The sequence below is a fragment of the Hyaena hyaena genome, unplaced genomic scaffold (assembly GCF_003009895.1).
Source record: "Hyaena hyaena isolate Hyena2069 unplaced genomic scaffold, ASM300989v1 scaffold_222, whole genome shotgun sequence".
NCBI classification, from domain to species: Eukaryota; Metazoa; Chordata; class Mammalia; order Carnivora; family Hyaenidae; genus Hyaena; species Hyaena hyaena.
In genome coordinates, this window is record NW_024080855.1 from 172,230 (window position 1) to 244,318 (window position 72,089).

The window sequence follows — 72,089 nt, forward strand, 5'->3', positions numbered from 1 at the left end:
GGGCAGAGAGGGAGCCAGAATCTGAAGCAGGCTCCATGCTCTGAGCTGTAAGCACAGATGTGGGGCTTGAACTCACAGACTGTGAGATCATGACCTGAGCCAAAGTCGGATGCTTACCCGACTGAATCACCCAGGTGCCCCTCCATCTGACAAACCCTTGCTGATCTCTCTCAGTATAAAGATAAATTTATTGGCTCTGAAAGGAGCCTGTGATCTTCACATGGCCTAGGATTAAGGTGGGCTTCCACTTGGTTATTATCATAACCCAGCACACAGCTTTTGGTTTTAGGAATTTTATCTTGATTTACTACATGATCAAGCATACATGGGCCTTGCAGCTCCGTGTGATCAGCTCTTCATCTTTTACTTTGCCGGTCCCTGGAGTAGACCAAAGAGAAAAATCCTTTGGTGTTGCTTTTCTGTACTCATCTATCCACTGTGAACAGTATGGTGAATAGATGCAAAAAAACCTTATTGCTTCCTGGGATTTATTTTTCTCCCCTCTCTCTTTTTTACCTACTTTGTCTTCTTTTATGGTGAGATTTCAGGTTATAAAAAAAAATGAATGAACCATTTAAAAATAAACACGTTATTTATGCCAATCAGGAATGAATAACTATTTTCAAGATTTTAAGGTCTCTGTGAAAAAAACATTTTTAAAAAGGAAATTTTTTAATTTATCCACTATAACAATAGAGAATACACTACATAATAAAATTGCTGAGAAACCTGGTAACTAGTATAACCACTATTGTACCCAAAAAGGTGAACGACTAAGCACTTGAGCAAATTCTTCAGTTCATGCAAGGAGAATGTGGAAACCGCAATAATGTCTTTTCTCTTGAATGTGAAAAGGTGTTCTGAAATATATTACTGCACGTTAATTCATTTTTCTCGTTGCTGCAACCTTACAACATGTTGCATCTGGGAAGATCTCGTTCTCCTTTTGCAGATAAAGGCATACTAAGTCTCAGAGAGGTTAAGTATATCCTAAGTGAGGAACAGCAAGTACTGTTGGGCACAGGAATACACGAATCACTGATCTTGAACTCAGTGAGCATATGAATTAGCTAAGAATCTTACGAAATACAAATTCGGAAGATATCTATGTTAAGATGGAAGACTAAAACTGCCTTGTAGAATATCTTTCTTGGAAGAAATGTAACAAAAATAGCAAAGGGGCCAATAAATCATCATCAATAGAAATAGTTCAATGCCATTAGCATCAAAAAGTGGTAGCTAAGGAAAGAAAAAGGAAATTGCAGAGGGAACAAAATAGACCACCACAGAAATGGCTCTTAGGAAGAAACAGGCAAAATAGGAGAAGGTGTTTCTCTTACACAGAAAGGACAATCCTACAAGAAAGAAAGAAAGAAGGAAAGAAAGAAAGAAAGAAAGAAAGAAAGAAAGAAAGAAAGAAAGAAAGAAAGAAAGAAAGAAAAAGAGAAGACAGGAAGAAAGAAAGAGAGAGAGAAAGAAAAGGAGATAGGAATAAAAAGAAACATGTATAATCAAAACAATTCCCTCATTGTATTCTAGGAAAATGGATACAAAATGTTCAATACCAGTACTTCCAGAGTAAGAGAAAAATCCTTGCCATTTCTAGGCTGAGGGCAAGCCATTTACAAAGGTAAAAACTTCAGGCTGGCTGGCATCAAACTACTTCAGAGAAATACTCAATACTCTAACTTAAGGGAGAAAAGGCTACAAGGTAGCTCTGAAAAGGAAAGCATGAAGTAAGGGTATTATTACCAGCCAAGATGTCACTCGAGAATAAAGGCAAGCATAGATAAACAAATAAATGAATAAGTAAATAAATCTGTTTGTTTTTTTTGGAGAGAGAGAGTGAGAGCACACATGTGGGCTGGGAAGAGGGGCAGAGGGAGAGGAAAAGAGAATCCCAAGCAGGCTCGACGCTCACTGCAGAGCCTGACACGGTACTCAATCCCATGACCCTGGGATCAAGAGTTAGATGCTCAACTGACAGAGCCACTCAGGCGCCTCTCTAGCCATCTATCTGTCTTAAAGTTTCCTGGTGCTCAAGGGCCCTTCTTGAAAAAAAAACTGCTTGGCCATGAACTTCGCCAAACTAAAAAAAGATAAGTCAAAGAGTTTAGCAACGTAGGAGCTACAGTAAAGTGATGGTGAGGAGCAGTGCCTGCACTTCAATATCAAGTAAATATTACACAAGTGTGAAAATCAGGCCAAAGAAAAGAATGTAAATTGTTAGATCTTGGCAGTATAAAAACAAAACAAAAACTGTGAGGTGGGGCCAGGGAAATGACATCATACTAATGATTTCTTCTGTCGGAGGAAAGAGAATTGATAGGATCTTAAGTTGAATGATCTAGTTAAAAATCCAATGCTACAGAATTCTTAATTATGTTCATAATTCGTTTTCTTAACCTTAGAGGAATGTATAAAAAATAATATATGATGATAAAGACTTATTTGAGGTTAACAATACCTTTAGTTTCATTTAGGTTCTCTTTCTTCCAGTAAATAAAAAAATTAAGTGATATACGTATTTTGTGTACGTGCTGTTTATCTCCTACCTATTATCTATCTATTTATCATCTATCTAAATTCCTTGATGCCATACATGACAGCTATTGGCTCATTCTTCCACTGAAGCTAAACAGGAAGATTCTGGAAGCTGGTGAAGACCCAGAGTGACCTTCCTACTGAGAAAAGTAATTCCTTTAATCATTAGACTTAGGCCACATAGATGTCCCACAGTCTAAGTAGTAAATGAAGAAAAGAACAGCTTTATTCTTACAGTGTTTTTCAATTTTTATTATTAAAAAGAGGGTTTTTTTGATGTTTTTATTTATTTTTGAGGCAGAGAGAAAGCACGAGCTGGAGAGGGGCAGAGAGAGAGAGAGAGAGAGAGAGAGAGAGAGAGGATCTCAAAGCGGGCTTCCCACTGACAGCAGAGAGCCTGATGCAGGCTCGAACTCCCCAACTGTGAGCTAAGCCAAAGTCAGATGCTTAGGCTACTGAACCACCCAGGTGCCCCTGTTTTTCAATTTTTAAAGCAAGTTGCTATTGTACACAGATGCCCACCTGATTTCGACTTAAACAATTAATCAACACTTTTCTCACATGTCTCACACCTGTGTCTAAGAATCGAGGTTCTTACATGCTCCACTAATTGAGATAGGTATGTGTCTAGCTGAAGCTGTTGGTGGCCGTCCGTACGCTCTCAACATTTGCCGTTTCCCTATGCACAGATGGCTTCTTAGTGCAAATCACTGTCACTTTTCACCTGTGGGCTTTTTCTGGCTATAGCTGTGTGCTCAGTCCACACAGGGGCAGCTGAAAGTACTGGGGAGCCATCGCCCCACCAGCAGCTCTCTAATGATGATGGTTGGGAGCTGGTGCATATGTAGCCCAGCCCCACCGCCCCTCAAGTGGGCTAACACTGCGTAGTCTCCCAGCAGTTGATGAGTCCCAGCCCTTGCCTTCTCTCTCTCTCCGACATCTTCCTTTCCACTGGTGCTTCCTAGGGTGAGATCTTAAATGAACTGCTTTCACTCAAATCTTTGTTTCAGGGTCTACTTCTCAGGGAACCAGTATTACGATTGTTTCTTATCAAAGAAAACTGGGGCTACTAATGACTTCTGTTCTGTTGCAGGAAAATTGGACCAGCCTTTCTGCAGGTACAATCGGCTCCAAGCAGATAATGAGCAGTAAGTACTGGTGTCTTTCAAAACAAATCCCCGAAGTAATAGACCGTGAGTTGGTTAAGATATCAGATGTGTATTTTAATTTTATTACCGATATCTTGGTTGCCTTCAGATTGATTTATCTCAGTGCTGTTTTCTAAGTTGGCTAATGTGTAACCATTGGATCCAGATAAATACCAAATAAACAGGCATCAGAGGCAGCTTTCTGCTAGAGGAAAGTGGTTGAGAGGCCACTGCCAGGCCATAAACATTATGAATCTAAGGAACTGAGATGTAACCACCAGGAAACAAATTTTAGGCCCAATAATTTTGGCAGTGCCTTGTCTGATGAAATTGTGTTTTTCTTTGGCAAACCTTGGGAGAATCATCCCTTTAACTGTATTTATTGTTTGGCTCATGCTTTATAATTAAAGGTTGACTTTTAAATCTGGAGAAATAAATTCATGTAGATCTAGAATTTGCTCCTAGTTTTTAAAAATCTCAGTTTATGGAAACGTTGAAGTTAAGCTAATCTGTTAGCCAGATGAGCTGGGTGCCAGCCCCCAAGGCAATTGCTAAAAACACCTGTGTCACTCTTTCACAATATTGATCAGTATTGATTGGCCATGGTGATCCCTAAACTTCTTTCTAGTTCTAAAAGTAAATGATTCTATGTGGGTTTTTTTTGTTGTTCTACTTTTTATTGAGGAGTCACATAAGTATACAGCTTGATGAGTTTTTACATGTCTATATAGTCAAGTAAGTTCCCCCAGACTGATACAGAAAATTACCAGCACCCCTACAAGTTTCTTTATGCTCCTGCCAGTTGATATTTTCCCAAAGCTAATCACTACTCTGATCTAATAATCATAAATTCATTTTGCTCATTTTTAAAAAATGTTTATTTTTGAGAGAGAGAGAGACAGAGAACAGGGGAGGGGCAGAGAGAGAGATATAGAATCTGAAGTAGGCGTCAGCCTCTGAGCTGTCAGCACAGACCCCCATGTGGGGCTCAGACTTATGGACCATGAAATCATGACCTAAGCTGAAGTTGGAGGCTTAACCGACTGAGCCACCCAGGCGCCCCTTGCTCATTTTTAAACTACATATAATGGAGTCACACAGTATACATTATTCCTTGGTCTTCTTAAAATTTTGTCCATGAGATTGACTCACGTCGGTGTCAAGAATGGTAATTTGTTCTGTTTATTTACTGTGTATTATTGTGTATAAATATACCACTACTTATCAGTTCTACTAGGGTTTTCCCTCAATTTTGGCTATTACAAATAAAATCACTATAACTATTATTTAAAAATTTTTTAGAAATTAATTTATTCTTAGAGAGCATGAGCAGGGGAGGGGCAGAGAGAGAGGGAGAAAGGGGATCCCAAGCAGACTCTGTGCAGTCAGCATAGAGCCCAATGAGGGACTCGATCCCGCAAACTGGGAGACCATGACCTGAGGCAAAATCAAGAAGCAGATGCTTAACTGACTGAGCTACCCAGGTACCCCAATCACTATAAATATTCTTGTGCAAATCTTTGGGGAAGGAGTCTATACCATCTCCCTTGGGTAAATACCCAGAAGTAGGATTACGGAGTTATAGTGTGTGCTTATCTACTGGATTCTGCCAAAGAAGCTGCCAGTGCAATAGTATTAAGCTGTCCTCCAACTCGTAAACTGTGACTTCCAAGAGATTATGGCAAATGTCACTCTGCCTTTCAAAGGCTTTGGTTCCCTCACCTCCTGCTTAGAATTCTAGAATTCGTCCTTTGAAGGGTGGGAAACTGGCCTCATTTTGGATACTTCACGTTTCCCTTCTGTCCATCTGGCCACCAATACCCTTGCTGATCTCATTTTCCTCCACTCCTCACCTAGAACCAGCCAACTACCTCCCCCCAGTAAGAAGACAGTTAGTGATAGCTCACCCTGGAAAGATGTCCCCTGATTTGGAATTCCAGTTCATGTAATTCCCATGGCATCGTTGCTGCTCTGCATTCATTAAGCTGTGCTTTTTGTAATTCACTCATTCTTTCCTAGATGCTGCTAATGTCAGCATCCTTCCCAGAAGCAGAGATCCTCTGACTCTGTGAATTATTAATCCAGACATGGTGGGCCCGGTACTGTTGTATCCATGACCGGTCCCATTTGGAGTACCAGGATCAAACAGAAGAATGAACACTTGATTTTCACCCTCATTTGTTTTAGAATCCAAAGCCTGGAAGCAATCTTGAATCCCCGCTTACTCTATTGATGTCCTTGCTGATGTGCAGTGGTTCATACTGAGCAAATTTTGATAGGCTTGTCGTCACTTAAAATTATGCTTGGGGTGGGAAATAATTCCAGTGCTATTCGATAACCACTCTTTTCATCTCCTGTCTTTTTTGTCTAACTTTCTGTAAACCCCCTTGCACCCTCTACAGTAATCTCCTCCTTCACCAAGCTTCTTCCTCATCACCCTCCCTTAATTTTGAATCCAACTGTGAAAGGAGAAAAGGTAGGGGGGTAAGGGGGAAGCAGCCTAAGATAAATGCGGCAAAGAGTGTGCTTTATGCTCGGGGTAGGAATGCGCGTGTGTGTGCATGCCCACGTGCAAGCATGTGTGTCAGTGTGTTTGCATGTGGTAGGGTATGCTTGTGTCCTAACTCCAAACCTGTACGTGTACAATTCGTTTAAGCAAAATTTTCTGGTCTTGGTTCTAAAAGAAAAGTCAGCCTATTTTATAACAAAAATTCTCGTGTTAAACAGAAATAATTTGCGTAGGCACTAGGTACTGAGACTTTCACTCTCTCAGAGACTAGAGCTCTGTGGCATCAGGGTGATTAAAGGTGGTCCTTGTCACACACGTGACCTCTTCATTTCCTGGAAACTTGCCAGCCAAACTTCCACAGAAAAGTTTTTCATTAAAATTGAATGACGAACTCTGAGCCTTACTCCTCTTTTAGGAAAACAACTCAACAAAAATACTCCATATCATTTTGTAAAAATATTTTCCCTTTGGAGTAGCTTCATATCCTTTTTTTTTTTTAATTTTTTATGTTTTATTTATTTCTAGGAGAGAGAGAGAGACAGCGTGAGCAGGGGAGGGTCAGAAAGAGAGGGAGTCACAGACTGAAACAGGCTCCAGGCTCCGAGCTGGCAGTCAGCACAGAGCCCGACGTGGGGCTCGAACCCACGAACCGCGAGATCATGACCTAAGCGAAAGTCGGACGCTTAACCGACTAAGCCACCCAGGCGCCCCTGGAGTAGCTTCATATCCTAATCGGTCTTAAATATCGTATGCTCATTTTTATTACATTAAAAGTTTATTGAAAATTAGAATTTGGCTTGAAAGACTTATTCAACCATCATAAGTCACTCCAATGCTGATGTTTGTTGAAAGCTAATTAATTTCATGCCCTTAAGCAAATGAGTTTATCTTCCCAGGGCTTGTTTTTATTATTTCAGAGAAAAGAGGATCATTATACCAGTTCTGCTTATTATTAGGTCAGTACATAATCAGTGTCTGAATGTCGGGATCATTAAATTCAGTCCTGGGGATCCTAAGACCTGAACGTATGGAAAGTTCTTTAATACTGGATAGGCATCTGTTCCAAGAGCACTATGTAGTTTCTTAACCTGGTGGAACACACAGAATAAATCTTTTTACTAGACTAGTAAAAGGCCCTAGTATCTTGCCGTACACTTGCCTTGTGTGTGTATATGTTCTTATGTCCTTGATTTTTCTCTTTGCTTCCGAGGATAAGAGTAATCTTTCTATACCATGTGTGTGAGTGAGAACCATTAAAAGGTTGGTCCTATGCAGAAAAGGTTTCCAAGAAAATATATTTTTTTTCTCCAGTCCCATTCTATTTATACTGCCCGTCAAAGCTATATAGTCTGTGGTTAATGATTTAGGTGTACGAGGATTCCCTTTTGTCCTGGACACACAAGATGACAAGTCTTTAGTGGAGCGAAAGGAAGTTCCTCGGCTCCCTCTAGAGGGAGGAGTGTGCTTTTCACATTACTTCGGAGGGTTCATTCAGGAACGTGTGTGAAGGACTAGGCTTCATTATGTAAATTCAAAGTCCCATGAATTCACTCAGTCGAAACCCTGTGATACTAGACACCGTGTGAAAACTCTAATTTGCAAGATGCTTTTAAGAAAGGTGTAAGAAAGGGAGGGGAGGTAAAATATTAGTTGGGCAAATGGATGGAATATAAAATAGAAACAGGTTTACTAAGAGAGATACAAAAGGGTGAAGGAGGGAAGGAGCAGTGCTGGGAAGGAAAGGATATTTCAATAGAAATCTTTACGGACTAGAGAAATGGAAACACAGGAAGGAAGGATCATTGTGTTACATAGAATTTCTAAATCATCTTTAATGTTCTGGGTTTCAAGCGTACATTTCTTCTGTATCAGAAATACTTTGTAAAGTGTAGCCTTCTTCTACCTGTTTAGCTCCATCTCCTGCCACTTTCTACCTAAATCTTTATTGCAGTTTCTCCGATTTCACACCTCCGTATCTGTGATCACATAGTCCCTTCTGCTTAGAACACTTTCCCCAACCTTTTATCTTAGAATACTTTATTTATTTTTTGAAATAAGGTTTATTCATTTATTTTTAGAGAGCGAGAGAGTGAGAGAATGAGAATACTGTCAGCATGGAGCCAAACGTGGGGCTCAGTCTCCCGAACTTTGAGATCATGACCTGAGCTAAATCAAGACTTGGACGCATGGGGCACCTGGGTGGCTCAGTCTGTTAGGCCTCCAACTTCAGCTCAGGTCATGATCTCACAGTTAGTGAGTCTGAGCCCTGTGTGGGGCTCTGTGCTGACAGCATGGAGCCTGGAGCTCACTTATAGTTCTGTGTGTGTCTGTCTCTCTCTCTGCCCCTCCCCTGCTCACACTTTCTCTCTCTCTCTCAAAAATAAACATTAAAAAAATTAAGAGTTGAACGGTAATTGACCAAGCTACCCAGGTGCCCCAGAATCTCTTATGTACTTTTAAGAATCCATTCAAGCGTCTTATCTTCGCAAAAGTATTTCTCACACCTCTACTAGCATTCAGCCAATGAGACTGGTCGAAACACAGTCTCCTGTGTGTCCAGTGGTCCCAGGGGCACCACTCTCCATATCTGCCACATATTCTTTTTTGTTGTTGTTGTTAATTTTTTTTTATGTTTTATTTATTTCTAGGGGGGAGAGAGAGACCGCGTGAGCAGGGGAGGGTCAGAGACAGAGGGAGTGACAGACTCTGAAACAGGCTCCAGGCTCTGAGCTGGCAGTCAGCACAGAGCCCGACACGGGGCTCGAACCCACGAACCGCGAGATCATGACCTAAGCGAAAGTCGGACGCTTAACCGACTAAGCCACCCAGGAGCCCCTATCTGCCACATATTCTTACAATTGTCTACTGAAGTGTCCGTCTCTGCTGGTAGATTCTATGTGCTTCTAGGACAGGAGCCATATCGTAATCATTCTTCTATTCACATGATAAAGTGCCTTAAATACACGTTCGTCCTCAGTAGATGCGGAATTGAGTTGTACTCTGACTTTCCAGTGTATATTCTAAGCTGTGCTGCATTTCAGGGATGGGGCGCAGAGGAAGGTGGGTCCTGCTCAGCCTGGACTGTCTTTATTTTGTATGTGTGATGAAATGGATGAGGGAATTTTATCACTTTTAATTGTAATGATCTTTGGCAGCTGCTGAGAAGTGTAATGAGGGTTAAGATTCACATTATCTTGTGCCAGGAATGACTCCTGCCAAAGGGGTATTCAATAGCAGCATTCCTCAAATCTGTGAATCAGAGAACTCTCAGGGGAAAAGCCAATATTTATGTCTGTTGTAAAGAAAGAATCACTTTTGTTGATTATTATAGTTGAGAGTGACCTGACTCCCAATTCTTCAGCAGGCCACACAGAGAGTTTTCAAAAGATCCTCTGATCTTCTAAGAAGTCTTCTTCCTTGTATTATCTCTGTAATGTCCATGTTTTTATTTGGCTACACTTATCTCCATCTCTTCCGCTACTGTTAAAAGTTGCCCCCTCAAGTGTCCTGAGGGCATTCCCAAATGAAAGAGAAAAACATGACTGTTGAGCAAAAGGTGAAAAGGGCTCCTGAGAGTCTCAGTTTGGATTTATAACAAGACCCCTCAAGATAGAGGCCAACCAAAGCTGAATTGAAACAGGTTTGTTGAATCCTTCAGAAAAATTACCTGCACACCCAAGACCTAAAGACTATGGTTTTCATGCAGTATTTTCCCAAGTTTGTGGGCGTCCCTTGAATCTTTTTACTCTATCTAAATGAGAATTTAAGATAGTGGTTTAAGTAACATAATCTTTAAAAAAAGGTTTTTTTAATGCTTATTTTTGAGAGAGAGAGAATGAATGAATGAGTGTTGGGGAGAGGCAGAGAGAGAGGGAGACACAGAATCCAAAGCAGGCTTCAGGCTCTGAGCTGTCAGCACAGAGCCCGATGCAGGGCTTGAACTCATGAACTGCGAGATCACGACCTGAGCCAAAGTTGGACACCTGACCAACTGAGCCAGTCAGGTGCTCCTCAAGTAACATAATCTTAAAAAAAAAAGAGCACCTGGGTTAAGTGTCTGACTCAGCTGAGGTCGTGATCTCATGGTTCATGAGGCTCTCTACTGTCACCATGAAGCTTCCTTGGGATCCTCTATCCCTCCCCAAGCCTCTCTCTCTCTCTCAAAAATATATAAACATTAACACAAAAGTTTATTTTGACCAAGAGAGTGAGAGCAAACAAGCATGCAGTGGGGGAGGAGCAGAGAGAGAGAGGGATAGAGAGAATCTCCAGCTGGCTCTGTGCTGTCAGCACAGAGTCTGATGCAGGGCTTAAACTGTGAGCTGATATCAGGAGTGGAATACGTAACTAAGCCACTCAGGAGCCCCACATATTCTTTAAATCTAAGTGCTGACTGAAATTCTGCTACCAGGAAATCAGTTTGAAGAGATAAATGGAATTTTTGGAAAATAAAGGTATGTCTACTTTTTGAAAAGTGTTATAAACTTAATTTTTCTGATTTATTGCTATATAAAAATACTTTGGCCTACCTAGATATCCTCTACCACACAGTACTACTCTTGCTTCATGGGGTATTAGGATTACTTAGTCTTAAGCTTTCTGGTCTCTTTCTCTGTTAAGTGCTCTTACAAATTAAAATAATTATAATAAAATAAGTACAAAATACATGAGGGCAATGCCTGTGACTCCCTTGCCTGGCACACTGTACATGTTTTGGATGGATAAATGAATTAAGGATTCAAGAGACCCTTTAAGTAATTAATTAGCATTTATTATGTACTAAAATCCCATGGTTAGTTTCTTACATGCACAAACTAATTCAGTCCTTGACTCTCTACAAAATGTGTGCAACAATATGCTGATTTTTACTGTCTGGGAATTTGAGATCTTAATTAAGAGAAATTAAGTAACTTACAGCTGCCTTCTAATTTTTTTTTCATGTTTATTTTTGAGAGAGAGAGAGTGCGAATTGGGGAGGGACAGAGAGAGGGAGAGAGAGAGAGAATGAATTTGAAGCAGCTTCCAGGCTCTGAGCTGTCAGCACAGAGCCCGTCACGGGGCTCAAACTCACAAACCACAAGATCATGACCTGAGCTGAAGTCGGACGCGTAACTGACTGAGCCACCTGGGGGCCCCTAGCTGCCCTCTAGAAATAGATCAGAATCTACAGAAAGGCATCCTCTTGTTTCCAGGTTGTGACGCTGGGTTACTGTGGGGCCGTGAGGCAGGATGGGAGTGGCCAGAAAGTAAGGTCCTTGTTCCTTCTATTGGGCGTGTGACCTCTCCCAGCCTAGCCTGGGTGTCCTCACTTGTAAATGTAGAGGGTGATAACTTAATTATTGTGAGGATTAGATTAAGACCAGGTGATTATGAAATGTCTGGCCAAGAAGTAAATGTATTTCTGGAGTGCTAGGTAAACTGAGAATTGAGAGTTGGATTGTAGGCAAGAAAGGAATAGGTTACCTTCTCTTAATGTTGACTAAACTGAGGAACCTGAGGACTTAGGGGAGACTGAAATTTCCCTGGAAACATTAGTGGATCAAGGGCACTGGATGTAGGATGTGGAATCAAAAGAAGAGGCATCCTTTTGTTGTTTGAAATAGAGGGGCACCTGGGTGGCTCAGTCGGTTAAGCATCTGGCTTCGGATCAGGTCATAATCTCATGGTTTGTGGGTTCGAGACCTGCGTCGGGCTCTGTGCTGATAGCTAGCTCAGAGACTGGAGCCTGTCTTTGGATTCTGTGTCTTCCTCTTTCTGTCCCTTTCCTCACGCTGTCTTTCTCAAAAATGAATAAAACATAATTTTTTTTTTTTTAAATAGAGACTGGTGTTTCCAGAATCGACATGCATGTACATGCATATAAAGATCATAGACATTAACTGGCCTTAGAAAGTCTTCATCAATGCTACAAAGTATTTTTTAAATAAGAAAAGTGCTTATTTGTAGTTTAAATGTGATCTGACAATGTTTATGGTTACAGAGTGATACAGTTTGCCAAAGCTTATTCCTTTTGTGCTGTATCTGGAACATCTCAGGGTTCCTTTCAAATACAGGATAGAGTTAAAAGGTCTTTCTCATCTAATTAAGGATGCAGGATTACCTAACTGAATTATAACGGGGCTGATCTCTCCATCCTTCATCCCTGGTCCTCCTGCTTCTTTGTATAAGCAAATTAACATGCAATTTAAATCAGATGAGTGATAGCCTATCAGGAGATAAACTTTAATAGCTCCCAGAACAAAAACTAATAGGAAAATAAGCTTAGCTGCATCTAAAGTTGCCTTAAACTTTAGTTGGAGACTGGATTTTGAATCACTTAATATATAAGTTCCAGAGTTCACAAATACGTATTTCAGTTTTTATTGTTTTTGTGTGTGTAAAATTTTGACACATTTCTAAACCATGGGGTTTAATTATAGCAACGGTGACTAAATTGACATTAATAGTTTATAATTAACCATAATATGTTGGAACTGGAGTGGACTTTGAGCACAGCATTTCTCAGAGTTCTGCAGAAGCCTTGCCTCATAAGATGCTCTGGAAATAAATTATTCTCTGTGCAATCAAGTTGGGAAACACTGCACACAGTAGCTCACTCTTGGAAATTGACTATGCACACCCTGTGAACTTATTCAAGACTGAGAATTCTGTAACAATGAAACTTATCTTTGTTTAAATGAATCTTTCTGAAGTATATTTCACCATGGAACCTTTCTAGACAAACAGCTATTAGCAACTTATAAGGAACACATTTGAGGATATTTAGTCCCAGGTCAAGTGATTTTTCCCATGGCCACCTAAACTCATGGATCTTGATTCCCAGTTTATTACAGCTAGTTAATGTCCTTACCAAAAAGAAAAGAAAAAAATGTAGTTGTCACGATTTATTTTTAGACAACATATGGTTAGTAATTAGTGATTTTTTAATGTTCATAAACCATCTCTTTAATAAACTGTTGTGAAATGTTGCTGGTTATTAATATCAAGTTTATTAATATGTAATTAATACTTTCTGAAACTTGAAATATTTGCCAATTTTCAACCCTCTGATATTTTTTCACTTGTGCTTTCCCAAAGATGATTGATAATGATTCTGTAAACACTTATTCCAGTGTCATGATTCCTGTGTCAAATATCATCTGTTTGGATATTTAAACTCCTTGGAAGCAGTAAGTTACTCTGATACAATTACCTTATACAGTTTGACTTCTTTTCCCCATTAACCATTGTTTTGCCTCTTTTTTTGTTTTGTTTTGCCTTTCCTAATTCTTCTCCTTTTAAAAAAATTTTTTTTAAACATTTATTTATTTTTGGGAGAGAAAGAGAGAGAGCACAAGCCGGGGAGGGGCAGAGAAAGAGGAAGACACAGAATCTGAAGCAGGTTCCAGGCTCTGTGCTGACAGCTCAGAGATGTGGGGCTCAAACCCACGAATGATGAGATCATGACCTGAACCATAGTAGGACACCTAACTGACTGAGCCACCCAGGTGCCCCCTAATTCTTCTCTTTCTTAAAGAAACAAATGGAAGATAAGTTTTATTTCTGTTTATTACTAGTTGTATACAACAACACTAATGGTGTATTTAATCTAATACATAATACTTGTATGATGGCTTTTGGAGCTTTAGATAGAACACAAATATTTCAGTGTTTTTGCTTAGGATATGCCCATACTTTAACTTCAACTCTGTAGTATTTATAGACTTTACCCTGAAAAATTGACTCATACATTTGGATTAATTCCTGATTCATTGCACACATTAGTGTCCTGACTCTCCAACAAAGGGGAAAATTCATACAATGATACATTATCTGAGTTAAAAAACAGAAAACCACCCTTGTATAAATAGTAAGGGATTCATTCCTGGGTAGTCGTGAAATTCTTACGGTTGAACTTCTCTGAAGGCACATCAAAGCCGAGGGAGCCCACATCCTGGCAATATAAAATAAGAATTTGGAGGGGCTAGTGTCAAATGATGTTTATTCGTAAGGAGACAGGAAGCCTAGAGAGGAATACAACTCAAAGCCAAGAGGCTTTGAGTAGGTACCTTATGCTTACAGGTCCAGAACATTCCGCATATCATAAATAACATTTCTGAAGCTTCGGCTAGTCCATGTATTTTCAAAGTATAATTCCATGTCCTCCTCAGCACAGCCATGTGAAATATGACCATTGTCCTCACTGTATAGGTTTGAGAGGGCTCAGGGAGGTTAAAGGATTTGTTGGAGATCCTGTGATGTGGCAACGCCAGAATCTAGATCTGAGTCTGTTGCTTCCAGAGTCCAGGAACCTGGCCAAGTCCTGGTTATGGTGTCCTCTGATAAAAATGTCCAGGAAAGACATTGACTCTGACCACCCACGATAGCTATTCACTCAGCTTCATGTTCTGACCTTTAAGAAAGGGTACGAAGGACCAGGGCCATAATGAATTAAAAGTAGTATTTGCTTTCGGGAGGTCTCAGTCCGATGTATGAGACAAGTACCTCCAATGCATTGGGACGGCAGAGAGGGGATGTGAAAGCATCTGACTTTGCGTGTCTTCTGATAAAGTATGCACTTCTCAGATCCCAGAGCCTTCTCCACTTCCTACAGTGGCTGTATTCATGCATTTTCAATATGCTCTTGACCCCTAAGATATTAGCGTTGGCAACTTGGCCCCTGTATCCGCTGTACAGAGGCAGGAGGGGCAGTGTTTAAATAGATCCAGTTGTAATGAGATCATGAAAATAGCAGCAGGAGGGGCGCCTGGGTGGCTCAGTCAGCTAAGTGTCCAACTTCAGCTCAGTTCATGATCTCAAGGTTCATGGGTTCGAGCCCTGGATTGGGCTCTGTACTGACGGCTCAGAACCTACAGCCTTCTTTGGATTCTGTGTTTCCCTCTCTCTCTCTCTCTCTCTCTCTCTCTCTCTCTCTGCCCCTCCCTGCTCATGCTCTGTCTCTCCTCCAAAAATAAATAAACACTAAAAAAATAGGAAATAATGTGACATCGTTTATAAATGTTATACCTACCAACATTTTCTTCCTACCCAATTTTATGTATAATTTTCTCCCTAATTCTAGTAAAAATAAATCATCCTTTTATTTATCTAATTTATGGCATTTTGGTATCTTCCAGTTTTCTTCTAATTTAGATTTTTGCCCTTGGTAAAAAAAAATCAACTGTATTTTTATTGCCAAAATGATATACATTTTAAAAAAGAGAAAAAAAGTCACCTTTAGTCCTATTGCTCAAAGGCAAGCACTGTTATTAACTTCTGGGGTAATATGTACAAGTGTATATATATTTTAAATTTTTTTACAAAGTCAGGGTATTCTCTGTTACGTAGCTCCTCCCCCACTCAACCAGCAGGATATCCTGTTTTCCCCATATCATTAAATATTTTAACTTTTTAAAAACTATTTTTTAAGTTTATTTCTTTATTTTGACAGAGCATGCAGGAGGGGCAGAGAGAGATGAGAGGAAGAGAGAGAATCCCAAGCAGGCTCTGCACTGTCAGCAAAGAGCCTAAGGCAAGGCTTGAACTCACCAATGGTGAGATCATGACCTGAGCCAAAACCAGGAGTTGGACGCTTAACCAACTCCTATTTAGCCCATTTTCTCTCTGTGGATATTGTTTGACCTTTATATTAACGATTCTCATCTACTTTTAACCTGAATTTGCAAATAAATATTCAGTGTACCATGTTTGGTTGAGAGAGTTAAGTTTCCCCATGATTCTTACCATTGTCCATGCTGGTGACTTCCTGTTAACATTTCTGAGATGACAAGAGCCAAAAGTGGTCCATTGTAACTAATCCTTGACAGAAGGATGTGAAGCAAAGGAAGCAACCTTCAGTCAACTCTCAGCTTGAGAACGGCTTCACTTCTCTTTATGGACACTAGGTGTCACTGTAGCTGTTGAAAAGAATTCTCAGGCCTTCTTTAGACCCAGAATTTGTTCAGAACAAACATGTAGGTTTAATTTCTGCTTAATTTTTACGGTGACGATTACTCTCATTTTTTTCTTCTTTGAGTTTTCTCCTCTCTGACTACCCTGTAGCAGCACTATTAGATAAGTCCATATCTGCCTAATTTTGTCTACTCTTTTTTTTTACTCTCTGAAGTATTAGTTTTCCTTTCTCTCTCATCCTTGTTAGTCTGAATGAAAACACAAAACAAAGCAAACAAACCTAAAGTAAGTAAAACCCATTAACCAAAATACCCAGATTGAAAGATCTTAAATTTGAGGAGTCTGAATTCAGTCGTAAAATTCAGCATAAATAAATAAAGCGTTTAGTCTTCAATCAAATAATGAACATGAACTTTCAAATTCATGTTTATGAATTATCCCTGTGTTGATGATCTGTGGGGTAGGGTTAAATCCAGCTCGGTTGTTCTATTTTCATCTTGTTAAGTGCTACACCCCCGGGGTATGTTTATATATACTGGAGAAAAAAGCTTGGTTCAAGGATACTGTAAGAAGCCATGTACTATGAAACTTCTTTTGATGACTACAAGTGGTTAATTTCTTGGGTTATCAGATGTTTAGAAGATATCGAGTTTCCTTGACAAAAGGGCAGATCTCTTGGAGGGAGCTTTTATATTAGTTTAAACTTGACATTGATGGACATACTAATTCTCCAGCCAGGTTGCTTACCTCTCTTGTTGGGACTAGTTTAATTCCAATTGTTTATGGAAATGAATGTCTTTGTGCTTAAAGTTTTTTTTTAAATTCAACTAATTTCTCAAGGATAAAGTCCTATAAATGAAATTACGAGGTCAAAAGATAATGCATGTTTTAAAAAATCTTCTTGGGCTGCCTGGGTGGCTCAGTTGGTTAAGCGGCCAACTTCAGCTCAGGTCATGATTTCACAGTTTGTGAGTTCAAGCCCTGTGTTGGGCTCTGTGCTAACAGCTCAGAGCCTGGAGCCTGCTTTGGATACTGCATCTCCCTCTCCCTCTGACCCTCCCTCACTCACACTCTGTATGTCTCTCTCTCTCTCTCTCTCTCTCTCAAAAAAAAAAAAGAATAAACATTTAAAAAAAATTAAAAACCTTCATATATGTTCCGTGATTGATTTTGAAACTGATCACCTGATTCTTAATGTAGAAGGGCCATAAATTTCTTCTTCCATGATAGATTCTTTCTTTAGTTGTGGTTCTCTTACTGATGACAGGACCATTTCAGAGGTGTTTAAAGATTTCTCTCTCAGGGCAGATTTATGGGACCATCTCTTTCCTTTTAAAGAAAATTAGATTTCTCTTTTTTTGGTAACATAGTATTATTCAATATGATTGTTTGCAATAAATTATAAAGGTTTTTGTAAACTGACTTGTTAGGTTTTGTTGCTGCTGTTGTTATCTTGGAATTTGTGCCATATGGAACTGCTGACTTTATGTTTATATTATGTTTTCCATCCTTATTGACTTTAATTATCCTTTCTTTCCTTCCTTCTTTCTTTCTCTCTTCTTCTTTTTATTGTTTTTTTTTTTTTTTTTGCAAGTATTTTTCTGACCTTTTTTTCTAGGAGTTAAAAAGGGGCTTGACATATTAGAGGATAGATTTTTTTTTTTTTTTTTTGAGACAGAGACAGAGCGAGACAGAAAGAGACAGAGCATGAGCAGGGGAGGGGCAGAGAGAGAGGGAGACACAGAATCTGAAGCAGGTTCCAGGCTCCAAGCTGTCGGCACAGAGTCCTATGTGGGGCTCGAACTCACGAACTATGAGATCATGACCTGAGCCGAAGTTGGACAATTAACCGACTGAGCCACCCAGGTGCCCCAAGGATAAATCTTTAAATTAATTTAGTCTGTTTTCTTTCCTTATTTGCTTTATAGAAGTTGAGACATGGACATCATTCTTGGCTTCCTGATAATCTCTCTGGAGAAAGCTGTGGGGGTGGCATCCACAATATCTGAAAAATCTTACCTCTTTTTAAAGGACTATGGGACCCGGGTGAGCCAGCAATCCCTTAGACTCTGTGAGTCATACACCTGGGCTCTCTGCCTTGCAGTCAAAGTTAGGAGACTGTCCCCTAATAGGGGAAAATCTGGTTTATTCCTTTGATGCTTTTGAGGCCATTTATAAGAGAAAGACTCACAAGGGCACCTGGGTGGCTCAGTTGGTTAAGCATCTGACTTTGGCTCAGGTCATGATCACATGGTTTATGAGTTCGAGCCCCATGTTGGGCTCTGTGCTGACAGCTCAGAGCCTGGAGCCTGCCTCAGATTCTGTGTCTCCCTCTCTCTCTTTGCCCCTCCCCTGCTCATGCTCTGTCTTCCTCTGTCTCTCAAAAATAAATAAAATGTTTAAAAAAGAAGAGAGATAGACTCACAGGATGCTATGTATTAGAAGTAAGCAAAACGTATAGTAGACTAGCTGGAATACTCTGTCAGTACAATTCTAACCTCAATTTTTGACTTGCCTGTATAATTATCTTAGAAAATATGCCATCAATATCTGATTACTAAAGCAATATATATTTAAAATAAAATGTGAGAATTGAAACAAGTACATAAAAAATGCCTTAGTTAGGAGTGTCTTGTTATCAGATGACAGCACCCCATTCAAACTAATATGAACGCAGAAGAAATGCATTGTTCCCATAGATAGAAAGCCAGAAGGTTGAAGTTTCAGCAAAATCTGCATCTGGTGGTGGTGCTGAATCTGATGATGATATTCTCTCTGGAGAGAATGTGTCTTGTGAGAATCTCTTTTTATCTCTCTCATTGTTTCTACTTTCCTATGTCCTGGCTGCATGTGGGAGGCCTGTCTTTTTAAATTTTTTAATGTTTATCTATTATTTTTGAGAGGAAGAGAGAGACAGAGAGCATGAACAGAGGAGGGACAGAGAGACAGAGACACAGATGTGGGGCTCAAACCCACGAACCACGAGATCATGACTGAACTGACATCAGACACAACTGATTGAGCCACCCAGGTGCCCCAGGCCTGTCTTAATTAGGAGACAAAACAGCACCAACAAGAGAAGGTCCCACCAGTAGCAATAGGTGAACAGTGACTTTACCACTCTGTGATCCCACAGAGAAGACAGGAACTCCTTCCCGATGGCTCTGGGGAAGGTGTTGATGAGTCAGGTTCAGAGTCTGTTGCCCGTCTCTGAACCAACCCCACTGTGGTCAGTGGTTTACCAGCATCCTCTGACTGGACCTGGTCACGAGCCTCCCTCTGCACTGTGGTGACATCAAGCTACTAAGCTCACAGCAGGGTCAGCTATAAGGCAGAGAGGTTGTGTTACCTGGGAAAAGTAGAAAGGGGAATGTTTTTGGTCGAGAGAATAATAGCTACTCCAGTTATCTATAGAAGCAAATGATGGGGAAAGGAGCCTGCAGAAGAGTAGGTACTTGAACTTGAGAACAATGGTTCTACATGATGTGCTTGGACTGTGAACAGGGAGCCAGGGAAGCAGGGCTTTGACGGTAGACCTCTAACACTGGGACCAGTGAACCATGTTCTGCTCTCCAGCTCCCCACTGCTAACCTTCCGTGTCTTTGGAAGGCCAAGGGGCTAATTCTAGGGAAGAAAAATGAAAAGTTCTGCACTGCTAAAGAGCTTAGGGGCACCTGGGTGGCTCAGTCGGTTAAGCGTCCGACTTTGGCTCAGGTCACGATCTCACAGTTCGTGGGTTCAAGCCCTGCGTTGGGCTCTGTGCTGACAGCTAGCTCAGAGCCTGGAGCCTGTTTCAAATTCTGTATCTCCCTTTCTCTATCTGACCCTCCCATGCTCACACTGTCTCTCTCTCAGAAATAAAGAAACATTAAATAAAATTTTTAAAAAGAGCTTAAAGCCTAAAAGTACACAATGTACCTTTCTCTAGAAAAGGAATGGGTAGCATCCATCTGGTCCTTGGACTTCCATCTCACATGGTAACGTCTTAAATTCACAGTAGTTGTTATTGGGGCATTTAGGACATAAGCAAATGAAGAAAAATATTTAGCAAGTTGTAGATGTTTGTAGAACTTTTTGCCATGATTAGGCCACAATGCCATATGTTTCTTCAGGGCGGAAACCACTTTATCTTGTTCACCCTGTTTACTTTCCATTTGACAGAATGGCCGCCATATTGTAGATGCTATTTAAACAATTAGATTTATTTTTTTTTTTAATGTTTTATTTATTTCTGAGAGACAGAGCCAGTGTGAGCAAGGGAGGGTCAGAGAGAGAGGGAGATACAGAGTCCAAAATAGGCTCCAGGCTGTCAGCACAGAGCCCCACGTGGGGCTCAAACACACAAACCATGAGATCATGACCTGAGCTGAAGTCCAACACTTAACCAACTGAACCACTCAGGCAGCCCAACAATTAGATGGATTTAAATGACTCTTGCTGGATACCTACCAGTGGAGGATCCCAAATGCCAACTGTTCCTCAAAGACTTATGGCCCACAGATGTTCACGCTGTTTTCAGCAAGGACATGACTTCCTACAGCAGGACACCTTGGGCATCCCTCTGAAACTCCTACCCAGAGGACACCAGGGGTCGTAATGTTCCAGAAACAGAAGGTGAATGTCACCTGCTCCCCCTTTCTAGCCACTGGAATTCCACCTATTTTAGTGGGTAATCTGGGTGATGCTTTTGCTCTGGACTTAGTAATGGTTCCACTGCTGATGCACTTCTCTATTTTGGTGGTGTTCGTGGACAAGAGGGGGGCTTGAAAGGTGAGAAGGGTATGTGTGGGAGCGCAGGTGAAGAAGGGAAAGACTGAAGAGTGGAAGAGAGGAGAAAAGAAAAAAAAGAGGGATCTTGCACATTGTGGAGGTGGATATTAGCTTATGTGTATATGTCTATAGCAATGTGGTCAAATGCCATTTTCAACCTTTCCTATAATTTTTTTGAACATTTTTTTTAATGTTTTTATTTATTTCTAGGAGAGAGCGAGAGAGACAGCGTGAGCAGGGGAGGGTCAGAGAGAGAGGGAGTCACAGAATCTGAAGCAGGCTCCAGGCTCTGAGCTGGCAGTCAGCACAGAGCCCGATGCGGGGCTCGAACCCATGAACTGCGAGATTATGACCTAAGCGAAAGTCGGACGCTTAACCAACTAAGCCACCCAGGTACCCCTTTTTTGAACATTTTTTAAATGTTCCTTATTTTTGAGAGAGAGACACAGAGTGCGAGTGGGGAGGGGCAGAGAGAGAGAGAGAGAGAGAGAGAGAGGTACACAGAATCTGAATGAGGCTCGGTTCTGAGCTGTCAGCACAGAACCTGACACAGGACTTGAACTCCCGAACCATGAGTTCATGACATGAGCCAAAGTTGGCCAATGAACCAACTGACCCACCCAAGAACCCCAACCTTTTCTATAATTTTAACGTATTTTTTAAATATTAAATTTTATTTTAGAAAGTGTGAGTGAGAGAGGAGAAGAAGGGGGAGAGAGGGGGGAGAGAGAGAGAGAGAGAGAGACACTGACTCTTAAGCAGGCTCCAAGCTCAGCATGGAGACTTAATGAAGGGCTTGATCTCTTGACTGTGAGATTACGACCTGAGCTAAAATCAAGTCAGACACTTAACCGACTGAGCCATCTTGGCACCCCTCTAATATTTTATCTGAGTTTCAGTGACCCAGTTTGGGTGGAGATGGAAAAGCCTTGAAATAATAGAGACTCCAAAATATACTCTTTATTGAAGTTCTTACTGCTTTGTTAGGTAAAGTGGTTTGCAGAACATTGTCCTTCTCCAGCCCAGACCTGCAAGCTTTAAACGTCCTCTGGTTTGTGAACTTTGTGGTCAATTAGTCACCAAAGTCACCACTGAGAAATAAAACTTTTCTTTTTGGGCCCTACCTGGTTGTTTGTGTTTAAACCCATGAAGACTTTGAAATTGTGTAACTGTTAAAGCAAGTGAACAATCCTCGAGGGCTGGATTTCTGGGTGCAGTAAAAAGAGATAATTTTTACTTGGATATTCCCATATTAATACTCTGCAAGAGAGAAACCCTCATTATAGGCTGATCTATGTGCTACTAACTAGCTCCTGTGGATATCGATGTTTTGAATAACGAATACACACGGGAACTCTATACCAAACATAATGTTTAAGCTTACGGTGAATGCACCAGCAGCTATTCACCTCCAAACGTTTCAATTGATTTTGGTTTAGTAACAAAACTATATGAATCCCATTTTATGGTCTTCTAATCTACACCACAGGCCAGCTCATGGAAGCCTCCTCACCTCCTACAAAATGTCTTCAGGGATTTCTGAGTGTCTCCAGACGGTGTTCAAGGGCTGACGAACAGGCTAGGTCAACTACCACAAGGTCCTTGGTGACCCACGGTTTGTACCTGGCATCACTGCTTTGCTGGGCATTATACCTGCCACCTATTTTAGTGGCTCTTTTGTCCTATCCCGCTTAATTCTGAATCCAGCTGGATAATGATTAAATTATAGGATCTGCACCTTGGCTTTCCTCATTTCTGTCACTTTGGGTGGCAAGGACATCCCCCCAGTTTCATGCCCCAGCTGTCTCTTGGAGCTCAACCAATTGATGAGTGAACTGCTCTCTCCTTTTGTGTAAGCAAATCCCTCTACTGATGCTCCTAATTCTTCCCTGTCCAGGTCAGTTCTTTGACAGACTTCTTAAACTAAGGCCTATGCCCAACTTGAACTCATGGCCCTGAGATCAAGCTCTACTGCATGCTCTACTGACTGTGGCAGCCAGTCTCCCCTTAGACCTTTCCCCCCTTTTTAGTTTTATGAAGTTACATATTAACTTATTGAATTAATCCCTACTTTAGTCGGGATTCTCCAGAGAATTTTCTGTTTTTCATGGCAATTCCAACAATTGATGTTCCCATCAGCAGGACAGAAGCATTCCTTTTTCTTTTATTGCCCTTTCCCTCTCTCTTAACCCTGTGCTTGTCTTAATGAGCAGAAGTTGTTTACTTTAATAGGTCAAATCTATCATATATATGTATACATACATATATGTATATATATAATTTTTCATTTCTGCTTATTGAGTTTTTCTGGTCTTGAACTCTATCTCCTGAGCTCGTAAAGTTATCTTGGGGAACGGGAACACAAATGAGAAGCCAGAGGTTTTTACTGTATTATTATTTTTAATGTAAGGATTTATTGTTGCATCAGAAAAAAAGAAGTCTCAAGCATTTAATTTTGCTTTTGTCATTGAGAGGAATGTATTAATCGGCAACAAGTTTCTAGACTATAGGATAAAGGACAGTCATCAGAAGTAAACTGTGGAAATACTGTGCAGTTCAGCTACTCCCTGAAAAATGAGCCAGAATAATATGTGCGGCAGAAAAACAAGGCAAGAAAGCAGAGAGAACTGTGGATTGATTTCATTATTTCCACGAGAGTGACAGTATCCAGGAATGCCGAAGGAATCTGAAGAGGTAGACTAGCGGGTTCAGAGCAGACTTCCGCTACAGCACCGAGGGCTTGGTGAGGCTCCCCTTTCTCCACATCCTCACCAACACTTGTTATTTCTTTGTTTTTGATTTTAGCCATTCTGAGTACAAATGATATCTCATTCTGGTTTTGATTTGCATTTCCCTGATGATGAGTGATGTTGAGCATCCTTTCATGTGTCTATTATCCTTCTCTGTCTTCTCTGGAGACATGACTATTCAGGTCCTCTGGACTGTTGTTGTTGTTGTTGTTTTGTATTGTGTGAGTTCTTTACATATTTTGGATAATAACTCATGGAATTTACCATTTGCAAATATCCTCCCCCATTAAGCAGGTTGCCTTTTTTGTTTTGTTGAGGATTTTCTTTGCTGGGCAAAAGTTTTGTATTTTGGTGAATCCCATTAGTTTATATTTGCTTTTGCTTCCCTTGCCTCAGGAGACCTATCCATAAATGTAGTAGGTAAGACTGATATTCAAGAGATTACTGCTTATGTTTTCTTTGAGGACTTTTATGGTCTAAGGTCTCATGTTTAGGTCTGTAATTCACTTTGAGTTTATTTCTGTGTATGATCTAAGAAAGTGGTTTGGATAGTTTCTCCTCCTCTTCCTCCTCCCTTTCCTTCCTTCCTTCCTTCCTTCCTTCCTTCCTTCCTTCCTTCCTTCCTTCCTTCCTTCCTTCTTTCTGCCTTTCTTTCTCTCTGCCTTTCTCCCTTCCTCTCTCTCTTTCTTTCTTTCTTTCTTTCTTTCTTTCTTTCTTTCTTTCTTTCTTTCTTTCTTTCTCTTTCTTTCTTTCTCTCTTTCTTTCTCTCTTTCTTTCTTTCTTTCTTTCTTTCTTTCTTTCTTTCTTTCTTTTTTCTGTCTGTCTTTTTTCTGTCTTTCTGTCTGTCTTTCTGTCTGTCTTTCTGTCTGTCTTTCTGTCTGTCTTTCTGTTTCTGTCTTTCTCCCTTTCTTTCTTTCTCTAAAGAAACTAAAAAGCAGCTGACAGAATGGGAGAAGATATTTGGAGATGACATACTGGGTAAAGGGTTAGTATTCAAAATCTATAAAGACCTTACCAAATTGCACACCCAAAAAACAAATCATCCAGTGAAGAAATGGGCAGAAGACATAAATAGACACTTTTCCAAAGAAGACATCCAAAGAAGACATGGCAGACAGACACATGAAAAGATGCTCAGCATAGCTAATCATCAGGGAAATACAAATCAAAACCACATTGAGATACCACCTCACACCTGTCAGAGTGGCTAAAATTAACAACTCAGGAAACCACAGATGTTAGCGAGGATGTGGAGAAAGGGGAAGCCTTTTGCAATGTTGGTGGGAATGCAAACTGGTGCAGCCACTCTTGAGAACAGTGTGGAGGTTCCTCAAGGAATTAGAAATAGAGTTACCCTATGGCCCAGCATTAACACTACTGGGAATTTATCCAAAGGCTACAGGAGTGTTGATTCGAAGGGGTACATGTTCCCCAATATCTATAGCAGCATTATTCACAATAGTCAAAATGTGGAAAGAGCCATCAACTGGTGAATGGATTAAGAAGATATGATATACATAGACAATGGAATACTATTTGGTGATGAAGAAGAATGAAATCTTGCCATTTGTAACAATGAGGTTGGAACTGGAGGGCAATATGCTAAACAACAAAAGTCAGAGACAGATATATGATTTCATTCATATGCAGAATTTGAGAAACTTAACAGATGATCTTAGGGGAAAGGTAGGAAAAATGAGATAAAAACAGAGAGGGAGGCAAACCATAAGATACTCTTAAATACAGAGAACAACTGAGAGTTGATGGGGGTGGGGGAAATGGATGATGGACACTAAGAAGGGCACTTGTTGGGATGAGCACTGGATGTTACATGTAAGTGATGAATCACTGAAATCTATTCCTGAAGCCAAGACTGCACTGTATGTTAGCTAACTTGAAAAAAAAAAAAAAGATTGCTTTGGCTATTTGGGGTCTTTTGTGGTTCTATACAAATTTTAGTATTTGTTCTAGTTCTGTGAAAAATACTATTGGTATTTTAATAGTTTTTGTTGTTGTCGTTGTTGTTTTTGGTGGAGACTTTAGGGTTTTCTGTGTATAGTATCATATCATCTACAAATAGAGTTTTACCTCTTCTTTACCAGAGGACCTTTATTTCTTTTTCTTGTCTGATTGCTGTGGCTAGGACTTTCAGTATTATGTTGAATAAAAGTGGTGAGAGTGGATATCCTTTCTGTGTTCCTGGTCTTAGAGGAAAAGCTCTCAGTTTTTCAGCATTGAGTATGCATTTTGCTGTGGGTTTTTCATATATGGTCTTTATTATGTTGAAGTGTCTTCCTTGTAATCCCAGCTTTTTCAGAACTTTTATCATAAATGAGTGTTGTCGTTTGTCAAATGCTTTTTCTGCATCTGCTAAGGTGATCATATGGTTTTTATCTTCTCTCTTGTTAATGTGATGTTTACATAGATTATTTGCAAATATCTTAAACTACCTTTGTATCCCTGGAATAAATCCTACTTGATTGTGGTAAATGATTTTTTACATGTATTATTGAATTCACTTTGCTTGTGTTTTGGTGAGGATTTTTATGCTTATGTTCATCAGAGAGAATGGCCTGTAGTTCTCTTGTAGTGTCTTTTTCTGTTTTTAGTATCAGGTAAATGCTGATTTTGGTATGAGGCCAGGTAATGCTGGTCTCATTATGAATTTGGAAGCTTTCCTTCCTCTTCCGTTTTTTTGTTTTGTTTTTTGTTTTGGAATAGTTTAAGACTAGGTATTCTTCTTAAATGCTTGATGGAATTCACTTGTAAAGTCATCTGGTCCTAAACTTTTGTCTTTTGAGTTTTTTGTTTTTTTGTTTTTAATACAGAGTCCATATCATTGTTAGTCATCAGTCTGTTCCAAAATTTTATTTCTCCCTGATTTCACTTTTGGAAGATTGTATGTTTCTAATGATTTAACCATCTTTTCTAGGTGGCTTAATTCATTGGCATATAATTTTTCATAATATTCTATAGCTCTTTAAATTCTTTATATTTCTGTGGTGCCAACTGTTATTTTTCCTCTTCCATTTCTGATTTTAGTTATTTGAGTCTTCTCTTTTTCTTTAAATTTTTAAATATTTATTTTTTAGAGAAGGAGAGGGAGGGAGAGAGAGAGTGAGTGTCAGGCAGAGAGAGAGAGGGAGACACAGAGTCCAAAGCAGGCTCCAGGCCCTGAGCTGTCAACACAGAGCCTGACATGGGGCTTGAACTCACAAACTGCAGGATTATGACCTGATCCAAAGTCGGACACCTAACCGACTGAGCCACCCAGGTGCCCCAAGTCCTCTCTTTTTCATGATGAGTCTGGCTAAAGTTTTATCAGTTTGGTTATCTTTTCAAGAACCAGCTCTGCTTCCATTGATCTTTTCCATTGTTTTCTTAGTGTATATTTCATTTATTTCCACTCTGATCTTTATTATTTCTTTCTTTTACTGGTTTTGGGCTTTGTTCTTCTTTTTCTAGTTTCTTTAGGTGTAAAGTTTGGTTGTTTGAGATTTTTGCTTCTTGATGTAGGACTCTGTTGCTATAAACTTCCCTCTTACACCTGCTTTTGCTGCGTCCCTAAGGGTTTTGACTGTGATATTTTTATTTTAATTTGTCTTCATGTATTTAAAATTTTTCTATTATATTTCTTCATTAGCCCATTGGTTGATTAGTAGCATATTGTTAAGCTTCCATGTGCTTGTGGGTTTTTTTTCTATTTTTTCCCTTCTAATTCTAGTTTCATACTGTTGTGGTCAGAAAAGATGGTTAATATGACTTCAATTTTCTTAAAATTATTAAGACTTGTTCTGTGGCCAAAATGTGATTTATCTTGGACACTATTCCATATGCACTTGAAAAGAATGTTTTCTGCTATTTTGAATGGACTGTTGTGTATACGCCTGTTACGTCCATCTGATCTAATGTATCATTCAAAGCCACTGTTTCCTTGTTGATTTTCTGTCTAGATGGTTTATAAATTATGTAAGTGGTGGCTTAAAGTCCCCTGCTATTATTGTGTTATTGTCAATTTCTCTCTTTACATCTGTTAATATTTGCTTTATGTATTTAGGTGCTCTTACATTGGATGCATAGATATTTACCGTTGTCATATTGTCTCTTGGATTCATCCCTTATCATTATGTAATGCCCTTTTTGGTGTCTTGGTACAGTCTTTGTTTTAAAGTCTCTTTTGTCAGGGACACCTGAGTAGTTCAGTCGGTTGAGTGCCCGACTTGATTTTAGCTCAGGTCATGTTCCCAGGGTTGCGGAATTGAGCCCTGCATCAGGCTCTGTGCTGAGCATGGAGCCTGGTTAGGATTCTGTCTCTCTACCCCTCTCCCCCACTCACACACACATACACACACACTCTCTCTCTCTCAAAATTAATTAATTGATTAATGAATTAAAATAAAGTCTCCCTTGTCAGATACAAGTATTGCTACCCTGGCTTTTTCCCGCCACTTCTGCTTGCAGGGTATATCTTTTTTGAAACCTTTACTTTCAGTGTGTATACATGTTCTAGGTCTGAAGTGCATCTTGGAGGCAGCGTATAGATGGATTTTTTTCTTTTTATTCATTCAGTCACCCTATGTCTTTTGATTAGAGGAGTCAGAACTTTTCATTTAAAGTAATTATTGATAGATGTGTACTTACTGCCATTTTGTTAATTTCTGGTTGCTTTTGTAGTTCTTCTCTGTTCTGGAATCTTGCCTTATCACTGATTCCTTTTCTGTCCTATTTCTGCTTCTCATCTTTTTCTTCCTCATAAACTATAAGAATGCTTAAGTTTTCATCCGTCTGTAACACTTAAGCTTTCATGACCCTGCATACCCCTCTCCCAATCTATTAACATTTCAAAACTTGTTTCCAGTCTCTGTTCTCATCATCCTAATCTGTTGCATTTGGCTTCTAGAAGCAGCACTGATTAAAACCACTCTCACAGTGGTATTCAGAGTCTTCCTATTTCCAAAGTCAAATGCACATTTCAAGTTTTATCTTACTAGATCCCACCATTGCATTTTCCATTTTTTCTACTTAAATTGTATGTAGATTTCTTCCATCCTAGACTTCATCTTGCTAAACCTTTACATGAGTGCTCCTATTTACTAAGTACTCCTTGTTGGGGCTAATTGCTCAACCCAAATTCTTTAAAATTCTGAAGCGCAGGTATTATTAGCCTTATTTTATATAGAAAACATGGCCTCAGAAGAGTAAGTGGCTTGCTCAGAGTACTTGACAGAGCCAGGTTTTGTACGATGGTCCGAACCCTTCCAAAGTCCTGCTTCCTTCTATGCTCATGGAGCGTAACTCATGAATCACTTCTTTGAAAATGATCACTCCCTGGGTTAGATGCCCCACTTGATGTCCCTCTTTGGTCCTACCACAGTCTCTATCATTTCATAGAACACATTATATTCTAACTTAGCCTTTGTGTCTTCCTCTCTAACTGGAGGTTTCTTCATGCCTCATCCTTGTCTGGTTCGGAGCCGACATGTATTTCTTCTAAATGCTCCTTGATGACAGACAACATTATCTGTGTTTCACAGTGCCCCCAGTGTGACCTAGGGTCCTATCCACGCTCACATTATTCATTCAGTTATTTGATACAGTATTTCTTGTAAAACACTCAAAGGTGTTACAATGACAGGTACTTTTCCAGTACCCATTAATAATTGAAGACTATTCTGGCTGAATCTCCTTTCCTTGGTCACTCTGCTGGATACAACAGAGGGTATTTTATATCTGGTTAATGATGGTATATAGAAAGCCACCGGGGCACCATTTAAGGGCAGATCACCACTGGAAAGGATGGTTCTTTGGAAAAATGGCAGTTTCTCTACCCTCTTTTCTTATTTTCCCTCCAAAGCATTCCCTTATGTGTGTCTCTTAAGGATAAATTCTGGACTTGTGCATATCAAGGCTTTTCCACCACTTGAGAAAACAGTCTATCTTCCTTTTTCATCCCCATTAAGCAGGAGTTAGAGCATCAAGTATTTAGGATAGCCCTGTGGATTTTTGCCAAACTCCATGATCTCTAAAAGCCTCTGAGCTCCCTTGTCTGGGACTCTAATGCTGTGAAGTGTTATGGAAACCCGTAGGAAGCAGCACCTCCCAGCAGGCAGGGTCAGATGGGCTGCATGAGTGATGAGTTAATTCTTGTCCTTTCATCTGCAGACACAGTTCTTCATGTATTAGCATCTTCCCTGCTGAGTAAGGATCCTGTGGGCTGAACAGATCCATTCAGACCTGAACAGGAGTGGCTGAATGGCCATCTCTATAACCTTCTGGTCCAAACTATGGCCAGTAATTCTTCCTTGGATTGGGATTGAAAATTTCAACATTGTCTCTTCCCTGGCAGGGCATTTTCCCTCCTTTCCAAACATTTATAAATGTGGTGCTGAATGTCCTATTTATTTTGGGACAGAAGCCAAAGCGAATTGTTTCTCCATCCATTATGCTAAGCAGTGTATAATGGGGCAAACTGATAAAATAGCCATGGCTGGTGATGTGATTCCATTTTCAGAACATGACATACTTCTTGGACCAAAGGACTGTCTTCTTTGGAAGCCAGGCACACAAACAAGTCATCACGAGTTAGAAGCTTGGCCCCCTTTAGACCGCACACAGGCTTTGGTGTGGTGACGTTGCCAGACTTACCAAGGTGCTGGCTAGCAGAGAGCTTGCCCTTGAGCTAGCAGAGTCCTTTTAGACAGCCCCTGCTGTTACCCCTGGATAGCACTGTGTGGACCCACTCGGGACAATTGAAGCCGCTCGTGTTGGCCTAGCTGCAAGCACATTTTCGCAGAGCGCAAATGAAACCGAGAGAATGCTTTCCTCACAAATCCACCCCACTGTTCATCAGGAGAAAAACACAGGGGAAGACTGGGAAATGCAGGCCAACTTCCAGTAAGTAGAACACACAGAATTACTGCTGTGATGTTCAGGGAAATGGAGCAGAAGATGGGTCAGGGCACTGCCTCGAGCCAGAAAGCTAGCTACGGGGTAGCAGATAGCGCTCTAAGTTGTCTGAAGGGCCAGGGACTGGAGGGAAACCGTTTTTAAAGAAAGATACATGTTTTTTAATATTAAATTTTACTTTTTTTAGAGCACTTATAGGTTAATGGCCAAATTGAGTAGAAGGTACAGAGATTTCTCATAGACTCCCTGCCCCCCACACCTGCAGAGCCTCCCCCATTACCAATAACCCCTTCCAGGTGGTACATTTGTTACCGTTGATGAGCCTACATTGATTCCTCATAATCACCGTTTCTTTTTAATGGACTCTTTTTAACAATTCTTTAATGACTTGGGTTTGTTCTGTTTGTTATTGTTGTTGTTTTTTAGATTTGGAGAGGGAAAATTAGGACTAGTTTTTCCCTCCTATTTTATTCTTGGTGGATTTTTCTGCCGTTTTTATTCACAACTAGCCTTCAGTAAAGTATCCACAGCAGCCTAGTCTGACTGTCTGCCTGAACTCCCATATAACGTAAAGGCCCTGCTGATTCACTGTGCGTATCTAGAAGGCTTACTGCTATTCCATGTGCATTAGTTTTTGCTTCTCAAATAGATTGTGAGTTCTCCAAGGACAAGAACCATTTCTCAGTGCTGAGCTCATGTGTTCTCCTGTTGCTGTACAGAAGTTTGTTTATTTGGGAAGAAAAATACCAGAGGCCCCTGAACATCAAGACAGTTCTAAAGGAATTGTATTGTAAGGATCATCCATTTTGTAATTACTCTGCTAAAATAATGGAAGGGCAGGCCGCTTTAGGGCACGACAATAGTGTAGTATGCCAGGCTGTGCAATTGGGTAGGGTAATGTCCCAGTGGTCCAAGCCACACGGTCCAGATGGTGTGGTGGCGGTTCGTAATAGACCTATGAAAAATGACCCCGTCAGATGTTGTTTGATATTATGGAAATCTTACGAATCACATGGAACAAAGGTCCTTTACTCCAGAGCAAGAGATATTCCAGGTATGTGGCCAAACAGAATTTGTAAAGGACGAGACAGCTAGAGTAAGCAGAAGACGCTGATGGATCTTTACCGAGATCTCTTCTGAATGTAATTTCTGCCACACCGACTCACAGCTCAAAAAAGATTTCCAGAAATACAAAATTTCCAAACATATTTTACAGTTTTCTTTACCTCTTAAAATAATTTTCATTTTTTAATGCAAATATTATGTTAAAATGTATTCCTTATGTTTATGGTATTAAATATTTGGAATACCACATGATTTTTGTTTATTTGCAGATACAGCTATATATTTTAATTGCTATGAGTTGATTACAGATACTCCATACTTTCTTTAATTGATTTGTACTAAACAAAAGACTTTGTAAATTTTAATTCCGATTATACTTTTATTTCTGTTTTTTTCACCATTGGCTTATGGGCTAAAGAGTCTTTCTAAAGTAGTGTGTTCTTTTCCTGTTAAGATATCTAAACTTCAGAAATCTCAATAACCTGGAAGCAGGCAGTTCCCTGACACGGTGAGCAAATGCTCCACTGTATTTTTATGTTTATCAATAGACTTAAAAGTCCTCTTAAAAATCCTGGTGCCTTGAGTTCTCATGTCTCTATTATGTTCTACACTCTCAAGTTAATTAGGTACATTTAAACCAGGCTCTTAGGACACGTTCTTGACACAGTCTTCTCAACTCTATGTCAAGTCCTGTCATTTTGAATTCCTAAGTATCTCTCTTTTTCTGCCTCTTTTCTTTTCCGTGGACCCAGGCTCAATCAGGTCCCTGGATGTTTTCCTTCGGGGCACTAACTGCAGCCTCTAACCACATGAGTGAGCCCTGGGTTTGCTTCCTTCTTTTGTTCTTTTGTTTTTTTTTTTTTTTTTAATTTAAATACAAGTTCATTAACATACCATATAGTCATGGCTTCAGGAGCAGAACCGAGTGATTCATCTCTTAGGCATGACACCCAGTGCTCATCCCAGCCAGTGCCCTCCTTAGTGCCCTTCACCATTTAGCCCCTCCTCCCTTCCCTCCAGCAACCCTCAGTTTGTTCTCTGTCTTTAAGAATCTCTTATGGTTTGCTTCCCTGTTTTTACCTTATTTTTCCTTCCCTTCCCCTATATTCATCTGTTGAATTTCTCAAATTCTACATACGAGTGAAATCAAATGATATTTGTCTTTCTCTGACTGACTTCTTTCGCTTAGCTTAATACCCTCAGTTCTTCAATGTTGCAAATGGCACAATTTGGTTCTTAATCCCTAGCGCAGTGCCGCACAAGCACTAGATGTTGAATGTGAATGAATAAATGCATGACAGCTCTATGCACTTTGAATGATCATAAATTCTGAATTAGTAAATTCTAGCATGTGTGGTTCAGTTAAACATGACAGACACTTTTCTACAAGGCAGTACCAGCCTGCAGCCTAAGAAGTTCTCCAGGGATCATTTTCTCTGCCCGAATGACCTACTTGATAGATTCACAGTACGCTCTTTGGTTGGGGATTGTTGGGGGTAGTGTCTTCAGAAGCAAATTAAGGTATTGGCTTGAAATCACTATAGTGTCAAGGTTGTGGGCATGTGATATTTTCTCCAAAAAGGGGAGAGTGGTAATTGGTTATCTACTTTGAAAGCCAGACAATGAGGTAATGACATAACTGCCCTTCTCAATCCTATCAAGTTAGCTTGAAGAGAATTCTGAAATGCAAAGGGCAGGCATCCTTCTAGTGACAAATAAGTTTTTATAATGTGTGTATTCGTGATCCAAAGGAAGCCCCAGAGATGTTAGAAATAATGTGCCACTGTCACTTATATTTTTAATGATCACTCTTTCTTTAAATAGCTTCCCTATAAAATTCATCTTTTTTTTTTTTTTTCCCCCAGTGTGTGTGGGTGTTCTGTTCTTTCTTCCTTGGGTTCCTTCACTTGAAATGAAATTTGAGATTGTGAAATGACACTTTGTTCTCATGGTTCTTCATAGGTTGAGCACTGTTGAGTAGCACTCTCTACATTGCGTATACATCATTGCATATACGTTCCTTATCCTCAGTATGAGGTCACTTAATATTTTTCAATGAGTAAAAAATGCATTTAAGGTTTTATTTCCCTTCTAATTAGAAAAACCCTAGATCTCAGAGCCTACATTCATGGTGAGAATTTCTGTGCAGTGTGAAGCTTGGTTCCAACCTCTCTGGGTCACTGTGGGTAGGAAGCACCTGTTAACTTTAATGAGAAACAAGCGTGCACTGCACAGGCCGACTGTCTTCGCATTCAGTGCTACACGCTGAAGACAAGCAAGACGGTCCCTGAAATCTTACTTATGATGTGGAAATTGCCCAGACCTGGAGATTTTTAGAGTCTAGAATTGAAAACAGAGAAAAAAATAAATAGCGTATTTGGAGGAAAGACGTGATCTCTGTTCATAGGGTTGAAAGTCTTGGATCTTTTAAGAGAGGTCTGAGAATCTAGGTCGAGTAAAAAGTATTTTCACAGTTTTGTCTACATGAGGAAGGCTGAGAAAATTACTCATTTTGAAGTAATAAACTATTTTTATTGCTAAAGTAATATGTTTCTGAAAAGATCACTCATGAATATAAAAAAATATGCAAATATGAATTGTTTATAAATCGTTTGATAGACTCCAATGGCAAGGTCAGACAGAGGCCTCTATAGTCCCTAAGCAGAAAAATCATTTTTATACCAAACCCCAAGACGTATAAATTGACATGAAATAATTTTAAATGGTAAAATAAGTGTAGGGAAGTCAACGAACCTCTGACTTTTTTTCCATAAATGAGTATTAATTTTTTTAATGTTTATTTTTGAGAGAGAGAGAGACAGAGCATGAGCAGGGGAGGGGCAGAGAGAGAGGTAGACACAGAATCTGAAACAGGCTCCAGGTTCTGGGCTGTCAGTACAGAGCCCAACATGGGGCTCGAACCCACAAACCGCGAAATCATGACCTGAGCTGAAGTTGGATGCTTCAGTGACTAAGCCACCCAGGTGCCCCCCAAATGACTATTTTAAAGTGTTCTGTTTATTTTTTTATTTACTTTTTAAAGTTTATTCTGAGAGAGAGAGAGCATGAATGGGGAAGGGACAGAGAGAGAGAGAGAATCCCAAGTAGGCTTCTCACTGTCAGCACAGAGTCTGATCTGAGACTCGAATCTACAAACCTGATCATGACCTGATCTGATATCAAGAGTCTGGATGCTCAACCAGCTGAGCCACCCAGGTGCCTCTAAAGGGTTACTTATTTATTTATTCTTTATGGTCATTTGTTAATGTTTATTTTTGAGAGAAAGAGTGTGAGTGGGGGAGGGGCAGAGAAAGAGAGGGAGAAAGAATCTGAAGCAGGTTTCAGGCTGAGCTGTCTGCACAGAGCCTGATGTGGCCTCAAACTCTGAAGGGCAAGATCATGACCTGAGCCAAAGTCCGAAGCATAACCGACTAAGCCACCCAGGTGCCCCTAGAGTGTTCTTTTTTAATTGGAAAGATCAAATTAAATATTTGAGAGGGGCTGGGGAGGCTGCTGTACTACTTTGCCCCAAGCTTATAGTCAGTCTGCAGTTTGGATAAATCTGTGCTAAGCACAATGCCTGTAGGAAAAAATACTTGTTTTCATAACAGGCACGTGGGTGGAGTTTCTTGGTGGCAAAATATGTCCTTGAGGGCTATGTCAAGACGAAGTATGATGCTGTCACCTGGTGACCACATTCTGAAATTACATTAATATCTCCTAAGGTTCCTGCTGTCCTGCTTCCTGCACCTTTTTCCTAATGTTAGGTGACGTCATAGAATTTTTGAGCTAGAGCAACATTAGAACAAATCACATGAAGCTTCCCAGCTACAGATTGGGAAACTGAAAGTTTAGGAAGTTAAAGTGACAAAGCCAGAGGGGGCACGGGGTATATGCTTAGGTGATGGTGACTTTTTTACTTTTATTTTTTTTAAGTAGGCTTAATGCCCAGCCCGGAGCCCAGCATGAGGCTTGAACTCAGGTCCTTGAGATAAAGAGGCATTTAACTGACTGAGCCACCCACACACCCCAGTTGATGCTGCATTTAGTGGTAAAAGTGAGCACTTGAAGCCAGCCGAGTTGGATTTAAATGGCAGTTCTGAAATTTTCTGGCTGTGAGGTCTTGGGAAAATTATCAATCCTTGCTGAACCTCAGTTTCCCCACATGTAAAATAAGAAGTCTGTTAGGATATACGTCATGGGTGATTGGAAAACTGAATGCATAATTCATGTAATGTACCTGCCACATAATATATATAATTTGCAAATATGATTGAGACATGCCAAGCAGAGGACAGAATGCTGTCAGAATAAATGTGATAATGGACTCCAGAGTGCCTTGAGATTTTACAGAACTCTACAAATAGACAGTGGTATGATTCATGGTCCGTTGAAATCAAATGATGAAGAATAAAAAATGACAATGTTTCCCCATTTCCTTCTTTCCCTTTGGGAAGATACCAAGTTGCTCTTGATTCATTGCTTTATTCTATTCTCTCTCTTATAGTTCCTAAAGCTGGCTGTGCTGATTTTCTGGCAGAGTTTCAACCCTTTAGGGTAACCAGGGTGCTTTTCACTATGGTATAAACCAGAATCCCTGAGAGTTTTGAATTCTGGAGGGCCAAGACAGAGTTAACTTGGTGATGCTGATGTTAGCAGCTCACTCAGCCACGTTAGCATACCAAGTCCAGCCAGGCATAGCCTGACAACCTGCATTAAGCTTCCTTTGCATTTTGTGAGCTTTAGCAAACATAGCCTGGAGTGGGAGAGGTCAAACATGGAAAGTCTAATCTAGCAATCTGAGCTTGACATGTAATCAGTTTTCCCTTTGTGGGTTGTTTTTGTAAAGTTTACTTGTTTTTGTCTTATTGTTCAAAGACTGGCCAGACAAGTCAGGGCACCATGGAATATATATCAGAATTGTTCAGGTTTGGTTTTTTTTTTCTAAGTACAAAAAACTCTTGTGTTCTTTTTTGTGGTTACTTGCAATGCCGGCAAATGAAAGCTGTTTCACTCTGTAACGAATGCCTGTAAAATCTGTAGAGGGACACAGTGTGCATGGCTGATTCTAATCCAACAGCATTTATTGAGCACTGGCTACATATTAGACACAGGCTAGGTGCATTATATCCTTTACCTGGGGTGGCTATGGCAGATGCTGGGCTGGTAACAGCTATATTGAGTCTGCTTGAAATGGAAAGAGTATCTTAGTTTGTGTTCCCACAGAAGCAGACCCTGAGAGGGTTTGGATTGCAAATCGTTTATTTGGGAAACAGCATAGGGAGAGTAGATAATTCAGATTGGAGACAGAAGCTGATAAAGGGTGTATAAACAATTCCGTTTCTACTGTGGGCAAAGAAAGCTTAATTCTGCTGGGGGACTCTGGGAAACAGAACCGAACATGAGCCTTAGAATGGTCTCACCATCCATCCGTCAGAGTTCCATACTGGCTACTCGTGGAATGCAAGCCTGCTGAATTTTTTGCTCTCAGGCAGAGATTGCAGGAATTGGGAATTTGAAGTTGGAGCAGCATGCATAGAAATAGTTAGTGCTTAGGTGACATGATTAGGGTTGAAAAAATGGGCTACAAAGAGAACACCAGAACCATATCCTTCAAGGACTCCCCAGCCCTCTCCATCTAGAAATCCAAGTTTGGTGGGAGCACTTATTTGTGAATCCAAAGATTCTGGCAAATAATTGAATAGAAGCCAATATTTCTTTATTTGGCATCTTTATCTGAGTCTCAAAAACAGCTCTGATATGTCACCTAGATGATGTCCTGGGGAGATCAATGATAGAGGTGAAGAGATTATGTTAGCGTGGGACCTATAAGGTCTGAAGCTTGAGCCACTGGTCCTGGAGGAAGATGGGCAAAGGGAATGTTTAGGCAATGTTTATGTTTAGTGTATGAAGCTTTTGCCCCTCTATACAGTGCCATCTCCTGATGGTACAGAAAGATTTTTTACCCCATCCCCAATGCTATGTCCTGATGATACAGGCAGGAATACCACAGAAGAGGAAGACATCCAGATGAGAGGCTAACCTAAGGTTCTCACCGAAACCAAACCATGGGCCTTCAGACCCTCTACTTAATACCGAGCCAGAGACTTTATACTTCCAACAGTGAGGAAGAATAGCTGAGGCAAACAAGTGAGGCAACTGCCTTGTATCCAATGCCTAGAGCCAAGCTGACGTAACGTAGGAACTACTTGATTCAGACTCTGGACACAGTCTTGTTCTAATACTGGCTTGCCATTAATTGTCATTGCATTATTGAACTCTTTTGTGACTTGGTTTCCTCATCATGTACCCACCTCATGGGCTGAGGATTAGAGGAGGTAGGTATTTTTATCCAAGCCGCTAAGCTTATAATGGAAGCCATTATTGTGTAAGCTGGCCACACCTCAGAGCCCCAATGGTCTCAGCCATCTTACTATATCTAAATGAGGGACAAGAGAAAGTAATTTCAAAAGGGATACCTAGAGTTAGATGAAACCTCTAGGTCCATGACTGATAAGTCTTCTTGATCCTACACATTCTTTGGGGATAGTGAGGGAGGAAAAGGAGGCAGAGGGAGGAGAAGGGAAAAGGAAGGTTAAGAGGGAGGTATGAATCTCACTTATACATTGGAATGTGCCAAGAAAAATACTATTCTAATTTTTGGGGGGGAAGCTTTAACCCCACATTTATGTGGGGTTGTAGAGGAATTTAAAAAATTTTAAAGTTTCCACCTCCACCTTTTAAACTGTGAGCATTCTTTGGTACATACAGAGATGAGATTTCAATCTCCTAGATAAACACAGAAAACTTAAAAATTAGGTATCTTCACATGGTTCAATGTACATAGTATATGTACACATATGCTTGGTCCCAACCCATTCTTGTTCTCCACTCCCCACCTTTCGAGAATCCTTACATATACTTCCAGAGTTTCTTGATGCAAATGTGAGCAAGTATGAATATATTTAAAATTTTTCTCTCAGGAGATGTTTAAAATGGATAACAATAATAATCATAATAATCATAAAACTTTTATCAAGTTTTAGCTAGATATTAAGTATTTTTTTATATGCATTGGATCCATTTCACAGAAAAAGAAATTGAGTATGGAGAATTAAATAATTACCCCAAGGTCATAGAACAAGTAAATCACGGAGACAACATTTGATCCTAGTCAGTGCCCAGAATCTGGACACCAGCCATTATATAATACCACTTCTTAGGAAGTAATTAAAATTCATAGTTGGGTAAATGGTGAAAACTTCTAGTTATAAAATAAGTCATGGGGATGTAATGTACAGCATGGTGACTGTAGTTAAAACTATAGCATTGCGTATTTGAAAGTTGCTAAGAGAGTAATGTTAAAGTCCTCATTACAAGGAAAAGTATTTTGCAACTGTATGAGGATGGATAGTAACTAGACTCTGATAATCATTTTGCAATGTATACAAATTCTGAATCATTATGTTGTACACCTGAATCTAATACGTAATATGGCATTACACCTCAATAGAAACATTCATATAATTTTACTATTATCTTCAAATAGGCAGTCTTTTTAGTAGTTTTCTTCCCAGAAGCTATTCCTTTACAGCCCCAACTTTTAGGACTATAACTCATCATTCCTGTGTCTTAGAAAAGAAGTAAAATCTCTAGACACAGGGATCTGCTGCAGGCTACATGGCCCTTATTCCCAAAGCCTGGTCCAGACTTCCAGGGATTTAGTTAGAGTAGAGAGTTAGCTCCATGTGAGACCAGAGCTACTCATGGGCTGTGTTCTGCATGTGGAGAAAGAGATCACAGTTCTGTTATCTTTTGCAGAATACAAGCCAAATTCCTCTACCAAATTTAATACCTTTACCTTCATATTGTACATCAGCACATTGCTAAGCACACAGTTTTATTCTTAACAGGCTACCATAGCAGAGTTCTTCTGGAACCACCTAACATTCCTACCTTTCTATTTAAGGTTCAGAAGTATCCACACATTATGGTTTTGTGGTAGAGAGGGTTCATTTCGTTTTGTTTTTTTTTTTCAGGCTGATGGTGCAAAATCTTAGTCCTCACAATCTTGAAGCCAACAATAAAAGACACCACTGAGAACTCAGAAACTGAGTCTGTAAATCATTACCTGGATGGGGTCGATCCTCCAAAGAACATGAGAATTAGACTTGCTTCTGCCCTTCTGATGTCTCCATTAGCTACCTACAGAGCTGAGGAACATACACTGGTTCTGAGTATATACAAAACTGAGAGGTTGATACTTAAAAGACTTCTCATAACTGCCTTAGTCTTCAGCTTTTCAGTGGGTTAAGTGGGTGAGGATCCATATGCACTGTTTCCATTCCCTTCATTCGCTATCACCCTTATATGTGCTTTTGGCAGTCATCCTCACCTAATTAGATTTCTTCTCCCCTTTATCCTTCAGAAACATTCCACACCAAACCTCTTGCACTTCTAACTTTTCTCTCCCCCCACCCCCCCATTTTTACCACCTTCACTCATTCCCCCACTCCCTGCTTCTGGGAGCAACTAATCTGTTCTCTATATCTGTGAGGTTGTTTGTTATTATTTTATTAAATTTTCATTTATTTATTTTTAGAGAGAGTGTGTGTGAATGAGTGGGGGAAGGGCAGAGAGAGGGAGAGAGAGAATCCTAAGAAGACTCTGCACTGTCAGCATAGAGTGTAAGGCAGGGCTCAGTCTCACGAACTGTGAGATCATGACCTGAGCTGAGATTAGAAGTCAGACGCTTAACTGCCTGAGCCACCCAGGTGCCCCAGTGATTGCTATTATTATCTTTTCGATTCCACATATAACTGAGGTCTATGGTATTTGTCTCTAACTTATTTCTTTACCATAAAGCCTTCAATGTCCATCCATGTTGCCATAAATGGTAAGATTTTCTTCTTTTAATGCTCAATAATATTCCTCCCTCCTTCTTTCTACAACTAAACACACACACACACACACACACACACACACACACACACACACACACAACGTTTTCTTTATCCATTCATCTATTGATGGACACTTAGGTTGTTTTCACGTCTCAGTTAAAGCACATAATGCTGCAGTGAACATAGGAGTTCATATATCTTATTGAGCTAGTGTTAATTTTTCTCCTTCAGATAAATACCCAGAGTAGAATTATTGGATCATATGGTAGTTGTATTTTTAATTTTTTTCCTGTCTTCTCACTTCTTTTCTTTATTTTAAACTTATTTATTTAAATTCAAGTTAGTTAACATACGGTTAACTTCAGGAGTAGAATCCAGTGATTCCTCACTTACATACAACACCCAGTGCTCATCCCAACAAGTGCCTTCCATAATACCTACCCCCCCTCATCTCCCCTCCAGCAACCCTCAGTTTGTTCTCTGTATTTAAGATTCTCTTATGGTTTGCCTCCCTCTCTGTTTTTATTTTTCCTTCCCCTATGTTCATTTGTTTTGTATCTTAAATTCCATATGCAAGTGAAATCAAGATATTTGTCTTTCTTGGACTTATTTTGCTTAGCATAATACACTCTAGTTCCATCCATGTTGTTGCAAATGGCAAGATTTTATTCTTTTTGATCACAAAGCAATATCCCATTGTACATATTTTTCATCTTCTTTATCCATTCATCAGTTCATGGACATTTGGGCTCTTTCCATAGTTTAACTATTGTTGATATGCAGAATTGCTATAATCTTTGGGATGAACATGCCCCTTTGAAGCAATGATTTTGTATCTTTTGGATAAATACCTAATATACAATTGCTGGATCATAGAAGAGTTCTATTTTTAATTTAAAAATGTTTAATGTTTTTATTATAGAGAGACAGAGCACAAGCATGGGAGGGGCAGAGAGAGGGGGAGATACAGAATGTGAAGGAGACTCCAGGCTTTGAGCTATCAGCACACAGCCCAACGCAGGGCTCCAGGTCACAAACTGTGAGATCATGACCTGAGCTGAAGTCAGATGCTTAACTGACTGAGCCACCCAGGCGCCCCATATTTTTAATTTTTTGAGGAACCTCCATACTGTTTTCGAGGGTGGCTGCACCTTCTTCATCTCTTATTACAGTCTTTTTTTTAAATATCGTTTTCTGATATAAATATGGCAATTCTGGCTTACTTTTTGACATCCATTAGTATAATAGATAGTTCTACATCCCCTCACTTTCAATCTACAGGTGTCTTTAGGTCTAAAGTGTGTCTCTTATAGGCAGCATATAGATGGATTTTTAAAAAATCTATTCTGTTACCCTATGTCTTTTGATTGGACCATTTAGTCCATGTACATTCAGAGTGATTATTGAAAGATATGGATTTAGTGCCATTGTGTTGCTTGTGGAGTTGATGTTTCTGGTGATGTTCTCTGGTTCCTTGTAGTTTTTGTTGCCTTGGTGGACTTTTTTTCTCTCTCCACTCCAGAGTTCCTCTTAAAATTTATGTAGGTCTGGTTTATTCATCATGAACTCCTTTAGCTTTTGTTTGGGAAACTCTTTATCTCTCCTGTTCTGGATGGCAGTCTTCCTGGATAAAGAATTCTTGCTGCATATTTTTCCCATTCAGTATATTGAATATTTCTGCTACTCCCTTCTTGCCTGTCAAGTTTCAGTGGACAGATCTGCTGCTAACCTTATGTGTCTACCCTTGTAGATTAAGGACTTTTTGTCCCTAGCTGTTTTCAGAATTCTCTTTATCTTTGTACTTTGTAAGTACCACTATGATATTTGTGGTGTTGACCTGGTTTTGTTGATGTTGAAGGGAATTCTCTGTTGATAGAGTTCTCTGTCGAACAACAGTTGATCTGTGAGTTCTCTGTTGATCTCTGTTGAGACTGATGAAGATCTTCCTCTGTACAAAACACGTTTGTAAAGATGGGGACAAGGGGCTATTTTTTTTTTTTTACACATCTCAACAATAGATCACAAGCCATATAAACAAAGAGGGAAACATGGCCCAATCAAAGGAACAAAACAAATTTCTAGAAACTGATCCTAATGAAATAAATGTCTATGAGTTATCTACTGAAGAATTCAAAATAACCATCTTAAAGATGTTAACTTAAAGAGAACAGAGACAACTAAACACAATCAGAAAAAGAATGCATGAACAAGGTGAGAATATGAGCAAAGAGACAAAAATTATTAAAAAGACCAAACAAATTCTAGAGCTGAAGAATATAATTTCTGAATTGAGACATCCACTAAAGGGGGTTCAATAGAAGAAAGGACTGCTGAAGTTGAAGATAATGCCTTTGAAAGTATTGAGTCAGAGGATCAAAAAGGAAAGTGTGGAGAGTCTAAGGGACTTCTGGAAGACCATCAAAAAGACAAAAATATATGAATTATGGGGTCCCAGGAGGAGGAGGCAGAGACAGAAAGCATATTTAAAGAAATAATGACCCAAATGCCTCAAACTTGAGGGAAGAAAGAGCTCAAGTAGCTCAGAAAACTCCAACTAGAATTAAATCCAAAGAGATACATACTGAGACACATTATAATCAAACTGTCAAAAGTCACATCAGAGAGAATCTTCAAAGCTGAAAGAGAAAATCCACTTTTTACAGATTTCTCATCAGAATCCTTGGAGGCCAGAAGGGAACAGGATGATACATCTAAAGTGCTGAAAGAAAAACACTGCCAACCCACAATAATGTATTTGGCAAAACTGTCCTTCAAAAAATGAAGGAAAAATTAAAACTTTCCCAGATAAACAAAGGCTGAGTGAGTTTAGCACCACTAGCCTTGCCCTTTAAGAACTACTAAAGGGAATCCTTCAAGTTGAAATGAAAGGACAGTAGACAGCTACACAAAACCATATGAAAATATGTTGATCTCTGATAAAAGTAAATATGTAGACAATACAAAGTCCTATAGTTTTGTGATGATGCACACACACTTTCAATTCTGATACAGTACTTAAAAGCTAACCAAGTACAGTATAAATCTATATTAATGGATACACAGCATAAAAAGATATACATTGTGAAATCAATAACATAAAGTGGGAGTTGCAGAGATCTAAGAGTAGATATTTTTATGTGGTTGAAATTATCAGTTTAAAATAGATTGTTATAACTTTAAGATATTTTGTGCAATACACCTGATAAACACAGAGAAAATATGTATAAAAGATCCACAAAAGAAAACAAGAAATGGATAAAAATGTCACTATAAAAATAAACAAAAAAGATAGTAAAAAAGGAAATGAGGGTAAAAATAGCTACAAGACATACAGAAAACAATGAACAAAATATGAATAGTAATTCTTTCCCTGTCAGTTATTACTTTGAGTGTAAACAGATTAAACTCCCTAAACAAAAACCAGCATGGCTTAATGGATAATAAGACAAACTATATGCTTTCTACAAGGGGCCGATTATAGGTTGAAGAATACACACGATCTGAAAATGAAAGAAAAAAACACCTATTCCATGCAAATGCTGATAAAAAGTGGGGTTGGCCATATTTATATTTGACAAAATAGACTAAGTCAAAATTGTCGTAAGAGACAAAAAAGGGCATTATATAATTATAAGAGTCAGTTCACTAGAAAAACCATAAAACATAATGAAAATTATAATATAAAGTTAAATATATACTTTATAAAAATTACAAACACCAGAACTCATTAATATATGAAGCAAACATTGACAGAATTGAAGGGGGAAATAGCAGCAACAAAAAAATAGTAGGAGACCATAACATCCCACTTTTAAAAATGGATAAAACAGCCAGACAGAAGATCAATAAGTTAAGAGGATATGACTAACATTGTAGACCAATTGGAACTAACAGATACATACAGAATGTAAGAACAGCAGAAAGCACTCTCTTCCCAATAGCACATGGAACATTGTCCATGATAGACCACAAATCCAGCCACAAAATAAGTCTTGACACATTTCAGAAGATCGAAATCATACAAAATATCTTTTCTGACTACAGTAGAATTAAACTAGAAATCAATAACAGAAGAAAAATTAGAAAATCCACCAATATATGATAAACAACACACTCTTAGCCAAAGGGTCTAAGAAGAAATTACAAGGGAAATTAGAAAATATCTCGAGGTAAATGAAAATGATTAAAACACTACATACCAAAACGTATAGGACGCAACAAACACAACACTAAGAGAAAAGCTTATTGTGGTAAATACTGATACTAAAAATGAAGAAAGATCTCAAATCAAATGCCTCAAAGAACTAGTAAACAACAAATGAAACTCAAATTTAGCAGATGGAAGGAAATAATAAAAATTAGATGAGAAATCAACAATTTAGAGAATAAAGATATAATAAAACCATGAGCTGGATTTTTGAAAGGATAAATTAAATTCACAAATCCTTAGGTTAACTAAGTACAAAAGAGAAATATCTCAATAATTAAAATAGACTCAGATACAGAGAACAATCCGAGGGTTGCTGGAGAGGAGGTGGGTTGGGAGATGGGTTAAATGGGGGATAGGTTTTAAGGAGGACACTTGGGGTGAGCACTGGGGACTGTATGTAAGTGATGAATCCTCAATTTTACACCTGAAACTAATATTGCACTGGATATTAACCAGCTGGAATTTAAATAAAAACTTGAAACAAAATCAGAAATGAAAAGGTGATATTATACCTGATGCTCCAGAAATAAAAAAGGATTATAGGAGAATACTTTGAACAGTTATATACCAACATATGGGATAATCTAAAAAAATGATAAATTCCTAGGAACATGCAACCTACCAAAAATTAATCATGAAGAAATAATGATAATACAACAGTAGACCTATAACTAGTAAGAATGTTGAATCAAAATGAAAAACTTCCCAGAGCCAACAAGAAGCTCACGACTAGAGGGCTTCACTGGAGAAGTGTCCAAACATTCAAAGAATCAACATGAGTCTTCCTCAAACTCTTCCAAATAAATCAAAGAAGAGGAAATGCTTTCAAATTTATTTTATGAGTCCCCTATTACCCCGATATGAAAGCCAGACAAAGATACTACCAGGAAACTATAGACCAATATCCTTGATGAATATTGATGTAAAAATTCCTCAAGAAATACCGGCAAACCAAATCCAACATCATATGAAAAGATTCTACAAATGGTCAAGTGGGATTTATTCCTGGAATGCAAGTATGATTCAACATCTGAAAATCAATGTATATAATCAATCAATTACAAAATCAATTACTGTAAAACACCACATTAAAAGAATGGAGGACTAAAATCACATGATCATCTCAACTGATATAGGAAAAGTATTAGACATAATTTAATATTCTTTTCTGATAAACATATTCAACAAAGTAGGAATAGAGGAAACTACTTCAACATAAGGAAGGCCATATATGAAAAGTCTATAGCTATCATACCCAATGGTAAAAGACTTAAAGCTTTGGCTCAAGATCAAAAACAAGGCAAGGTATCCCCTCTTTTATTAAACATAGTACTAGATGCTGGGGTTCCTGGGTAGCTCAGTTGGTTAAGCATTCAGCCCTTGGTTTTCACTAAGGTCATGATCTCATGGTTTGTGGGTTTGAGCCACACATTGGGCTCCATGCTGATAGTGCAGACCGTGGTTGGAATTCTTTCCCCTTCTCTCTCTGACTCTTACCTGCTCACATTCTGTCTATCTGTCTGTCTCTCTCTCTCAAAATAAATAAATAAACTTAACAAAACAAAAACAGTATTGGAAGCCAAGCTAGAGTAGTCAGGCAAGAAAAAGAAATAAAAGTCATCAAGTTGGAAAGGAGGAAACAAAATGATCTCTGTTTATAGATGATATGATCTTATATGTAAAAAACTGGAGTTGATAAAACATATTACAACTAATAAACAAATTCAGCAAAGTTTCCAAGTACAAAATCAACAAACAAAAATTAGTTGTATTTCTACACGCTAACAACAAACAGTCCAAAAAGGAAATTAAAAAATTAATTTAAAAAAATTTAGAAAGCCATTTACAACAGCAGCAAAAAGAAATAGGAATAAGCTTAAGGAGGAGAAGGGCTTATACACTTGAAAATTATGAAGCATTGCTGAAAGAAATTAAGACACCAATAAATGGAAAGACGTCTCATGTTTATGGATTGGGGTGACTTAATATTGGTAAAATGTCCATACAATCCAAAACAAATCTACAGATTCAAAGCAAACTTCCAGTGAAGTTTTTGCAGGAATAGACGAAACACATATGGAATCTTAAGGAACTCTGAATAGCCAAAACAAACTTGAGGAAGAACAAAGATGGAAGTCTCCTACTCCCTGCCTTCAAAACATATTTCAAAGCTACAGTGATCAAAACAGTGTGGTACTGGCATAAAGCTAAACCTATAGAAAAGTAGAAGAGAACACACAGCCCAGAAATAAACCCTTGTGTAAACGGTCAAATGATCTTCAACAAGGGTGCTGAGACCACATAATGGGGAAGGGACGATATTATCAACAAATGACGCAGGAAAAGCGGGATAGCCACATGCAAAAACATGAAGTTGGCCTCTTTATGCCATATAAAAAAATTAACTCAAAATGGATTAAAGACTTAAATGTGAGACTTAAGCCTGTAAAAACTCCTAGAAGAAAAAATAGGGGACAATCTTCATGACATTAGATATGGTGATGATTTCTTGGCTATAACACTGAAAAGCAAAGCAACAAAAGCAAAAATAGACAAAATGGACTGGTCAAACTTTAAAACTGCACATCCAAGGAGACAGCCGACAGAATGAAAAGTCAACGTACAGAATGGGAGAAAATATTTGCAAATCGCATATTTGGTAAGGAGTTGATACTCAGAATATATAAAGATCTCCCTCAAAACCAAAAAATTAAGTAACGTGATCAAAAAATGGGTAGAGGGCATGGATAGACATTTTTCCAAAGAAGATATAAAATGTACGTGGGTTCTAGAAGTTGGAACATACAATGGACGGATTCCTCTTACAAAGTCTCCAGAAGAAATGCAGAGCTGCCTAAACTGGTTTTAAAATTTGTGACTGCTAGAACTGTATGATAATTTGTGCCCCCAAATACCTGATAATTTGTTATAGCAGCAATAGAAAACTAATAGGTCGCCATATGGATCTTTCAGCTTTTCTTTAATTTTTGTTTTCCTCAAATTAATCCTCTCCATGATGAGTTTTTGTAAAACACTAAAAAGACTGTATAACTCTCATGACCTTATGATGAATTGAACCATTATCATTCACCTTCTGCAGACACTGCCAGAGTCAAGGTAAGTGATCATTGTGTATGTTTATCTCCATTAGATTATAAATTCCTTTGCATCTCAGGAACTTATCCCACAAAAGGCTAACAAAATTTCTTTCATATAATAGAAACATACATATGTATACATGCATATATACATATATGCTTATATTTGTGTGTATATATGTGCATATATATGTATCTATATGTGTATACATTATAAATAGTTAATATATATATATATATAGTCTCCATATATAGAGAGTCTATATATATATATATATCATTTCTCTCCCACCCCTCCCTCCCTCTCTTGATACATAGATAGTTATAGATATGAATTTAATAGCCACTGAATGGCTATTTCTTGGCTTATGCAATCCAGTAGAGGTAATGTGATTCTTCTATGGAGAAAGCAAAGGAGTGAATGAACTTTACATGTGCCGGAGGGCTCTGCTTATGATCCTGCTGGCCTTAGCTTGGAAAAGGAAAATCTTAACTAACCATACATAAGTTAAAAGCGTGTATTGGCAGAACTAGGTGGAAAATGAGATGTTTTTTTAACTCAGGAGGAGGATATGTCTTTTGATTTTGTCACATATTAGGCTTAGTATTTGAAGAACTATTTTAGAAAGAAATGTAATTAAAGTCAATATCCATGTTAACACCTTTATAAAGAGAATTTATGGCAGAAGAAAAGATCTTTTAGAAATAAATACTCTCAAAACAAGCTAAATCTTGTTTAACAACCTCATCTCCGAGGAAGAAGTTCCATGAAAACAGCCATTAGGAAAACTACTTAAAACAAAGGATACTGAGTTTGTCTTCCCAGAGGCCCTGAAATCCTTCTAAAGGTGGCTGGGGATAAACAGCATATGTACAGCCTCAGTGGGCCTTTGCTGGCATCCTATGATTTTGGTAAGGTGCTCTTAATATTAGAAACCATTGGTTGTTAACTTGTATAACTTCTGGAATACACATAAAAAATACTCAGCTTTTTTTAGAACTTATGCATTCTGACTCTACTGAAAGTATCCAACCTGTGAATATGTCTTTCTACCCAGTGCAATACAGTCTCTATCAGGTAACCCCAGCCTTTCTTTCTTCTCTATTTTCTTCACACTCCTAATTCTTTCTTCTTATTAAAAAACGAACTAAATTCATAACAAAATTATCTTGCCTTTACCCAGTGAAACCACTGAAAAATTTCCGTAAATACCAGTGTAATCTCAGCTGCATCTGATTTTGGGACATTTTATTTACTTACTAAAATGGAAATATAATTACCATACAGTGTATAGTTTCAGGTGTACAATATAATAATTCAATTCTGTACATAACTCAGTGCTCATCAAGATAAGTGTACTCTTGATCCCCTTTATCTATTGTATCCATCCTCTATCTCATCTCCCTTTTGGCAACCACTAGTTTATATTTAAGAGTCTATTTTTTTGTCCACTTGTTTTGTTTCTTAAATTCCACATAGGAGTAAAATCATATGGTATTTGCCTTTCTCTGACTCAGCATAAAATTCTCTAGGTTCATCTATGTTATTGCAAATGGCAAGAATTCATTTTTTTATGTGGCTGAGTAATATTCCATTGTGTGTGTGTATACACACACATGTATGTGTCACATATCCTTTTACCTTCCATCTATGGATAGACACTTGGGTTGCTATCCATATCTTGGTTATTGTGAATAATGCTGTAATAAACATAAAAGTATATATATGTCTTTGAATTAGAGTTTTCATTTTCTGACATTTTTTAAAATTTTTATTTATTTCTAGGAGAGAGAGAGACAGCGTGAGCAGGGGAGGGTCAGAGAGAGAGGGAGATACAGACTCTGAAATAGGCTCCAGGCTCTGAGCTGGCAGTCAGCACAGAGCCAGACGCGGGCCTCGAACCCACGAACCGCGAGATCATGACCTAAGCAAAAGTCGGTCGCTTAACCGACTAAGCCACCCAGGCGCCCCATAGAGTTTTCATTTTCTTTCGATAAATATCCAGTAGTGGAATTACTTGATCATGTAGTAATTCTATTTTTAATTTTTTGAGAAAACTCCACGCTGTTTTCCACAGCAACTGCACGAGTCTGCATTCCATCAACAGTGCACCAGCGTTCTTTTTCTTCCACTTCCTCATCAGTACTTATTTCTTGTGTTTCGTTTTAGCCATTCTGACAGGTATAAGGCGATATCTCATTGTGGTTTTGATTTGTGTTTCTCTGATGATTGGTAATGTTGAATATCTTTTTATGAATTTATTGGCCATCTATATATCTTCACTGGAAAATTTTCATTTCAGGTTCTCTGCCCATATTTTAAATTGAATTATTATTATTATTATTTTGGTATTGAGTTGTGTAGGTTCTTTATATATTTTGGATATTAACCCCTTATCATATATCATTTTCAAATATCTTCTTCCATTCACTAGGTTGCCATTTGTTTTCACTGTTAAAAACCTTTTATTGTGGTGTAGTCATTCCCAGTAGTTTAATTTTACTTTTGTTTCCCTTACCTGAGAAGACATATGTAGAAAAATATTCCCTTAATTTTTTTTTTAACATTTATTTTTGAGAGACAGAGTATGAACAGGGAGGAGCAGAGAAAGAGGGAGACACAGAATCCAAAGCAGGCTCCAGGCTCTGAGCTGTCAGTACAGAGCCTGATGCAGGGCTCAAACCCATGAACAGTGAGATCATGACTTGACCTGAAGTAAGATGCTTACTGACTGAGCCACTCAGGTGCCCCTCTAGAAAAATATTTCTAAGGCTGATGTAAAAAAATATTACTGCCTATGTTTTTTCTTTTAAGTTTTTATTCAAATTCCAGTTAGTTAACAAACTGTGTAATATTAGTTTCAGGTGTACAATATAGTGATTCAACACTTCCATATATCACTCAGTGCTTATCACAAGCACACTGTTTAATCCCCATCACCTATTTAACCATGCCCTCATCCCCTCCATGCTGGTAACCATCAGTTTGTTCTCTATAATTAAGAGTATGTTTCTCAGTTTGTCTCTCTCTCTTTTTTTCCTGTTTGCTCATTTGTTTGGTTTCTTAGATTCCACATATGAGTTGAAATCATATGGTATTTGTCTCTCTCTAACTGACTTACTTCACTTAGCATTATATCCTCTAGCTCCATTCATGTGGCTGCAAATGGCAAGATTTCATTCTTTAATGGCTGAGTAATATTCCATTATATATACACAACATCATTTTGTCCATCAATCGGTGTACACTAGGTCTATTGTAGATAATGCTGCTATAAACATCAGGGTTCATGCATCCCTTTGAATTAATATTTTTGTATTCTTTGGGTAAATACCTAGTAGTGCACTTGCTGGATCACAAGGTAGTTCTATTTTTCATTTTTGAGGAAAACCCCTACTGTTTTTCCGACTGGCTGCACCAGTTTGCATTCCTACCAAGAGAGCAAGAGGGTTCCCCTTTCTCCACATCCTCTCCAACTCCTCTTGCTTCTTGTATTGTTGATTTTAGCCATTTTGACAGGTGTGATGTGATATCCCATTGTGATTTTGATTTATGTTTCCCTCACGATGAGTGTTGCTGAGCATACTTTCATGTGTCTGCTGACCTTCTGAATGTCTTTGGAAAAGTGTCTCTTCATGTCTTCTGCCAAGTTTTTAATTTTACTATTCACTTTTGAGGTGTTGAGTTTTATAAGTTGTATATTTTGCATACTAACCCTTTATCAGATAAGTCATTTGCAAATATCTTCTCCTACGTTTTATTCTACGAATTTTATAATTTCAGTGTCACATTTAGGTCTTGACTCCAATTGGAGTTTATTTTTGTGTATGGTGTGAGAAAGTGGTCCAATTTCACTCTTCTGTGTGTGACCGTTCAGTTTTCACAACACTGTTTATTGAAGAGACTGTCTTTTATTCATTGTATATTCTTAGCTCTTTGTTCTAGATTAATTGACCATGTATGTGTGAGTTTATTTCTGGGCTCTCATTCATAGGTGTCTCTTTTTGTTCTAGTACCATACTGTTTTGATTAATACAGCTTTATAGTATATCTTGAAATTTGGGATTGTGACACCTCCAACTTTTTTCCTTCTCAAGATTGCTTTGGTTATTTAGCCTCTTTGTGGTTCCTGTAGAATTATTTGCTCTAGTTCTTTGAAAGATGTTGATATTTTGATAGGGATGGCACTGAATCTGTAGATTGCTTTGGGTATTATGGACATTTTTAACAATACCAATATTTCCAATCCGTGAACATAGAATTTCTTTCCATTTGTGTCATCTTCAATTTCTTTTATCAATGTTTTACATTTTTAGAATATAGCTCTTTTATCTTCTTGATTAAGTTTACTCCTAGGTATTTTATTCTATTTTTGGTGCAATGGTAAATAAGAATTTTTTAAATTCTCCTTCTGCTACTTCATCGTTAGTGTATAGAAATGCAATGGATTTCTGTATATTGATTTTGTATTCTGTGACTTCATTGAATTCATTTATCAGTTTTTAGTTGTTTTAGTAGTTTTTTGGTGGAGTCTTTAGTGTTTTCTATTTATGTCTGCAAATAGTGACAATTTTACTTCTTCCTTACCAATATGGATGCCTTTTATTTCTTTCTGTTGTCTAGTTGCTGTGGGTTGGACTTACAGCTGAATGTTGAATAAAAGTGGTGAAAGTAGAAATCATTGTCTTGTTCATGTTCTTAGAAGAAAAGTTCTGTTTTTCGCCATGAAGTACGATGTTGTGGGCTTTTCATATGAGGCGTTTATTATATTGAGGTATATACCCTCTATACCTAATTTGCTGAGAGTATTTTTTTTTACTGTAATGGATGTTTTTCTTTAGGAAATGATTTTTCTGCTTTTATTGAGATGATCATAAATGGTTTTTATTCTTTCGCTTGGTAATGTGATGTATCATGTTGTTTGGTTTATGAATATTGAGCAACCCTTAGATCCCTGGAATAAATCCAACTTAATGGTGGTGAATGATTTTTTAATGTATTGTTGGATTCTGTTTGTTAATGTTGAGTATTTTTGCATGTATATTCATCAGAAATATTGGCCTGTAGTTTTCCTTTTTTTTGTAATGTCTTTATCATTATCTGTGTTGGTATCAAGTAATGCTGGTCTCAAGAATGAAAATTTGAAAGATTTCCTTCCTCTTTTTGTTTTCTTTAATGCAATGAGAAGAATAAGTACTAACTGTTCTTTAAATGTTTAGTGGAACTTCATTTGTGAAGCCATCTGGTCCTTGGGCTTTCACTTTTTTAAGGAGGCTTTGATTACTGATTGAATTTCATCACTAGTCGTCAGTCTGCTCAAATTTCTATTTTTTATGAATCAGTTTTAGAAGGTTATATGTTTCTAAGAATTTATTAATTTCTTCTAGGTTGCCCAATTTGTTGGTATATAATTTTTCATAGTATTATCTTATTTGTATTTTCATGGTGTTAGCTATTTCTCTTCATTTCTGCTTTTATTTATTTGAGTCCTCTCTTTTTTTTAAAGAAAGGTTAAAAAGGTTAACTAAAGGTTACTAATTTGATTGATGTTTTCAAAGAACCTACTTCTCATGTCATTAATTTCATTGATTTTTTTGGTTTGGTCTCCATTTATTTCTGCTCTGATCTTTATTATTTTCTTTCTTATATTGGCTTTGGGCTTTACTAATTATTTCTCTAGTTCCTTTAAGTTTAGATTGTTGATTTGAGATTTTTCTTGATTCTTGAGGTAGACTTATATTGCTATATACTTCCCTCTGAGACCTGATTTTGCTGCATCCCAAAGATTTTGGACTATGGTATTTTCATTTTAATTTGTCACCATGTATTTTACAATTTTCTACTTGATTTCTTTGTTGGAACATTGGTTGATTGGTATCATATTGTTTAGTTTCTACATGTTTGTGTTTTTAAACCATTTTTATCTTGTAATTCTGGTTTCATACTGTTGTGGTTATAATAGATAATTGATATGATTTCAGTCTTCTTAAGTTTATTGAAACTTGTTTTGTGGCCTAGCATGTGATGTCTTCTAGAAAATGGACCGTGTGCATTTGAAAGAATGTGTACTTTTTTGTTTTTTGGATGGAATTTTCTGAATATATCTGTTAGGTCTATCTGGTCTAATGTATCATTCAAAGCCACTATTTCTTTGTTGATTTTCTGTCTGAATAATCTATTTACTGATGTAAGTGTGTGTCAAAGTCTCCTACTGTCATTATTGTCAATTTCTTCTTTGTCTGTTATATTTTCTTTATTTATTGTATTACTATCAATGTCTTCTTTTACGTCTGTTAATATTTTCTTTATGTATTTAGGTGCTCCTATGTTGGGTGCATGGGTATTTACAGTTGTATTATTTTGTTGGATTGATCCTTTATTATGTGATGCCCTTCTGTGTGTCTTGGTACAGTCTTTGTTCTCAAGTGTCTTTTGTCAAATTTAAGTGTTGTTGCTATGCTGGCTTTATTTTCACTTCTGTTTGCATGGTATATCTTTTTCCTTCCCTCCATTTTCAGTCTGTATGTGTCTTTAGGTCTGAGGTGAGTCTCTTGTAGCCAGCACATAGATGGGTCTTTTTTTTTTTTTTTTTTTTCTTTAATCCATTCAGTCAGCTTGTTTTTTGATTGGAGCATTTAGACCATTTACACATTTGTATTTAAAGTAATTATTGATAGGTATGTATATTCACCATTTTCTTCATTGCATTGCAGGTGTTTTTTGTAATTCCTTTCTTTCTTGCTCTTTTCCTCTGTGGTTTGATGGCTTTCTTTAGTGTTACACTTGGACTTCTTTCTCTAATTTTGTATATCTATTATAGTTTTTTTTTTAAGTTTGTTTATTTTTGAGAAAGACAAAGACAACACAAGTAGGGAAGGGGCAGAGAGAGAGGGAGAAAGAATCCCAAGCAGGCTCCACACTGTTAGCACAGAGTCTGATGCAGGACTCAAACCCACAAACTGTGAGATCATGACCTGAGCTGAAACCAAGAGTTGGACATTTATCCAACAGAGCCACCCAAGTGCCCCATTACAGTTTTTTTAAAAAACTGAAATATAATTGGATAGGAAGAATATAGTTAAGATGTCATTACTACCCAAAGCAATCTACACATTGAATGCAATTCTAATCAAAATTGCACCAGCATACTTCTCAAAACTAGAACAAACTACCCTAAAATCTGTATGGAACCACAAAAGACCCCGAATAGCCAATGTAATACTGAAAAATAAAACCAAAATGGGAGGTATCACCATCCCAGACTTTAACCTCTACTACAAAGCTGTCATCATCAAGACAGTATGGCATTGGCACAAAAACAGACACATAGACCAATGGAACAGAACTGAGAACTCAGAAGTGGACCCAAAAGTATACAGCCAACTGATCTTTGACAAAGCAGGAAAGAATATCCAATGGAAAAAAGACAGCCTTTTTAACAGATGGTGTTGGGAGAACTGGACAGCAACATGCAGAAGAATGAAACTAGATCATTTTCTCACACCATGCACAAAAATCAACTCAAAATGGATAAAGGACCTGAACGTGAGACAGGAAACTATCAACACCCTAGAGGAGAAAGCAGGAAACAACCTCCTTGACCTCCACCGCAGCAACTTCTTACTTGACACATCCCCAAAAGCAAGGGAATCAAGAGCAAAAATAAACTGTTGGGACCTCATCAAGATTAAAAGCTTCTGCACAGCCAAGGAAACAACCCAGAAAATTAATAGGCAACCAACGGAATGGGAAAAGATAGTTGCAAATGACATATCAGATAAAGGGTTAATATCCAGAATCTATAAGGAACTCACCAAACTACACGCCCGAAAAACAAACAACCCAGTGAAGAAATGGGCAGAAGACATGAACAGACACTTCTCCAAAGAGGACATCCAGATGGCCAACAGACACATGAAACGATGCTCAGCATCCCTCCTCATCAGGGAAATACAAATCAAAACCACACTGAGATACCACCTCACGCCAGTCAGAGTGGCTAAAATGAGCAAATCAGAGAACTCTAGATGCTGGCGAGGATGTGGAGAAACGGGCACCCTCCTACACTGTTGGTGGGAATGTAAACTGGTACAGCCCCTCTGGAAAACAGTGTGGAGGTTCCTCAGGAAACTAACAATAGAACTCCCTTATGACCCAGCAATAGCACTGCTAGGAATTTACCCAAGGGATACAGAAATGCTGAGGCATAGGAGCACATGTACCCCAATGTTCATAGCAGCACTCTCCACAATAGCTAAAACATGGAAAGAGCCTAAGTGTCCATCAACAGATGAATGGATCAAGAAGATGTGGTTTATCTATACCATGGAATACTACATGGCAATGAGAAACAATGAAATCTGGCCATGTGTAGCAACATGGATGGACCTTGAGGGTGTTAATGCTGAGTGAAATAAGTCAGGCAGAGAAGGACAAATATCACATGTTTGCACGTATAGGAGGATTAGGAGAAACTTAACGGAGGACCATGGGGGAGAAGAAGGGCGGAAATGGTGGGAGAAAGGGAGAGAGGCAAACCATGAGAGACTCTTGAATGCTGAGAAACAAACTGAGGACTGATGGATGTAGGGGAGAGGGGGGAGATGGGCATGGAGGAGGGCACTTGTGAGGATGAGCTCCGGGTGTTATATGGAAACCAATTTGACAAAAAACTATTTGTAAAAAAAATAAATAAATTTAAATAACCTGAAATATAATTAACACACAGTGTTATAGTTTCAAGTGTACTATATAATGATTCAACAATTTTATATACTTCTCAGTGCTCATCGGGATAAGTGTATTCTTGGGGGTACTTAGTATGGGGTCTGCCTCTCTTTCTTCTTAATGCTTGTGGTGTACCTCTCATCTATAGATAAAAATGCCTTGGGACTTTGGTTCTCAACTGCAGCTCTGCCCTTCCTAGCTTTTTGATGCGGTCTCCTTTGGACAATTAACTGTGGAAAGTTTGTTCTGCCCATCTTCAGTTTGTTTTCAGTCTTGGACTGATACGGCTATTATCTCAATGTATTTATGGGATGAGGTGAGCGTAGGATCCTTCTACTCCACTGTCTTAAAAGAAACCTCAATTTGGGGACACTTTAAATAAGTTGCCTTATGGTTCTGATTTTGTGCACAAACACACCACTTTTTAATCATGACTTCAAACAATTAACATGCTTTTCTGAGCCATGACTGGTCAGTGACTCAAGTTGTCTGCATAACTTCTGCAAACTGTGCATTTGATGGTAAGATATACATAGTTGGAAATTTACTGAATTTAGCCCTCAATGCTCTCTCCAACTTCCTCCTTCTTTCACATACCTGGTACTCAACCACATCTCCCTCATTCCACTAAATCTTCACTTATGAAGACTCCTCACCTTTCATGGAGACCACAAAGTGAGATATTCATCATCCCTTTTAGTGATGTTTGGCATGGCCAAGATGTTCTTAATTCCCAGGGATATAAGGCAGTCTTCTCAAAACTTGCAAGTTTTTCATGTTCAAAGAAGTAGCCAAAGCTTTAATGTATGATTTTTTTTTTATATAGTCACAAGCTTGGGTAAGCAAAAAATGGAAATTTATTTTTTTGTAACAAAACTTGGCTCTTGGGCCCTTATTTCTATTTAGGGAAAGCTTACCCTTGAGATTTAGATAATTCACCCATTAAAAAAAAATTAGAGTCCTGTTACTTTTGGACACACAGTCAGATTTACTGCACTCCTGTCCACCATGTCTATCTTTTCACTGAGAGTAGCTTATGCACCACCCTGTGGTTGGAGATGTGTGTGTGGCTCATGATGGCAATGATGACAACATCGAATGCTGGCATTGTCTCAGGAATGGCTGTGTTTCTAGAGAGCTCTGTGGCTCCTACTGACTTGGCAGTTACTTCAGTTCTCTCTCGCTAGCTGAAACTCAGTTGTAACTGGTCTATATCTTGCGTTTCCACTGCCTTTACTATTGTTCCTCTCACACAGCTTCACAACTAGGTCTTTTCTGAATTTCATTTCTCACCTTCCTTGAGCATGTGAGAAGTTTTTGGTTCCAGTTTTATTAAGATATAATCAAATATAGCACTGCATAGTTTGAAGTGTATAGTATAATAATTTGACATACATATATATTGTGAAATAATTACCATAATAAATTAACGCCCATAAACTCACGTAGGTAGAAAAAAGTTTTCCTCATGAAAAGTTTTCCTTTTAGGATCTGCTCTTACAGCAATGTTCAAATATACTATATAGAAATGTTAGCTATAATCATCATGATGCACATTACCTCCCCAATAGCTTTTTTATCTTCTAACTGGGTGTGTTCCTTTTGATCAGCTTCACCCAATTCCCTCATCACCTATCCTCTGCCTCTGTCAACCACAAATCTAATGTCTTTCCTGATGAGCTTTTATTTTAAAGAGTTGACATATAAAGGAGACCATATAGTATTTACCTTTCTCTGTGTGACTTATTTCACTTAGCATAATACCCTCAAAGTCCATCAGGGTTGCCAAAAATGGCAATATTTCCTTATTTTTTTAATGGCCATATAATATTCCAACACACACATAGATACATGGGAACTTTCTAAAATTCACTCATTCCTCAAGGGAGTCAAGAGGAGTTGGGAGGGATTGAAGGTAGAAACTTAAGCCTTTTCTCTGCCTACAACCACCCTGCTGATATTTAAGTGCTATCATCCTATCGCTAGGAGGTTCTCTGGGAGTCTGCCTTGTTCCAGAGCTTCTCATAGCTTCAGAATCCCAAATCTCTGGAGGCCTAAACAGAGGGAAAGTGTGAGAGAGCAAGTGTGAGTGGGCCCAACCCTCATTTCTAATTCACTTTGCTCCCCTCCTTAGCCTAGAAGACTTGTGTCTGAGCTCTGGGTGGTGGTCATCCTTTGCAAGTTTTCTTTCTTAGTGAACTCTGTGCCTTCAGATCTCCATGTTTTGTTCTTGACTGACAGCAAAAGCAAGTGTGTAGAATTCCAAACACTTTTTTCAGAGTGCCTGGCTCTTTCCAATCCTGTTCTTTCAGACTTTTGCTTTTTCCATACAGTTATATGATCCATTCAGAAATTGCCTATCTTCTTCTAGCTGGCTTAACTCTCCTCTGTGGCTATAAATGCCACCAATCCACAGTTAGGAGGGGCTTAGGAAATAAGAAAAATGCAGAGGAGAAGAGCCTGGTTATTATCTCAAGGTATCTTCCTAATATGAGCACATTAACACTGCCAGACACCAGCTGGTGGTAACAACTGGTCACTTGTGACTTTTCTTGGCCAATACATGTTTATGAATATGCCAACTGTAGTTGTTTAGTTTTTTTTTGTTGTTTTTTTTTTAAAAATATTTTTTATGTATTTCTAGGAGAGAGAGACAGCGTGAGCAGGGGAGGGTCAGAGAGAGAGGGAGTCACAGACTCTGAAGTAGGCTCCAGGCTCTGAGCCGGCAGTCAGCACAGAGCCTGACGCGGGGCTGGAACCCACGAACCGCGAGATCATGACCTAAGCGAAAGTCGGACGCTTAACCGACTAAGCCACCCAGGCGCCCCTGTAGTTGTTGAGTTTTGAGGTACTTTGTACATGTAGTATCTTATGTCCCGTAGTATAACTGCAATGTCAATGTTGGATGTCCTCGTCCAAATGATGCATATGATTAAGATGGAAACTAAAGAAGTGATTGTTCAAAAATATAAAGATAGTGCAGAAATGATGATTTTTTACTCTTGGGATTAGACCCAAGGTTTCTGGGGCCTGACATTTATTTTTAAAAATGGAAGTTTTATTTCAGAAAAATAATACAACATTACAAATATTAAATATTGGAAAATGGGAGGCAAGAGTATTCCCAGCAACCACTCTAAAATTGAGTAATTTTATTCAAAATAACTACACTCATAGATGACTATGAGCCGCTTAAATATAACCCAGCACACCCTATAAAATGTGTGTCCCACTCACCTTCCCCTTGAAGCCCCAACATTCTCATGACCACACTAGGTGGCTGGGATGAGCAGGGGGTGGAAAGGTACACAAATCTTCACAGTCTATGACTAAAATATTTTGCGAGTTGTATAAAAGTATGCAGCATTGTCTGGGCCCCTCTCAGGACAATAAGGGGGTGAGTGCAGATGAAAGAGTCATAGCTTCATGGTAAATCCACCTCTGATTGCCTATGTATGTGGGATAATCAGTTGACACCAAGGATGATTCTAATGGACAAAGAGCAAATCATGCAAGAGGTGAAAAGTACATACTTATGTAATCAACAGTAAAGCAAGAAATGAGGAAAGGTGATTGGCAAAACAAATTACTTTTGCAAGCTTGACTTGACTCCCCCAGAGTATCATTGCTAATGTCAGATCCTTATTTGCCCAATGTTAATTCAAGGGAAGGCTGGGAGTGTATTTCAGAATTTTAAGCATGCCAAAAGAGCTGTCGATGTTTTTGTCACAAACTTGGAAACCATAAATGGTTTTGCTGGTTTAAAAACACTTCTATTATGCTTCAAGTGAATGGTAAGTGGGTGTATCAGTCAGGGTTCTTCAGTAGGGCTTGAGAAATGGTCCTTGAGCCAAGTCTGGCAGCCCATCTATTTTTGTAAGTCAAGTTTTATTGGCACACATCCATGCTCGTTCATTTACATATTGTCTGTGGCTGCTTTTGGGCTACAGTGGCAGAGTGGAGTAATTGTAGCAAAGACCGTATGGCTGGCAAAGCCTATAATAGTTACTATCTGGCCCCCTACAGAAAACATACCCCTGTTTCAGAAGGAAACAAAAGGCACACTCCAAGTTAATGACAATTTTTCAATGGTGGAATTGTTTGTATGGGTGTAGACAAGCCCAAGAGAACCATGAAGGGTAGTGTCATGCCCGGAGACTAATGACTGTTGTATACAGTTACTGCTCCTAGTCCTGAAGGGCCTGGGGAGGAAATGGCATTGCCAGAGCAGAGAAGTGGCAGCCATGGGAGAAGGACCATACGCTTTGCCAGAACTGAGATGGGGCAGGAAAGGGGACAAGGGAATAAGCAACTTGATTCCTTCCCCCCTTGTTATGGGCTGAATTGTGTTCCCCAGTATTCATATGTTGAAGGCCTAACCCCAGGACTTCAGAATGTGACCGTATTTGAAGATAGGGACTTCAAAGAGGTAACAGATAAAATGAGGCTGTTAGGATGGGCTGTAATCCAATATGACTGCTGTCCTTATAAAAAGAGATTAGGTCACAGACACACACCCAGGGAAAGGCGAGAAACCTCATAAGGAACCAACCTGCCAACACATTAATCTCTGACTTCTAGTCTTCAGAATTGTGAGAAATTAAGTTTCTCTTGCTTAAGCCCCTAGATCTGTGGTACTTGGTTACAGCAGCCCCAGCCGACCAATACCCTCTCATCTCCTGAAAATGTTTCCCCCGTCACGGGCTCAGCCCAACAGGAAGCCAGAGGACAGAGAGCCCAGAGGATTCTGTCTGTATAGATCTCTTCTGGCTAGAGGGGGGAGAGGAGGGGGAGAGATGGGGGGGGATAGGGATGAGAGGTGGTGGGGTGGGAGGCAGGGAGATAAGGAGAACTACCAGGCTGAAGGGTAAATGCAGAAAATATAGCTGAGAAGGAAAAAAAAGTGTCTGCAGAATATAAACTCACAAGGAAAATGAGAATGTGCCTTGTTTTCAAACTTCAAGGGACTGATTCAAATTCTGATTTAGTGGAAATGTATCTAGAGACTGCAAACTTCAATTTCTCGTAAAAGGCATGAATCTAAAAATAACCTTCTGGATTCTAATCTGTTGGTGGGCAAAGAGTTCTGGCATTTGACTTGCCATTAAAATAAGTTATCTCCTACTTAATTATAGGTCCATTGTTTGAGCACTTAGGTTTGGACTTTTCCGGAACATTTGTTAAATGCTTTAAAAAAAAAAAAAAAACATGGAGCTATGTGCTCTGCAGGATAGAATGTTTCATATAAGATGTTTTATGGTACCTAAGTGCCTCTGCCAGGAATAGCACCTGAGCAGACCAAGAACTTGCATTTGACTGGGACAACCAGACCCAGAAATTACATTTCACTGGGACAACTAGTAAAGGCATTGTGCATTTGGCAGAATTTAAGGTGTATCTTGTTTTCCATGAAGGGAACAAAGTCTTTGGGTCCTTAAGTGAATGGTCGGCCCCAGTGTAGTTACTATCTCTGTGCACAAGATGGCAGGCATGACCAAGAAGAGCCTGCAGGAATTACCACTAGATGTCGGTCTGGCCAACTGCCGAGTCTCTAGAGGAGTTAGTGGAGGGTGGTTGGACGACTGAGACTCCATAGCAGCATTCCGTATGAGTAGTCAGAAAGATCAGCTCAGAGGACAATCAAGTAGCTGAAAGGCTGTCATGTGGAGGGGAGGAAAGAGATAACCAAACTTAAGTATAAAAATTGGAGCGAGGAGGTAAGGTTGTTTTGGTATGGAAGTGAGGAATTGAGGACAAGCCCCAGGGAGAGGAGGAAGGTAAGAGGAACCAGAACACTAGGTAAAAAGGGGAAAGGTGGAGAGATAAGCCAGGCAGCACAGTGTAGAAGAGGTAGGACAGAGGAGGGGAGTATGTCAGGGGCAGCCTGGGAAGTTGGGTCTGCTAGTCACAGTGCTAATCCTGACTTCCTGTCCATGACCCTTGGTGTTTCCAGGGAGGGTGACTGCTAGGATGGATTCTGCCTTACTGGATCTTGAAGGAGGAGCAGGGCACAGAGGAGGCAGCATGAGCCAAGTTGACAGCCAGTTCAGGGAATGGCAGTACTTTTGATGAGCTGGAGCAGAGCTTTGAGGAAAGGGGCCAGGAAAGGAGACTGTGCAACTGTGGTGTGTCAGGTCCAAGAGAATCCCTGAATGCTCAAGCAAGTAGTGTAGACTACTGGATGGAATAGAAAGGAGGCAATCATTAGGGAGTTTTTAAATACAAAAAATGATATTTCCTGGCTTTAGAAAGACTCATTTGAGGCTGAATACAAAACTGACTGGAAAGACAGTGACCTGAGACAGTGAGAGTGGTTACAAAGCTATGAGTATAATTTAGAGGTAAAGAATTAAGAGTTCATCATGGTACTGATATTTGAAAGGAAGGGGAAATACTAAAGAGATAGATGGCTTATGTGTAACAGCATAAAAACCTTATGAGTGGTTTTATACCTTAACTAATATATATCTAATATATATAATAATTAGATTTCATAAATTCAGAGCAAGAGTTGAAGAAATGCTAACACCTAGACATATTTGGATATTTTTCTTTCTTTTTAGTTCCTTTTTTTTTTCTTTTTTTTTAAGAGAAAGGGAGCATGAGTGGAGGAGGGGCAGAGGGAGAGGGAGAGAGAGAATCTTAAGCAGGTTCCATGCCCAGCATGGAATCTGATGCAGGGCCTGATCTCATGAGTTAGATCATGACCTGATCTGAAATCAAGAGTCAGACACTTGACTGACTGAGCCACCCAGGCACCCTGATATTTTTCTTTTCCTTAACTATTGCACCCAAATGTTTTACTTTATAACCAAACCTTCAGGAGTATCTAAATGGTCTTGGATGCCTTCAGACTTTCAATGTAATTTAGAAATGTTTGCATCATCAGAATTCCCCAGACATCCTACGTGTCTGTACTTGTCCCTTATGTAAATTGATATAGAAGAGTCCTGTCCCAAATCTGGTGTGACCCACCCCTACCAGCTGCTGCCCTCTGCCCCCATGCCACTTTAAAAAATGTGCTAAAACAAAAGCATTAGGCAGAGCCTTTCCCAAGTCTCTCCCCAAGTCTCAAGCTCTACTGCCATCTTTGATAGAGACTTTTGAAATCTGTTTTAAAGCCATAACTATTATTTTTTTATACTCTGCCAAGTTTCTCTTGTAATAAAGTCCTTGATTTACTTGGACGTACAGTGGTCCAGGAAACCCGTGGACCCAGGAATTTCACTGTTTGTTGTAATTTTATATCCACTATCTTCAGAATTTTATGTTCAAACTTAACTGAAATAAAGAGAATGTGAATTTATTCCCATTGAATCTACATACCAACATCATGAAACAAAATTAATATCTTTTCTGATCAGAAGCACATGCACATTTCTCTCTTTTGAGTAATTACCAATATTCATTAGGGGTGGTACAGACTGGCCACAGTCACTTATAGAGTTACAAAAGGTCATCAGGACATAAATGCATTGAAAAGATGCAGGACTATTAAATGCCTATCACACCTCTGAGAGAATCTAGTGTAATACAGCTCCTTACAAATGCTCTGGCTTAGGAGAGGCTGCACATCTATTGGGTGGGAGTCTTGGATGTGATAGCAATCTGGGTTTGATATCCATCTTTTTTTTTTAATTTTTTTAAATTTTTTTATTTTTTACAAATAGTTTATTGTCAAATTAGTTTCCACATAACACTCAGTGCTCATCCCCACAAGTGCCCTCCTCCATGCCCATCCCCCCTCCCCCCCACATCCATCAGTCCTCAGTTTTTGTCAGCGTTCAAGAGTCTCTCATGGTTTGCCTCTCTCCCTTTCCCCCACCATTTCCGCCCTTCTTCTCCCCCTTGGTCCTCCGTCAAGTTCCTCCTAATCCTCCTATATGTGCAAACATATGATATTTGTCCTTCTCTGCCTGACTTATCTCGCTCAGCATAACACCCTCAGGGTCCATCCATGTTGCTACACATGGCCAGATTTCATTCTTTCTCATTGCCATGTAGTATTCCATGGTATAGATAAACCACATCTTCTTGATCCATTCATCTGTGGATGGACACTTAGGCTCTTTCCATGTTTTAGCTATTGTGGAGAGTGCTGCTATGAACATTGGGGTACATGTGCTCCTATGCCTCAGCATTTCTGTATCCCTTGGGTAAATTCCTAGCAGTGCTGTTGCTGGGTCATAGGGGAGTTCTATTGTTAGTTTCCTGAGGAACCTCCACACTGTTTTCCAGAGGGGCTGCACCAGTTTGCATTCTCACCAACAGTGTAGGAGGGTGCCCGTTTCTCCACATCCTCGCCAGCATCTAGAGTTCTCTGATTTGCTCATTTTAGCCACTCTGACTGGCGTGAGGTGGTATCTCAGTGTGGTTTTGATTTGATGGCCAACAGACACGTGAAACGATGCTCAGCATCCCTCCTCTTCAGGGATATCCATCTTGACATAATGCACATGAAGCAAAAGAGGACTGGTCATCGATGGTGGGCATAAGGAATAAGAACACAGATGTTTTGACATGTGGGCTAGGGAATTAAATTAATCACCTCTATTAGTAGACAAACATGACTTATTACTTCATCTCCAAAAGTAGTTTCAATGAAGAGGTGCCTGGGTGGCTCAGTTGGTTGAGCTTCTGACTCTTCATTTTGGCTCAGGTCGTGATCCCAGGGTTGTGGGATCGAGCCCCCTGTTGCACTCCACACTGAGTGTGGAGCCTGCTTAAGATTTTCTCTCTCTCTCCCTCTGCCCCTTGCCCTTGCGCGCGCTCTCTCTCTCTCTCTCAAATATAAAATAATAAAATAAAATAAAACAGTTTCAATACAATACAATAAAATTTAGGCTACATTGGGTTGTTCCTGACTCAGTATTGACAGTTGCTCAGTAGTTTGGCCTTTTTCAGAATTAAATTATGAATACACAGACTAGTCCCTATCGAAGCAGGGGTACCCTGCCTGTCATTGCCTATCCTTCAGTGCCTGGGAGCACAGCTATACCATTCACACATTATCCAGGTTACAGCCATAGTGCACAGTTCATAACCCAATTGACAAATACCCAAAAGGAACATGGCTAATATTTCCTTAAGTTCATTTTGTATTTCAAGAGAACTCATTTGGACACACCCAATACAGTTGTTAAAATACATCTTAAGAAACATATTCTTACCAATCTATTTATAAGGATCAACTGTTTTGTCTCTGGCCCCAATTACAACACAATTGAGAAACTATAATTTAACCATTAAGAAGCATAGTCTTGGCTGTTAGTGTTAGTTCCACACAGAATGTGGTGCTGAAAATCCAGTCTTTCTTAAACCATATTTATAAGTATATAATGTTGCCATTTTTAATATGCTCAGAAGAAAGATATAAAGCAGTAGAAATGATTTTGCTTAGATCCCCTGACCTTCTTCAAGGTTGAAAATCTACAACCATACAGTCCTACCCTCTAGCCATTGAAGGGCAATTTTTCATGTACTTTCTTGTTTACTTCATCATATTGTAGTCCTTGATTGTAAGACATATACCTGGGTAGAATTTTGAAATACCCACTGCTGAATGTGCTGAAGTTTTAAAATTAGAATGAAAACTGAGTTTTATATCAGTGGAATGTCTTCATTCTTCTAGAAATTGAGTTCCATTTTCATGCTTTGAAGTCTCTGCTTCATCTTTATTGTCACTTCTGCTTCCCTTTGAGGTTTTTTTCTTGTTTGCTCTTAAAACTTCTGCCACATCCTTGCTACTCTATTAGCATATGTGTATTCATACTAGCCCCCTTTCCACTAAGCTTTGGGCTGCAATTCATTCTGACCTTTCTCTTCTCCAAGGCTTTTCATATCTTGCTTGATATTCATTGCAATGGATTATTTCTGCAGTTTTTTCCCTTTTAGGAAAAAGGATCCTTTCATATCTAACCAATTACAGGCAAAATATAGGTATAGATAAATCATGATAGGTCTGTTTCAAAGTCAACAAAATAAAAATAACTAGAAAAGCCTACTTAGAGATCGAATTTCACATCAGCTCAAGAGAGTGCTGTTTTGTCATAACAGTTACCCTGTCTTCAGCCTTTCTTGTGCTTGTGAAATTCCTACCTTCATTTGTTTTAACTTTGCTGACACTGAACTTTCCTTCTGGGATGTCTGTGGTAGAGAAGGAACAAGATGTTGTCTCTATAGTATTGCCAATAAAAAATGTGAAAAGCAACAGTGTTCAGTTTCATAAAACTGGACATTTCTCATTTATTTTTATAATCCTAATATATTCCATGAGGATTTTTTAATGGTACCTAAAAAAAAACAAAGATTAAATCTTGGGAAAGCTTACTAAAATTTAGCTACAGGAAAGTTGAGAATCTAACATTCCTAAGACAATAAAATTTTAGGCTCAGGATACATTTGATACAAATTTTGTGATAATTCCCATAAGATATAGCTGAAGACTTTCATTTCATCAGTTAGTTTGCTTAAGCAAACCCATTCATGGCTGGCAAAGACTCAGGGTTGTTTATTAGCAGGTCATTTATTGACGACTGACAAGTACTAATCATAAAGGACAATTTGTTTACAGTGGGAAATTCCTACAGATCTCTCCCGACAGAATTTTGCTAGTTTATATCCAGTTGTTGTATTTAAGAACAGTAGTTGCTATTCCTTGAAAAGTCTTTTATTTACTCATTATTTCATTAAAACAAATATTTGACTATTAGCGTTCTCCCTATTAGGCAAAATTTCATAAAGGTTACCGAGTTTAGGAATATTTAGTCAAGAAGAATATGTTATAATTAGTTGTAGGGTATTAGAAGTCAGGTTACTGGGGTCCTTCTACTGAATGCACTCTCTATTAGTTGGGTGCATCTTATACAAGTCACCTAATTAGTCTCAACCATAGTTTACTTACAAAATGAGGATATTACCTACCTGCTCAGCATCATAAAAATTTGACAAGGATACAGGGAAACTTGTGTAAAAAGGTTTCACTAAATTATAAAATGTTACATAAGTGTAAAGTCATTGGCATTGGCTTCCAACAGCTAAGTTGGATAGTATGGTATAATGGTGTACTTTTCTTCTATTTTCAATTATTTTAAGCTTATTTTTAGAACATTAAAAAACTGCATTGGTCAGCAAAATTGTCTACTTTGTCTTTCAAAAATAGCACCTGAAAATCTCTCTCTTATGTCCAAATTGATTATAGTGATGCAGTGAGGCTCCATGAGGCTCCCAGAACTTTCTTGTAGACATTTACACCTTGTGATTAGAAGTGGGACAAAGGACTTCTCTGCACTGTCTGGAGTTCTGGTAGACCTCAAGTTTCAAGCTTTGTGTTCCAAGCCCAGAATGAATTTAGTCTTCGACATTTGACCTTTGCTAAAAGACCGAGAAGTGATATATTTAGTCTTCAAAAAGGCTTTTGTTTATTGCTACTTACTGACCTTTGTTGTTCTCAGATGAATACATTTAAAAAAATTTGTACTCATATTTATTTTATGTTATACTATATGACCAACAATATTTTTATAGTGGACTAGATATCCATTATGTCCATGATGAGAGATAAGGCTGATGTCTTAGGGTAGAATTTTCCTATTTTTCTGAGGGAAAATGATATCTGTGGCTACATTCAGGGAAGCCATGGATTCATCTACAGAATAATTAAATTCATGGTACTTGCAGATTTCTTTTAGTGAATGGAGTGACTGGGCAAAGAAAAGGACTATCCTTTTTGCTCCGTCCTTGTTTGGATATGTTACAGATATGGCAGGATTCATAGAGCTGGAATCATACTGAGTCCACAGGGAACATCTGTGCTGTCCCCATTAGGAGTACTTTTGGGAGTAAGGGATGGGGGAGTAAAGTATTATAGTAATCAGAATTCTCCAGAGTAACAGAACTAGTAGTGTGTGTGTATGTGTGTGTGTGTGTGTGTGTGTGTACATAAGTATCTTATTTATATATATTTATATATTTTAAATTTAAGTAATTGGCTCACACAGTTGTGGATGGGCAAGTTCAAAATGTGCGAGGCAGACCAGCAGGCTGGAGACCCACAAAGGGCTGATATTGCTAAGGGCAATATGCCAAAGGGCATCTTCTAGCAGAATTCCTTCTTACTGGGGGAGGTCAGTCTTAGTTCATCATCTAATTAGTGAGGTCCACCCACATTGTGGAAGGCAGTTTGCTTACTCAGAATCTATGGACGAAAATCTTAATTTTACTCAAAAAATATCTTTACAGAAACTTCCAGAAAACTATTTGACCACGTTGACACATATATCACAGGCATAATATTGAAAGACTTATGTGTCATCCTGAGATGTTTAATCTGGCTGCTTCCATCGGAAGTAGGTTGTATCTCCAATAACTACTCTGAGGTAGGTTTTGGCAGAACAGTGGCAAGGTTAACAACAAGAAGGTGGGGTCTGTGAGTATGTTTGTCTTCTGACCGTGCAGCTGAGATGACACACACAAGATGTGAGCATAACTAACCACCCAGCCTGATGCTGAGCCAAGGGCATGACTGCCTTCAGGTCTGGGATCAAGAGACATTGCTCCAATGTGCTGAGGTGAAATTTCAAATAACTAAGTAATGGGGCCAATTTTTAAATCATTAATTTTCTCCCTCACATTTTACTGAAGGCAGTAAATAGATTGTTTGTGGCTCTAAAGGTTAGTTTGTCTTTTAGGGCATTGCTTCTCCTTTAATTGACCACTTACTAGTCATTTAACAGTTAGACTAAGTTTACATATGATCTAACTGTCCTCACTCAAATACACAGAAATGTTCTGGACTAGCTGTTGCATGACTATTGATAACCACACATGTTTAAATAGAGCCGTGAAGAGCTGAAAGACAATTTTTAATTCTGCTGTTAGGATGCTCATTGTCCAAAACAGTGTTTTCCCACAGTACTTTTCACTTTGTCAAACTGTTGATGGAAACTTCATTTTTATGAGAGTGCTTAGTTTGGAGGGTCTGTGAGGGGATGTGCACAAGACTTCATCAAAGGAACTATCAAGCATATTTTAGGTAAGGTCTCATGAATATCTGTTAATCTCTGTTCCCTTAGTGCTCTTTAAGTCTCCAACTTGACTTTGAGTCCTCATTTGCCACATCATATGGTGGTGACATTGATGGATTGTCTCAATCTAATGATTGATGGAGGTTACAGATTATTCAATAAAATGTCACATTTTTATAGCAAAAAGTTTGTCAGAACACAGGCAGAATACTGACTTCTAAACTTCAGACCTACAGAGGTTTATTGAGGGTTGTGAATCTTCCAAAACTTTCACATTTATTACTTGGATATTATTATAATTGGTAGTTACAGTTATACATGTCTTTTACACCAAGCCATCTTTCAAATATTGGTTTCCTGAACATCACAGAGAGCAATGATAAAGATTTGCCACGCGATGACATTGGGGTCATATTCAAACATGGGAGTTCAGCGAGGGACATTGGAAAAGCCATAATATGTGTGACTCACATGCCACCAAAAAATGGAAGTAGAATGTCTGTAATTTATTTTGAAAAACTTTAGCAGAATACTATGATATAAATGAGTGCATTAATTTTAATTGATGACTCTGGTAATCCAGCATTTTGTTAGAAAGACCACACTCCAGAGGTGACTACTACAAGTGCTCTTTTATCTACATCAACACTGGAGCCTTTTCTTCATAATATTATAATGCCAGAAATAAATTTTTTTTGCTGAAAGAAGTGACTTGCTAATTAGCATAATGGGTGTTAAAAATAGGTTTCCTTTGCTATTCTAGATCATGTGGATTTGCTAAATGATTATGATGATACTCCTTACCCCTTGCATTATCTGGGAACAAGAATACAGGGAACCTTCATCTAAGTTCCTTATATGGACCTGATTCCAGATGCAGGGAGGAATCTGGTGGCCAGATACTAAGTGTGAGGACAACAGGCCATTTTCTGTACAATATGTGAACCTGTGTGGCTGGATCCTCTAAAACAATATTCATTGAGCTTACAAAATATCTATGAACATGTTGGCTTATAAATATTTATTCAATAAGTGTTGAGATATGTGTTCCAAGGCTTGCTTTCGTTAAAACCTAGTAGCAAAATGGTGGGAAAGGAGCTGACCCTCACTGGCCTCTAATACTTGGGGGGGCAGCTGTTATCTATTATACCTAACTCAAGACATTTATTCAAGATGGGCCTCACTTAGCATCACCTGAAGGGTTAATAACCAGTAAATTGTAAACTTCTGTGCTCTCTGGGCTTGCCATCAAGTCATTATCTTTTTATTTGTAAATTTGTCATGTTCTTGAAGCCTTTTTTATGTTGAGTGATATTTGCTTGTATCCTGGACATTTTCAATATTATGCTCTAAAACTCAGAGTCCTATTAAAATTCTCTGGAAAATGTTGACTTTCTATTGTTTTATGAGGCAATCAAAACAGAGTCAGTCTACCCTCCTGCGGGTAATAGCTCCAATGTCAGTTTAGTTTCCAAGTCTTCACTATGACTACGTGGTCGACTAAGGGGGTCTGGGTTTGGGTGAATGTTTTCAATTTATTTTAAATTTATTTTTATTTTTTAACCTTGTTGAAGAATAACTGGCAAATATAATTATATATATTTAAAGTGTACAGTGTGATGATTTGAGGTACACATACATTGTGGAACAACTGCCAGATCAAGGTAAGTCATGAGTGATCCTGAGGCAGGCACTCTAAAGACTTTGTTTTTAGAGAATCCAATGGGATCATATCCTCAAGGGCAACATTCCTAATGTATGGACCAGAAGTGTCCTTAACTCACTCACTCACTCACTCACTCACTCAATCAGTTCTTTCTTTCTTTCTTTCTTTATTTCTTTCTTTCTTTCTTTCTTTCTTTCTTTCTTTCTTTCTTTCTTTCTTTCTTTCTTTCTTTCCTTCCTTCCTTCCTTCCTTCCTTCCTTCCTTCCTTCCTTCCTTCTCTCTCTTCCTTCCTTAGAGAAAGACAGTGTGAGCAGGGGAGGGTCCTAGAGAGAGGGAGATACAGAATCCGAAATAGGCTCCAGGCTCTGAGCTGGCTGTCAGCACAGAGCCCGATGCAGGGCTCGAACCCATGAACTGTGAGATCATGACCCAAGCTGAAGTCAGAAGCTTAACCAACTGAGCCACCCAGGCGCCCCTATCTTTATTTATTTTTGAGAGATGGAGAGACAGGGTGTGAGTGGTGGAGGAACGGAGGGAGGAGACACAGAATCCAAAGCAGGCTCCAGGCTCTGAGCTGTCAGCACAGAGCCCGACGTGGGGCTCGAATTCACAAACCACAAGTTCATGACCTGAGCTGAAGTGGGATGCTCAAACATCTGAGCCACCCAGGCACACAAAAATGTCCTTAGAAGTTCTCAATTAAGTACTTCAGAGCTCAGACAGACATATGTTTGAGAAATTGATGAGGTAGAATGAAATCTAACATAGGTATTTCTTCCCCAACCATTTTTGGGGCCACATATCATATAAGTTATAAACTGAGCTAACAATCTTTATTTTTATAATGTTTTACTTTGTTTTTGAGAGAGTGAGAGA